This window comes from Dendronephthya gigantea, unplaced genomic scaffold, assembly GCF_004324835.1.
Source record: "Dendronephthya gigantea isolate DGI-Jeju-01 unplaced genomic scaffold, DenGig_1.0 000289F, whole genome shotgun sequence".
NCBI lineage: Eukaryota > Metazoa > Cnidaria > Anthozoa > Malacalcyonacea > Nephtheidae > Dendronephthya > Dendronephthya gigantea.
This window is the reverse complement of record NW_021163299.1, coordinates 622-61569: the sequence shown is the minus strand read 5'-3', so window position 1 is coordinate 61569 and position 60948 is coordinate 622. Positions and strand designations below refer to the sequence as shown.

At 37.2% G+C, this 60948-nt stretch overlaps 7 protein-coding genes across 7 annotated transcripts; 6 read left to right on the top strand and 1 right to left on the bottom strand.

Annotated features, from left to right (window-relative positions):
- The first annotated feature begins 1995 nt into the window (after window positions 1–1995).
- On the top strand, window positions 1996–4045 carry LOC114541414. The gene is made up of 2 exons (XM_028561339.1): window positions 1996–2071; window positions 2962–4045. The coding sequence occupies exons 1-2, from the start codon at window positions 2031–2033 to the stop codon at window positions 3359–3361; spliced, it is 441 nt and encodes a 146-aa protein (XP_028417140.1). The 5' UTR covers window positions 1996–2030; the 3' UTR covers window positions 3362–4045.
- A 5844-nt stretch (window positions 4046–9889) lies between these two features.
- On the top strand, window positions 9890–20119 carry LOC114541416. Its single transcript, XM_028561341.1, has 6 exons — window positions 9890–10151; window positions 11154–11222; window positions 11337–11428; window positions 11531–11618; window positions 17580–19635; window positions 19737–20119. The coding sequence occupies exons 3-5, from the start codon at window positions 11363–11365 to the stop codon at window positions 18383–18385; spliced, it is 960 nt and encodes a 319-aa protein (XP_028417142.1). The 5' UTR covers window positions 9890–10151; window positions 11154–11222; window positions 11337–11362; the 3' UTR covers window positions 18386–19635; window positions 19737–20119.
- On the top strand, window positions 11748–15140 carry LOC114541415. The gene has a single exon (XM_028561340.1). It carries the CDS (start codon window positions 12413–12415, stop codon window positions 15116–15118), a length of 2706 nt encoding a protein of 901 aa, XP_028417141.1. The 5' UTR covers window positions 11748–12412; the 3' UTR covers window positions 15119–15140.
- On the bottom strand, window positions 15101–17393 carry LOC114541417. The gene is made up of 3 exons (XM_028561342.1): window positions 17131–17393; window positions 16748–16833; window positions 15101–16138 (listed from the first exon to the last, which is right to left on the bottom strand). Exons 1-3 carry the CDS (start codon window positions 17308–17310, stop codon window positions 15721–15723), a joined length of 684 nt encoding a protein of 227 aa, XP_028417143.1. The 5' UTR covers window positions 17311–17393; the 3' UTR covers window positions 15101–15720.
- A 2792-nt stretch (window positions 20120–22911) lies between the features above and the next one.
- On the top strand, window positions 22912–25243 carry LOC114541409 (6-methylsalicylic acid synthase-like). The gene is made up of 3 exons (XM_028561334.1): window positions 22912–23347; window positions 24326–24604; window positions 24846–25243. The coding sequence occupies exons 1-3, from the start codon at window positions 23209–23211 to the stop codon at window positions 24917–24919; spliced, it is 492 nt and encodes a 163-aa protein (XP_028417135.1). The 5' UTR covers window positions 22912–23208; the 3' UTR covers window positions 24920–25243.
- Window positions 25150–27949, top strand: LOC114541408. Its single transcript, XM_028561333.1, has 2 exons — window positions 25150–25204; window positions 27115–27949. Exon 2 carries the CDS (start codon window positions 27123–27125, stop codon window positions 27921–27923), a length of 801 nt encoding a protein of 266 aa, XP_028417134.1. The 5' UTR covers window positions 25150–25204; window positions 27115–27122; the 3' UTR covers window positions 27924–27949.
- Window positions 27950–35633: 7684 nt separating this feature from the next.
- LOC114541413 (uncharacterized abhydrolase domain-containing protein DDB_G0269086-like) lies at window positions 35634–36872 on the top strand. Its single transcript, XM_028561338.1, has 2 exons — window positions 35634–35793; window positions 36006–36872. The coding sequence occupies exons 1-2, from the start codon at window positions 35744–35746 to the stop codon at window positions 36766–36768; spliced, it is 813 nt and encodes a 270-aa protein (XP_028417139.1). The 5' UTR covers window positions 35634–35743; the 3' UTR covers window positions 36769–36872.
- The last annotated feature ends 24076 nt before the right edge of the window (window positions 36873–60948 follow it).

Below are 60948 nucleotides of genomic sequence, written 5' to 3'. Positions count from 1 at the left end.
ATATAGGCAGCCCTTGCCCAGACATGTTCTCCTTCTCGCGGCGCTCGCGCCTCGCGCGTGTACGCGAGTCTACTTGGTGACTTGGTCTAATCTGACAAGTATAGATCGCCAGTCGCCACATTTTGATGAAAACATCCATCTGGACAATCTAGACAGGAATCGGCCGACTAAAATCGTCGTGTGTGCGCCTAGCTTTATGAAATAAACAAGATTGGATTTTTATATCTACACAAAAAAGGATTATGCATCAAACAACGAAAAGGTATGTACATAAATCTTATAGGTGCTTTAATAATATATTTGCATGTGTATCTACATAAATAATATGCAAATTATGTCACATGCGTTGCCATTTGCCTTTGCATTCCGAGCCTATCGGCTTTCTACTTATAAATACTTATGTGCTAAAGCTTGTAATTGCGAATTATCTGACAATATTCTTTAAACTTTAACCACAACACAATCTCATAATTTATAATTGTACATGTACAATACAAACAAATGGTAGCATACGGGTGAAAATATTTGAAAGTTTCTCATTTGGCTTAGGGTTGTACAAATAGTTTCGTTAAATATGATTCAGCTACAACTTTGAACTAAAAAAAACAGGGCTACACAATAGCCATGAAAATCGTAATGAGCGTGATAACTCTGGATAACTCTAACATTGACCTTATCATGATGCTAATAAGCTTAACATTTGCCTTATCGTTTGATAATTTTGAGCAAAGCTCTCTTTATTATTGTATAAATGTGTACCAAATGGCACTGAATAGTCACAATGCATATCGATGACTTATATTTATGATGATTCCTCTGATGTAAAGCCATAATATTTAAAAAATATAACATCTTAACATTGACCTTATCATTATGCTAATTAGCTTAACATTCACCTTATCATTTGATAATTTTGAACAAAATTCCCATTATTTTTGTGTAAATGTGTACTAAATGTCACCATATAGTCACAAGACATATCGATGAGCTATATTTATGATGAATCTTCTGATGCAAAGCCATAATATTTAAAAAATATAACATCTTAACATTGACCTTATCATTATGCTAATTAGCTTAACATTCACCTTATCATTTGATAATTTTGAGCAAAACTCTCTTTATTATTGTATAAATGTGTACCAAATGGCAATAAATAGTCACAATGCATATTGATGACTTATATTGATAATGATTCCTCTGATGTAAAGCCAAAGTATAGAAAAAATATAGCATTTTAACATTGACCTTATCATTATATTTTGTTGTATAATGTTCACTCCCCCCTGGTAAATGGTTCTTTTGCAACAAATAGACTCCTTAAGTAGATAAGTTGAAAATAATGGGAAAATAAAAGTGGCATCTTAACATTCTACTTATCATGTAGTGTGGACGCGGACGGGACGAGGACGGGACGGGGACGGGGACGGGGACGGGACGGGGACGGGGACGGGGACGGGGACGGGGACGGGGACGGGGACGGGGACGGGGACGGGGACGGGGACGGGGACGGGACGGGGACGGGGACGGGGACGGGGACGCGGACGCCAAGACTATAGCAATAGCTCTCTTGCACTAAAGTGCAGGCGAGCTAAAAATAGGTACATTAAGCGTATAATTATGTATCTGCTCACAATAATCTCGTTTGGTTCCCGTCTACTTGTGAATGGGGCCTGATGATGACCTACATTATTTTTTACCGCTGTTCAAGCAATAGGAAATTTACTTAGTAATATGTAGCTAGTAATGTCAGTCATTACAGGCCGATCCAAGGGCCTTTCCTCTACTTTCCGCTAGCCCCTAGGGAAAAGGCCCTGGGAACGAGGTTGCCCAATGATCATTCTAGTTACTCCGCTGCTCCCATACACATCAAATCCAAGATCCGTATAAAATTCTCTGATGGTCTCGAAATTTAAATTCTATTCTAGAATACGCCCGAATAACATTTACGTTTGCAAAAATATAACGTGGCTACTCATATATTTCTTCAGGGACAAGGTTTGGCAATCTCGTGCCAATTAAAGGCGAGGATGACTACCAGAACGACTGTTGCTGAAACTACAAGTAGAAGGTAAAAAATTGATTGTTCTATTCCTAAAAAAATCTTTCTAGTGACAAATTTGCACCCAATAAAGGCCAATATTAACGATGCTTATGCGCGTTCAAATTCTAAAAAAATGTGACACTTTCTCTTCTTGCGTCATAACAGAGGAACCGAAATGCAGAAACAACCCAAAAGCTGGTAATCCCCGAGTCGGTGCGAAACGCCGGGCGCGGGTGGTAATACCGCCCCGAGGTTTTTATTTACGCCCGGGAATGGAAATGCGCAATTGAAGTTGTCCGCCATTATATGATGGACGTTTGGCTTTTGTGAGATATGCGCATGCGTGAGTTTAAGACGAGTTGAAACTGGTTAGAGCAAAAATTTCAGGCGGCGCAGAAATAAGGAGGCCGGTTGTTCGAAAGGTCAATAAATGTACCATAAACTGTGTGAATCTGCTAAACAAGTGAATATAGTTATAGATAAAAACGCGTTGCACGAAACATGAATAGTCGAATGGTAGCTATTCAACATATCCAAAATTCACTCGAATAGACCGGATGTTTCTAAAACTTCGTAACACATTGTCAGGTGTTGCTAACCATTTATAATACTCAATTCATAATCAAATACTGGGTTAGACATGTTGCACGCATTACTAAAATAATTTACTCATTTCATGACCTCGGTACGGTTATTCCTCATCTCAGCGTCGCAACCACTAAATAAAGGCCCGTTTACGCTACCGCTCAATTTACAGGCACGGCACTGTTAAATAGGTATACCTGCCCATTTATCTGTGCTCGGCTTTGTATTGGTAGCATGAGCACGTATGAAATTGGGTTCGCAATCGGGTACCCATTTTAGCCGTTCCGTGTTAATATATTGAGTGTAGCTAATTGTTTATACCTTCTTGACAGTATCAATTCAAAGACAAAGAGCAATGCTGATAATATTGACATTACGAACGAGGAATATCGTGTCTCGAAGTCACGTTATTGCTACAGAGAGAAATGGGCATGGGTTCAGATGATTTTGATCATATTTCTTGAAAAACTGTTTGAAATATCTGCTATCTTCATTTCGCGTCGACCTTTACGAGTAATATTTTGTTGTCTCCTTGTCACAATTGGCCTAACGTGTGGTTTTGTAATGTTAAAAGTTGACAAAAATGTGAAATATTTGTACCTACCCGAGAACAGTGAAGCATCACAGGATATAAAAGAGGCGAAAAGTCTAGGGTTTGAACTCGAAGTACGACAAGAAGAAGTGGTTATTTTGCCTAAACATGACAAATCCGTTCTGTCGCAAGAATGTTAGGCAGAAATGATCGATTTACACAACATTATTACAGATATAGATCACTACGACGAACACTGTTATAGGAAAAACTTGAATAGAAGTTGTGCCTCAACAAACCTGTTAGAAGTTTTCGATTATCAAAAGGAAAACTTGATTGCCAATATTACACAACGTATCCAGACCGTTCTACAAAACGATGCTTTTCTTATGGCCAATGGCAGAAGACTCGTCGATAATTTTAATAAAATGTTTGGAAATAATGCCTCCGACGATTCACTTCATTCCACAAATGCGCTGAGAATGGTTTACTATATGAAAGAATATGATAGAGATGGAGAGGAGAAGAAGAGCATTTTGGATTGGGAAAGTATTTTCCTGAAAAAAGTATCATCATTTTCAGAAAACACTACCTGTGCGAATATTTTTTATGCTGCAGAAAGAAGCTTGGACGACTCTGTATCAGAAAGTACTGGTTCTGATATTAAGTTTTTCGCAGAAACATTTGTGACCCTCCATGGGAAAACAAACATTGACGCTTTTCCGTTTAAATGGGCAAAAAAACGGATTACAAACGGCTAGTAAACGGATGCCGTAAAGCGTTTTCACGCTTCGTTAAAACGTTAAAACGGTTCGATGAAAAAATTTAACGCTTTCAAGAAAGCGTTTTTACGCTTTGGAGAAAGCGTTTGGACGGATACGAATAACCGTTTAAACGCACAGAAAAATGAACCGTTTTTTTGGATGGGCCTATTCATCCGTATAAACGGTTTGATGAATTTATATACCCAATTTCACGGACGAAACCAGACGATTTGGGGAATCCTTTGATCGTAGACCATGATACTGGTGTTTAAATCAAACAACGGTAAAATATGTCAACTGTCTGTTGCATGGGCATGTTTGATATACCTGGAGGGGGAAAATGATTAACAGGTAAACGCAAGTAGCGGGTGTAACATTATACGTTGTTTATGTTCAGCTATGAGGGAGCCAGAGCTTCGATCGCTATCCGCACGTACACTACTCTTTATTGCTTCGTAATCCCAGTACAGCACGGATAATATTAAAATCATAAAATGGAGTAAAATTGTAAAAACAATAGCAAAATATACCTGAAGAACATGGCCACAGTCATGCCACTGCACTGACTGCAGACATATGTTATTATACATGCCGTCCAACAGCTTTAGGGCTAATTACGCTCCGTTGACAGCTACACATAAATACTGGATCAATGTCATATGTACCTAGTCAACAAAGTTAATTATAGGTAGTAGAAGCAAGCAGACCAGTAACAGTCAAACAGTTGTGATTTGCCACTCGTGCGAAGCAATTTACTTTGTTGTTTATGTGTGGCCTTCCACGGGAAAACATACGTTAACGCTATTTGGTTCCTTGAAAAATATCGTTCATTATTCATTCGTTTCCGGTTCAAACACTTCAAGCGTTCTTGCGTTCGTTGAAACGATTTTCGAGATCGTTCATTGTTCGAAATTCCCCGTTCGAACGCCTCGAGAAAAAAAGTTCGAAAATAGTTCCAAAAGCGTTCAACCGTTTTGATTTACCGTTCGTTGGAACGTTTGCCGGAATTTTGTTCAATCGCATTGGATTTGGTAGAACATTAGATTAAACATTTGCAATGTTACAACTTTATAGAAGAAGCGACGAATGTGTAACACATAATATTCCTAGAAACGTATTCAGTTCCTTAACAGAAGGCTTGTAGAGGGGTTATATCATTTTAGCCGAATCGAATGCTATTTCGTGCGCTTCAAGATTTCTCTTAGCGTTCAGTGCATGCAATTATGTCATTAAGGTCAAATTTCAAGTCATAAACTGAAAAAGCTTTCTATTTTCAAAAATTTATTGTTTTTTGAACGCCGCGGCAATGCAATGGTTAGAATCTATGCTTTAATACTTTTGTTGTTTCCATAAAGCCAAAGTTCAACGCGCGCACAAACATGCAACGTCTCTAGCCATATATACCTTAAAAGCAGCATTACGTAGAATTGCATAGTTGTTGTGTGGTTGTTGGAAGTCGTTTAAATAGTCATTGGGATAGATACGAAGCAGCCGGCGTTATAGGCTAGGAGCAAAACCGGATAACTGCATATCTATAGTATGCAATGATTAAAACCCTTATATAGTTGTGTAAACAATGAAATAAATGTAAATAACTATTAAACTACATCGCAATAATTGTATCAACAATAGACATAGATCTTTTGAAGCGCTTGATCGTGGACGCCGACGTTCACCGGCCGAGGGCGATCCGAATAAAACACATCGCAACTCGGGAACGCGGAAAAGCTCAAATTGTACAAATGATATAGATTGTATGAAGGTAATGAAAAAAATAGAACCACAAGGAAGTCGCCCAATGAACATCATAATATTGCTCACTGAAATTTAGCGTATAGCTAAACTTTGATAGGCACAAAACACAAGCCATACTAATTGTTCAAAATATTCAGGATCATGTGACAAATATAACAAACCAGAAATTATAATCGATATTATACCATTTAACTATATATATAAGCTTTCTGGATATTAAACTATAGCATAAGCAATGAAAGACACGCGGTCTACAAATTGCGTATTTTACGAGGTAAAGTTTTAGCGCTATGTTTTTACCAAGTTTGTGCAGTCCTTTTGCACACTGGCACAAGCCCAATTGGTAAAATTGGCAGCTGACATGTTGCAGCGTAAGCCTAATACAATATTGGCGATAATTTATATCTAAAAGAAACCTAATTCGTTATATTATCATAGGTCTTACAAACATTTAAGTTTGACCTCACAGAAAATGAACATTAGAATTCATATTTAACAGCTGCTTGGACAATAGGAAAATATTCACTAATTTTGATTTGGGTTCTCTTTATAAGGAAATTGCATTCCGGATATTAAATTGTAATCCGGCATGCATTTGGCATGTATGGTCATTGCACATTTGCACTTTGAAGGCTGTTGCCAGCTATAGAGCGGTGAAGTGAACAAATATGAAATCGCGCCAATCAAGTTCATAAGCACGCGGGTAAAGATCTTTACCAATAATTTTGCGAAGCCTTATTCCAAATATTCGCTGGATATTCATATCTATGGATACGTCGAGGTGTTTTAACACGTGCATATAAAGGTATGAAAACTTATTGATTAATTTCTAGAGTGTAGTGTTTGATATAAGGCATGTTTGATTAAAAATACCGTATGCATGAGTCGCGCTTGGAAATAATTCCCATCAAGCATTGAAATCAGGCCCTATCGATGAAATCATGAATCATCAGATCTCGTATTACTGTTGGCTCGATCAAACCTTCATTTTTTTGCCACGTGTGATATATATTTATTTGTTAAGTCTGTGCATATATATTTATTTGTTACGTGCGCACTAAGGCTTATATAAAATTTTTGTAGACTATATGACAAAAGAAAGTTGCTTTTGGTCAAGATCGCTTTGGTTCAGTCGAACATCGTAAAATCGAACATCGTTTGCCAGAGGTTCAAAGAGGTTTGAGTACTTTACTTGGGTGGTCACAAAACTGAGATAACATAAATATATAGGTGCATCTGCACTCAAACACCAAAAATTTTTCTTAACCAAAAATTATATGCAAATTCCTAAGTAATTTGTGTGCAGATGCAACCTTATTAATTCCTAAGCTGAGACAGGCAGGACAGGCGAATAAGATTTTTCCAGACACGAGAGTCAGATGATACATTTTATGCATCAACACATAATGTTTCTGGAGAAGTCTTGCTTGGGTTATCGTAGGCAGGGGGCACAATTTGTGTCACAATTAGATGTCTCGAAGATGACGTGGATTGATTTTTTGTTATAATGGTGAGTATAAACTCCCCTGTGCGTGCGTTTGGGATTTTCGTGTCTGTATGGGCGACGGCATTGCTATATGCTCTGCAGAAAAAATTGTGCGCATTTTTGACAGTTTCGATCCGCTGTTTCTATAAGGGCAGTATATGTAATTGCTATATGTTTTGGCTAAAAATGTGCACCTTTGCGCCGGGATGGAGTATTAAGTTGCTTTTCTGGGCGGAAATCTTGACGTTTGGATTCCGGAACGCCGGCCTTCGATCCCATATTCAACTAACAAAAACTTTTTTTCATGCAGTGTAGCGCAGATAACGTATAATATTATTCAGATAACATGCTAGCTATATTCTACTGTTAACGTTTTGGCAGATGCTCTAAAATATGGAAGGAGATAAAGTATTTCATTATGAAATATATATATATAGAGATATTTTGTGACCACCAAGAATTTTTAGTTAAGTAAGATTTGACATAGAGCGCATATTTTTCCTACAGAGGTCAAATCTTTTCAATAACACACATAAATATTACGTCAATTTTAAGTACGGATTAGAATAATCTGATTATACAGCATAAGGCTATTAATTATATGACTGTGTAGCCGTGTGTTCTCAAAATAAAAGCATATATAATTATAGTCTAAAAAGCGATCGATATGGCAGAAAAACGGCGAGTTTATATATATATATATATATATATATATATATATATATATATATATATATATATATTTATATATATATATATATATCATACCGATCGTGATTTTTTACCAACCCATTTTCAAACTTCGACACGCACTGGCGAAAATTGCTTAAATGCACTTTGTTGAAAATATTGTGAAAATGTGTAATATAGCGTATATAAAGTTGATATGATATAACAGGAAGCTCGCACACGATCCTATAACGCATTAATTAGTTGTTTTTGCCAAAATAGATCGTGAAATGCATGGGTATAAACGCGAAAGTAGTTTGGTCATGCCAAATTACTTAATGTATATACGAGAATGTGCGTATTTATTATATCTATATAAGTATTTGCATAACAAATACCAGATATCTCTCGTTATAATTAGTTGAATTATATTTGCATCTCAGATATGTTGCTTAGTATGTGTATCGAATTTAATTGCTGTAAGAAATTTTAAACTATGTGTCTTCTCACACGCACTATAGAAATAGGTACATTTATAATTGCGAAAAAGCATTTTGGGGCCTGTTGACCCAGGTGATGGGTTTCTGGCAGTGCAAGTTGGCAAATCATCAAGGGCGGCTGTTTCTTCGCTTCTGTGATAATACTTTATTAAAAGATATACATATAATCAATCATACTTCTTTAATAAGCATTATAAACCTGAACTAGATTTGTTTTAATCAGTGATATATAGGGATATCTCACTTTGGTGTTCGACTTATTTTGCTTGCATCTGATATATAAACATTTTATTACATTTTATATAGTTTTATACGATTAACTTTACAAGGTCGTCCCGACTGTTGGATGGAAATATTTAATTGCACGCTAGCGGAAACGTTATACTGGTTATATAGGTGAAAGGTGAGACCTGCATGTTTACGTCTGTAATAAAACATTTTCACGGTTTTATTTAAACGTTTTCACGGCTCTACCAAAACGTTTTCACGGTTTTACCAAAACGTTTTTACGGCCAAAGCAAGGCATACTTCGAAATCCGGACTGGACTCGGACTCGGACTCGGACTCCGACTGAAAGAAAACCCGGACTCGAAGGAAAATCCGGACTCGTACTCGGACTCGAGATCCGAAAACCCGGACTCAAAATTGAAAAAACACGGATTCTAAACTGGACTCAAAATTATTCAATTATTCGATTCGGAATTATCATTATTGAAGCCGTTACCAATGTCATCCTTCATAAAACTTCTTCTCGCTACGCTGACGATAACTAGATCTAAAGGTTCGGGTGGGATCTCTTATTTCTCTGGTTTTAGGACCTGTCTGCAACCATAGCACATAGACACTTTTTGTTTTCTATTATCTATCAGAATTATAGCGCAATTCAGAAATTAAGCAATAGACACTTTCACTGCAATATATAATCACCACAGGCATGAAATTATTCTCTCATGCGCGCAGAATCAGTACTAGTTGTCTTAGACGTTGATAGAGCTAGTTTCTCACAATTACACGAACCATTAAAACCATTATAATACCAACAGAAAAGATCTTGTAAACCCAAGATCTGAGGTTTAAAACCAGACACAAGTTTACGGTCGTATTTCGAATCTGTCTCAAAGTCATGGTCAAACCATTCCGGTTTGCCCATGGGTATATTTGACACAAAGTAACAGCAGGAAATTATTCTTCTCTCCCGCCAAACACAGACATTTTCTACTGACAATAATTTAAGGTGTGGCATGTGTTGCACCATATGTATCAAGCACCATATTACAAAAAACAACTTTAGCCGTTCTGGGTTATATTTCTTAGTTGCAAAACAGAAATTATTTATTGCCTTTAAGCAATGTTCTTTTCGGCAGTTTGAATAGACTGTGCGCCGCCACTGTTACCTGCACATGCGAATGCGGAGCGCGGTTATTATTTAGTGAAACTTGTTAGTCGAGTTGGTTTTTGGTCAGGCACACGTGGTTCCGCATCAATTCTTCATAGAGAAGTGCTGTGTTTGCGAGGTCGAGTTTGCTGAAACGTTATTCTACCCTTATGGTCATCAAGCTACCTGCTATACCTGTAGCAATCGTCTTACACGTTGCCCATTTTGCACGGTTAGTACCTTATATGACTATAACTAAATCTTCTCGGCTTTTAGTCAAAGAACTTGCATAGATAGCAAATCAAATATTTTCTTATCCAACTTTCCAGGAGAATGTTGTTGGGTGGATAAAATACACAGCTGTCAAAGTGTGCGTTCTTTGCAACAAAAAGCCTGTGGACACAATATTCTTACCCTGCTTTCATCTAAAAGCTTGTCAAGGTACTATGTATGATACGTGCTGTACTGCTTTATATTTAATCATTTCAAGTGCATTGCATGGTTTTAGTATGCGGAGCGTTTAAGCTTCGTGTCATGTTAGCGCGGTTTAGATGGTGTAACATATTGAGTTATTTGGCCCACGTATATATCCTCTAAAACCTCTAGTTATTTGATGCTTACTTTCTAAAATAATGAAAAAATCTCGCGGCGTTGCAGTATTATATCAATTAAAATTTGCGCTTGCCGCAGCTTGGTTAATGAATAAATTAAATTTGACCAGAGTAGGGCCTTTACTATATAAGAGAAATGTTTCAATTGCTGTCCCGCGCTGTCTACTTGGCCATACAAATATGCCATCTTGATATAACTGTGATATAGGCCAACGTAAAGTCGAGGGTGACGAAAAATATCGAATGTAGAAGTCGGGTGTGAGAAAAATGTCCAGGGTTATCGAGAGTTAGAGAAATTGTTGAGGGTAAAAAATTTCCATCTGCCCATGCGTCTACACACAAGAGAAAATAATGATGAAAGGAAAATGTTAAGTAAAAGAAATTTGATGCGCGTGGCAAGGTGTTTTCAAAGGGTCAGTTTAAAAGAACTTTACATTTTTGAATTTTTATTCTTAAAGTTTTCCCTCTACATTTTGCTACATATTCGAAGATCAATAAACAAAAGAAAATTTCGAGGAAATTTGATGCGCGTGGCAGGGTGTATTTCAAAGGATCTGCTTGTATATAGAGTCAGTGTAACGCTGTGTCAAAAATATACTTAAATCGTTTGATTTTCACCCTCGACATATTCTCTTATACTCTTGGCATTTTTTATTACCCCCGACATTTTTCGCCACCCTCGACTTCTCACCCTCGACACTAGAGACTCGGCAAATACCCAAACTCTTGTTTATCACATCTTTTGTAGGACTAATCCACATGCTTGTTGTACTTATCAAAGCCATGTTTTCATGCATGACCACAGCTAACATGGCAAAAAACTTCTTTTTAGGCTGTGCGAAAAATCTTGAACGGTGCTGTTGTTGTGAGATCCAGCTGACAAGGCAGAAAATCTTCACTGGTATGTTGATGATTTTCACTGGCTTAATTGTAGACCGAATTGATAAGATATCTTTCAAAGCAAAAGTCCAGTTTGTGTAAATTAGTAAATATCATTTTTATATTATATCTAAAGCTGAAGTAAGTCACAAACGACCGCGTATGGAAAACGTTGAAAAAGAAGAAACTCGGAATGATAGCAATTCAACTATTTCTGTAACTGAAACGGTATGAATATTCTCTTCGTGCATTTTTCTATAAAAAAGTATCATAAACAACTCTTAAGACTCGTTCATTAAATTACTTTCCTGCCTTGTTTACAATCTACAGCGGAGTACTGAAGTGGAAGTAATAAACCTAACAGACGAGACTTCGAATTGCAAGGAAAATGAAAGCGATTCAAGCAGTAGCTTAGAAGGTATGCATGTGAGGAGTATATATATATATATATATATATAAATATATATATATATATATATATATATATATATATATATATATATTTATATATAAATATATATGTCATGCCTAGAAATCTGATACAGTATGGCCGCCCAGGGCGGACGCGCACGCGCAATGTGTCAATTTCGAGACGATTCATAATAGAAATTACATTGGAAATGCAAAAAATGACTTATTTTTGTTCCCTTAGGAAGTTTTTCTCAGTCTCCACAAGTTTTAGCTTGAAGTTCATGACATATACGACCAAAAAATACCGGATTATGGCTCGCATTGTTTGAAGAAAGTAGTTCCGTTTGCTCATGTAAATTGTGGCCAAAGCCTCATAGAAACGCCATATTCTATCTCTTGTACGTCGCAAATTCGATGCACAAACGCTTCTATAGACAATACTCTAAATGCAATGGCCGGTCTCCACAAGTTCAAAAGCACTGTTTACATGCCGATGTACAAGTTCCCGTCCATTTTTAATGCATGTTTTATTGCCTACCTGGTTCCAAAAGCCTTCAAAGAACAGCAATATATCCATCTTTCTTGTATCATGCCATTTTGCTTTAATGGCGAAGGAAATCTCCAAAACTTTGCTTCTTTCGCAAGGCAATTTCGCCAACAAACTATAAAAATTGTCGCCATCTTTTTTTCCGGGTTTTCCCCTTCCTTTGGAACCCTTAGTAATCCTTATTATCCTTTAGTATCCATAGTAATCCTTAAAAGCACAACATAAACATTTCGCAATTCTCATTTGAAAGTATAATGTCGGACGAATTCACCCGCGAAATTCGCTCGTCGTTTGAAAGAGCTGTTGTGGTCAGCCAACCTGATCTAAGCTATGCTGCAAAGGAAAAAGTGAGAGATATTATTTGTACATTGGTATTGCCATATCCCCTCATAAAGAAATGGTATGATATTGTACAGAATGTTGGTGGAATCGAAGAAAGCTCAAATCCGAAAAACCCAGATGAGAACAACGATGTTTCGAATTGCCAATGCAAACATAACAGAGTTACCTACGTTTGGCTTGTGGAAAAATGTATTGCTGGTGGCCTTTTCGCTTTCACAGATGATGAAGTTGTGAGGAATGAAATTGACATCAATTTATCCAAGATTGCTAGCAGTGTTTACCAATTGTACAAGAAGACGAAGGGGAGGGCAAGGAAAGATTTAGACGAGAGAGTTCGCAAATTCCATGTTTTTGAGGGCCAGACTATGTCTGTCATAAAACTACGAGAGGAGCTTAATAACGTGCATAATGAGCTTAATAATGTGAATGATGAACTAACAGAATTTCGAAAAAAGTATGAAAATTTGGAAAAAGAGAAAGAGAAACTCTACAATGAGATGGCCACCACTATTAAACAAAAGGACACAATGATTACCGAGTTGCAAAAGAACAACAGAGAACTGGAACAATATGCTCAAATTCTGGAAAATAGTATAGGAATATCAGCATACAAAGGAAAGTCAGTATCTGATGTGAAAAACAAAACAAGAACCCTAAAGTCGTTTTTGTCACGGGCACAAGTTGCATTGTGGTTCTCCAGTTCATTTGGCATTGAACTGGAGAGCCTTGCTGTTAAAGAAACTGTTTCTGGGGAGATTCATAATTTAAAATGTGAGCAAAGCATTCCTAGTGAGCCCTCTGACCCAAGCAATGAAGAGAGAAATAATGCATCCTTGCCAAAGTTTAATAATTTATCACCTGAGGACAAAACTAAAGTAGAGCAAATACTGTTTTTAGTGGACAAATTCTGTGTTGGTGATGTATTCTACCACGAGTTATCCATGCTTGTTGAAGGATTACCAAGATCTTACCTAGTCAAACAATGTCGCAAAGAATTAAATAAAATGTGCCATATCGATCCACTCAAAGGAGAGTACAAAGGAGCCAAAGTTAGTTCAGTTGAAAATATGTTTAGCACACACATTCAAGATTTTGTTGAACAGAATCCAGAATTTAATGTGTCAGCAGACACAATCAAGATCAAAATCAGTGGTGATGGTGCAGTAATGACTAGAACTTCCAATTTCATTTTATTGTCCTTTTCTCTTCTTCAAACAGGCGAAAATGTCATGTCTGCAAAAGGTAATAGAACAATTGCCGTAGTGGATGGAAAAGAAAGTTATGAAACTATGGAGGAATCTTTTGGAGTTGTGTTTCAGGAAATAAATAAAATAATCTCTAATGGAAAAATCAAGGTTGATGGGCAAGATATAAAAACTGAATTTTTCCTTGGAGGAGACTATAAATTTATTCTTTTGATGCTTGGCCTCAAAGGAGCAAATTCTGATTATGCGTGTGCGTGGTGCAAACTTCCAAAAATAGACCGCTGGAGGATGGATCAACATTACAGTTACTTTAACACGAACCCACTTTCCAGATCCTTAGAAGAAATTCAGGAATTGTGTGAGAAATCAACAAATAACTTTTGCTGTGCTAAAAAGCCTCTGCTGAACATTGATTTGAACCACACAATAATCGATGAACTTCACCTTTTATTACGAGTTACTGATGTCCTTCTAGAAAACCTTGTAAACGAATGTGTAAATTGGGACAAGGAAGATGAAATGGACATCATGAAAGGAGATGAGCGTGGTGTTCATCTCTCAAATCTTGTTGAGGTAATTCGGTCTTGTGGTGTTTCCTTTAACGTATGGGAGAAGAGGGATGTAAACGGCAGAACTAGTGGACAATATGAGTGGACTAGCTTAATGGGGCATGACAAAAAAATTCTCCTTGCTGAACTCCCTGAAAAAATGGGTTTATTTTTACATCCAGAGACAAGCAATTTAGTGGCACAAATTTGGCGAGATTTTCAGGTCGTTTATCAGCAAATCAACAAATGGGAGCCAGAAGGTAGTGTAACTGAATATTGGATTAAGGCCAAGAATTGGATCAAACTTTTTTTACAATTAAATGGCAAATTGGAAGGGTATGAAAGGAAACGGATAACTCCTTACATGCACATTATGGTTCAGCATGTCCCCAGATTTTTCGAGTTACATCACTCCATAAAACAATTTACAGGTCAAGGCGTGGAAAAAAACAATGATGTAGCTCGAAGTGTCGTTCTTCGCAAGTCAAATAAAAGAGACTCAACTGGGGATGTGTTGCGAATGGAGCAGCGGCAGTGGGAATTGCGCGGTCATGAAAGAAAGGCTCGGATATATAACAAAACAAACATGGGGTACTGGAATAATGAAATAAAAGAAAACCGGCAGAGATTGAAAAGGCAAACTTTGCGCACGGAGGCAAGTGATGACTGTAATGAACAACATTCTGTAGTACTGGAGCAAGAACTTCCACATTTTAGCACTGTCAATGCAATGGACTTTGAAAAAATGACAACTACTGCTTTAAGGGAACAATTAAAATTAAGAAGTGCACATGGATATAGCAAAAAAAGAAAGACAGAACTGATAGATCAGTTAAGACAAATTTGCCAACATGAAATGAGGTAATATGTACAGTACCCATTATCAATCACCATGCATCATATTTTTTTATCTGACCTTCTTACAGCCAGATGATCTGAAATGATTATATCATGTGACGTCATGACACAACTGAGTTATCATTTACTAGGAAGCATTTGTTAGCACATTTGCCCCTAAGTGTTTATAAGGGAAATTCAGTTTTCAATAAACAATTGATTGATAAATTAAAATCTTTTTGTATAAAAATAATAGAATTATTCAAAAGTTTCCAGGACAGAAGTTATAAGAGATGAAGGAAATGATAACTCAGTTTTTCTCGTAGCCCTAGTTTCTGATTGGCTAATTTAGATCACCTGAATGCTATTCATTACTAGCAAGACACAGTGATACATTACATAAAGATACCACAATTTCATAATGAAATAAGTTTGTACATTTAATTAAGCCTTTTCTAAGTGTCGCAGTTTACATGCGGAAAATGCATTTGAAACAATCAGGTCTTTTAGCTGATTATCCATTGTTTTGAATGCATTTGCCACATGTATAATGCAACGTTTAGAACAGGCCTTAGTTGTTGTTGGTTGTATAACAATGTAAATATTAAAATATTATCTTAGTCCTAATATTTAATGTAGAAGTACCACAGGCTCACGAATAAAGTCAAATGACAGTTTTTCCAGCAACATTGGACGACTTTCCTGAAGCTTCCCACTAACCACCGTAAAATTTCTTGGTGATTTTGTTAGAACAGTTCTGACCTTGATAGGATACTTAACTCTCACACCATCACCAATTTTATCACCAACTGTATCCCAATTACCATCAAATTTACATCTATCAAAATCAGCCTTGTCTAACAAAAGATATTTCCCATCTTTTGACTGCTTGCCCTTGCCATTAAATATGTAACGAAAGCAATCATGATCAAAGTCAATAGTAATGTTTTTCTTGCTTCTGCTTTTTAACTTCAAGAGAATACCAACATGTAATGTGTCGAGATTCTTTTGCAACCTTTCTGGCTGTATGTTTGGCTGGTCATAAGATCTGTAAATAAAGTAAACTTTATATATCCATAGACTCAAGAAAATTTATAGTACCGGTATGTATGGCATTTAAGCAAATTAAAGGGTAAAAGCACTGCTGCTTCATGTTTGGAAATATGAAGAATATTTTGCAGGAACAATTCTCTTCAGAGATCCTGTTTGGATCAATAGGAGTTTACTTCTCAGAAGTTTTCAAATAGACACGCAGAAATACAGAAACTAAAACTGGGGCCTATTGTTTAAAGCTGGGTTAGTTTAACCCCAGGTTAATCTAAAATTCAAAGCAGACTTTCTGACAACCTGTCTATAAATTTAGAAATAATTCTTCAAGGATCTTTTCAGGATAGATAGGAGTTCACCTCTCTGAAGTTTTGAAATAAACATACATGTAGAAATACACAAACTAGAACAGAGGGTTACATTTTCACCTGGGGTTAGTGCTAACCCACCTTTGAACAACTGGCCCCCACTGTTAAAATTTTAACCCAGGGTTAGTGGTAACCCACTTTTGAACAATCAGCCCCTGAACAATTACAAGAGGCAACAATAATTACAAAATCTCAGCAATAAACCATGGCTATTTGGCTAAATTTAATAAACATACTAGTACCTGATAAGGTCTTCTGTCAAATTTTCCTCATGTTCCCAGCTGTTTTCAAAGGCACTATAATTTTTCCACTTTACCAAATATTCGGTCTGTGAGAAGTATTGAGTAACAAAATTTTAGACTCAAACAGTCAAAGCCATTTTGGATTTATAAACTATAAACTTATTTAATTAACATTATTTACATTTTATACAGGCTGACAAATCCCCACAGTAGAAAATATGCGCCGAATGGAAACTCGACAACATAATTATAGCAAATACATTATCTGTTGGGTTTTAATGAACTTTGCTCGCCCAAAAAACACTAGTAGTGTAGATAGCAAAATATATTTAAAATGGGAACAGCTTTAGACCAACATACAGTATAAAACATTTGGTTCTTACCGAGTTCTTTTTCATTCGCTTTGAAACAAGTCTCTCTACGGGGTAAAATGACGTCGATACTTGATTTTTTCTTGTCCGCTTTCTTTCACTTGTTCCCCACAGTAAATCGACGGATGAAGCGTTGTGCAATTGAGTGTATACTCCTCTAATATCTCCATGGTCTCTTAACCCTTCCGCCATGTTTAAACATTAAGCTGCTAAGACGCATGCGTGTTACACATCTTACTCATTTGTGCGCCCGCAAGGCAAACTGCTGAACTGTATCAGATTTCTAGCCATGTATAGCCGGTTTTAGTTCTGGTAATTCGTCTTGATGGATGATCCGTCTCCAGTATAATTCAGGCTAATCTCTAGATTATTGAGTAGCTTCGTAAAAAAACAGAATATAAAAAATACCTTATGCCTGATTTTTCAATTATTGTTAATTAATCAAATGTTATTTCATTCAGTTGTTAGCATCGTACACATTAAGAGTGAACCTAATAGCGACTCGAGTGACAGTGAAATTTCGTCGAGCGGAGACATGGACGATAGCAGCGGCAATGATCTTCCGTCTAGCGGAATTAACGATATCCACTACTACAACGATGATAAGCGTTTACCAGTCTACAGATATGGGTTGACGGAAGGAATGCCAACTAAAGTTGTTGTCAGACAACTTCTGAATATTGATAATGAGACTCGAGTTGCCACAACCGTTCCTTGCAGCGTTCAACATAATTCGGCATTTATAGTGGATTCCTGGTGCCTGGACGATCCTTGGGATGTAAAAAGCGACGACATGGGCTCGTGGACAAACCAAGGGAGGAAAAGATTCAAGAATGGGACTATTGCAGAAAACTACGACACCTACCGACAATCTTACACGCATGCCGACTTAACATCGCTCAAAAAGTACCTGATCTACCTTGAAAATGCCAATAGTCTATACAGATATATGTATGTGCAATATGTCTTTACCCAAGGAGAGACACAAGTAACTTTACGACCGCATGGAAGTGCTAGAAATGATAAGCGACCATACAAAAGAACGATGGCAAGCACGATTCGATCGATTCGAGAGAAAGACGCAAAACCACGCAAGATCATGCATGAAATTATCACCGAAAGAGGTGGAATTGAACAAATTTCTTCATCTGGTGAGTATCCCCGCAACCGAAGCCAAATTTATCGAGCCCGTAATAGTTCCACGCCGACTGACAACTCGTATCAATCAAATGACCCGCTGGTGCAGTTGTTACAAATTTCAAAGTAACAACAACGGGGGAGCAAGGACGATTGGTTCGTCCGTGACGTGAACATTTCGAACGAACAGACTATCTTTTTAGCCAACGAACAACAACTCGTAGACGTGGAACGATTTTGTACAAATCCTGAACGGTTTTCAGTATTCTCGGTGGACGCGACATTTAATGTTGCTAAGTATTATTTCACGTTTGGGACATACCGAAATCTTTTGCTGGAGACAAGCCTCGGTGTGAACCCCATTTGCATTGGTCCAGGTGTTTTGCACAAGAAAAAGTTAGAGTCTTCGTACTATACTCTCCCTTCCATTGTGAAATACCGCCCGGAAACGTCAGGTGTCCTTGTGGTTGGCACAGACGGTGAAGAAAACTTATGGAAAGCCATGTCGAACGTCTTCACTAACGCCGTTCACTTACGATGCGACATGCACCTTAAGGACAACATAAAGCACAAGTTGTCGGAATTGAAAATTGACCCTATCCCTGCTCGTGAAATAACACGCGATACGTTTGGCTGTACTCTGGATAGTGTCAGAGAAGGTTTGTACTTATATGTATACAAGTGTAAAATCTACGAATTATTGGGTATTATTCCATTTACTAACAAGGATTAGATGAAATTATTTATCGATATGAAATATTATGTCCGATTAAACAGTTAATTCTTAATATTTAGAAGAAGCATTAATTACTATGTTCTTAATTATACCTTATTTATGGTGGTCTTGCCGATTGTACATCGGAAGAGGAATTCAATCTTGCATTGGAAGATATCAAAAAAAGGTGGCCCAAGCTTCATGCAAATGCAGATTCGTTCCTTCAGTATTTCCTGGCTGGTCCAGCTAACACTATCAAAGACAGCATGCGAGCAGACATCCGGTCAATGTGCGGTTTGGGATTCCCTCCAACGACGTATACACAGAACGCTAGCGAATGCCTGAACAGGTACGTCAAAGAAAATGCCAAAGGATCGAAAGATGTGTCTCGTTCGTTAGTCGATGCTGTGAAAAATATCGAGTCGGTCGTAAAACGTCAGTTTGAGGAACAGTTTTTGGCAGTTATCGGGAAAGGAACCTACGATTAGCAGACGATTTCGAATTTTTAAAAGTAGAAGAAAGCCAGTATTATCAGATGTCGAGCAACCAGAAGAAGAAACTGAAGAAACGATTCTTCGAATGTTCAGTATCTAGTGTTGGAAACTGGCCAGCTGTCCCAACCTCGAATGAGGACAACGGATTGTCTATTAGTGCAAAACAATCAGGTTTGTTCATAAATGTTTTGCCATTGCACGATTTTCTCATACCCCAAATTTTCTGTATTCATGAACGTGCTTTCATTCTAAATTTATAAATATTTTCAAAGGTATAATAGGTGTTCCTTACGAAGTTTTGAAGTCTTCATTTACAAAAGCAAACAAAATTAAGAAGCACGTGTGGAAAGTACATGGCACCGATGATAACTGGATGACACCGAGCACCACCAATCCTAAAGCTCCCCACACAGTTAAGGTTTCTTCAAGTGGTAGGGTGGATTGCGATAAGGACTGTCCAGGATTTCGAGCTTATCACATCTGTGCGCATGTTATCGCAGTTGCCGAGCAAAATGGATCGCTTGAAAAGTTCATCAAATGGTATCGTAAAGATAAAAAAAATACGAACCTAACAGCCCTGGCTAATGTTGGAATGCCTACCACCAGTGGTAAAAAGGCCACTACGGCGACAAAGCGAAGAAAGGGTTCTGCTAACAACAAGCGAAACTCAGCAGACAGCCAAACTGTTGCAAGTAGATTCCCCAGCACTTCAGCCACTCACCCGAAACCAGCTAAGCCTGTACTAGGAACTTTCGAATGTATACTATCATCTCAACCCAAACTGCGTGGCTCAGAAAAATGCTTTCTTTCTTCCGTCATTGGTCCAGATACCGGACGATTTGAAGCCTTTCCTCCATCAATCCCACATCACGGCGTTAAAAGAAATATTAAACGTAGACGTCAACTGAATAAGTGTTGAACTGAGAAAACACTTTCAACTGCGATTTTCTCGCGTAATTATTTTATTTAATTATTAGCGTCTTTTTCAGCGTTTATGCATGCGTTTTAAAATATTCCATTTATTAATAGGGTTAGGTTTTGAGCTTTTCAGCTGATTCAAAGTTTTCGCCAGGCACGTACCGAGCGGGGAGCGTTGCGTGTGTAGCAATCTCATTTTTTAAAAGGTTGTCGGTAAATTTGGTAATGGTCAAGTCGACTACTTGCTCTCGGTACGACTGCAGTTTTCAGATTTTTATAGATTTTTATTGATTATATATTCTAGTGTTATTAAGTATACGATAAGAAAATCAGATCAATGATAATTCCGAATCGAATAATTGGATAATTTTGAGTCCAGTTTAGAATCCGTGTTTTTTCAATTTTGAGTCCGGGTTTTCGGATCTCGAGTCCGAGTACGAGTCCGGATTTTCCTTCGAGTCCGGGTTTTCTTTCAGTCGGAGTCCGAGTCCGAGTCCGGTCCGGATTTCGAAGTATGCCCCAAAGCAAAACGTTTTCACAGCTCTACCAAAATGTTTTCACGGATCGCTCAAAACGTTTTCACGTTTTGAACAAACCGTTTAAACGCCAAGCAATAAAATTTAAACGGGCGTTTAAAATGTTTAAACGGCAACCGTTTTTGATTTTCACGGATAGAAAACGGATAGCAAACGGTATTTCAGCCCGTTTTTTCAAACCATTAATGTACGTTTGTTTTCCCGTGGAGGGTCACATATAGGAATGGTGAACGGTATGTCAATCGTATTCAAAAGTTTGATCCAGACGAGTCTAAATGTACAAAAACGGAAGATGGAGGACTAAAACCTGTCAAAATGGCGAGTTGGTCAGGTCAGTGGTTTCTACAGAAAGGGCCGAAAGAACAGATTGGAGAAATTGAAGTGTACTATGCCTGCCCTATCCTTCATAAGCACTGGAAAGATCTTAAAGCGAACGATCTTATTTCAATTGCTGGGAAAATGTGTAATGGACTGGAGGCAAACAATGGTCCCTTTGTGCTTGGCATCTGTAAAATTGATAATCTTGGAAGTTACGTTGCTGCAGAGGAAACCTGCTTCACGGAGATAAAAGCCATTTTCACCCCTCAACAAGCTGTGTCCATTGGATTTCCCATGCCAATGTCTTACGGCATTCTCACAAATTTTCTTTGTGACATAGAAGGTGATAAGAAAGTTCTTGTCTATCATCAAAGTGAAGAAGTATGTTTTATTTTTGCTTGCGTTGCCGCGTCTGTAGGTATAAATGCTGTATGTCTTGTTCACAATCAGTCAAGTAAAGATCGATTTGGAGAGTTATTGGTTGTAAGTGAAAACTAAGTAGCGAAAGCTGAGCCTAAGGATAATAGCTGTAAGGATTTTGATGCTGTTTGCCTTCTGAGTAGAAGCAGTACTTACGTTACAGGTGAAATACTGAAACATCTAAAACCAGAAGCTACTGTTATCACATGTTCCCTCGACGGGGCTGAAATTATGATGCTTAACCCATGGGTTTACGTAAAAGATGTTCGCTTTATTTTGACTAGTTTACAAGACATCACTAAGAGTTCTGCAGATTTTTCGAAGCTATTGGATTCGTGTTACTCAGTCTTGAAAGCGAAAGGATTTTGGAACAAGTGTTACGCAAGGCTTTATTATGTTTAGTTATATGCATATTAAAATCGTATAAAAATAGAAAATATCACCTGCCATGCATGGATGAGTAATTGATTATTGCCACAAAATGCATGGGTAAACATAATTTTGGCCTTTCGCAAATATCAATTATTTTTCCTTCTGCAAGCTTGACAGTTTGAGTGAATAATTAATGTAGTATTAATCTTAGTGTCGATCTGTCTTTTTTAGGTAAACAGTGGGTTTGGGTAAACATGTAAAGTTTACATACCTTAAAAGCCAAAGCGAAGCGAAATTTTATCTTAAAAACAGGATGCCTTAGGCAGCTGCAAAGTTCTCATGTCAATCAATTGTGTTTTTATAATGCGCCGTCGAGCATTTTAGGGATTACGTCAGAGAAAGTTTAATTCGATTAAAATAGTGGAATAAATAGTTAAGCTATAAAATAAGGTTCACAGAAACAATGTTTGATAATTTTAATGCTTGTTAATGATAGATATTTTAAGTTGTGAACACTTGAAAGTATTGATCGATAGACCTAAAGACCAACTCGACTAGTGCGTCAGCGCCTTATACAAACAAGTTACGAGAGCTGGAACGAGCTTCTAATGCCAACCCCCATTTCTAACTAACAACGCTGATTGGTTGGATAAGGATCAGCCCACTCTAGTTGATGAAGTGTGCAGATGTCCCTCAACCGTTACTATAAAAAGGCGTGCACAACACACGAACCTTCAGTGGACTGAACACGAGAGTGGACACAAGAACGTCGGACGGAACCCCGAAACGAGAGTGGACTAGCTTAGTAAAAAGCATATGAAACGTTAGGAAGCTCAACCTGACAGAACGGACAACCTGACAGAACAGAAAACGACGAAGTTCCGAAAGGACGAAAATTTGAAGAGAAGAGAAGAGAAGAACGGAGAAAGAAGAGAACATTATTGAACTTTAGTAAACCCTTGTAAAAGATCTCCTACCTCGTGCATAGAAGAAATAAAAAGTCTTATAACACAAGCTTCTAGATATAATTCAAAAAGTATCGAGCATATACGATGTTGTGCAACGTGGCGATGAATTCAATAACCGATGCCTACCTGAAGTTGAACGAAAAGAGAATGAGAAAAGAGAAACTTTCTAGTTCGCTTTTAATAGCATTCATTTCCTCACATCTTGGGAGGAAATGAATGATATTAAAAGCGAACTAGAAAGTCTACCTGATGTAGCTGGAATCGTTTTTACCGCTATGGTATTGGCCGACCAGTTTCTAAAGAAAACCGATTTGGAGACATGCAGAAATGTTGTAGGGACAAAGGTGAAAGGTAATTCTTTTCATAGTGGCAATTCACGCTATTTAATTGTACACTAGATCGACAATTTTACTTTAATACCACGATCTTTGCTATCCGTGCTTAAAGAAAGCGTTTACCTATCAATAATGAACTATGGCTTTGTTAATTATCACTAACGTATTTGCAATATATTTGTTATACCCTTGCTTGGCATGTCTCTTTAAATATACAGGGTGTATAAAAAAAATTCGAATCGAAATTTTGCGTGTAATAATGCAAAATATATTTGACAAATTTGTTTGATTTTTACACCTTTGTGAAGTCCATTTATTTCTCTTTCAAATCACACGTTGTACGTGTAATTTAGTTGAAAAATGAAGGGGTACTGGTTTGACAAAAAAGCTCATAAAAATCACAAATTTCCGCCGATGTCGTTTGTTTTTTTTTAAATTAGTCCCAAAGGGCTTTAAAATGTAATCATTACTGAAAACTAAACGCAAATTTATCGCAAAAATTTTTCTTACTCAATGCTCAACGATAGAAGTTTGAAGAACACAATGCCTAATTGAATTTGCATTTTCTTTTGTCTGGAGGTCTCATTTCGAATTCCCATCGGCGGAAAAAATTGATTTCCAGCAACAATTTTTAAAAGACGATAACTCGGCTAGTTTTGGCCGTGTCGATATAAGAACGGTATAATCGCAAACCAAATAAGTTAATCGTTGTTGCCATATAAAAATTATATCGTTTACCTTAGTGTTTTATACACAGCAGCCTGTCAAAGTTGGATTCGAATTTTTTTTATACACATTGTATATTATGTCTATGTTCCTCACTATTTCGCATCCTCATTTTGGCGAATGGTATTTTTTCTTTTTCATTTTTTGGGAACACTCTCTCAAGTAATCTTATGATAATTGGACTGGTATAATAATTGTGAAAAATATATACTATTACCATTTTTAATTCAAATGATATGTTAATAGCTATCTTTCATTTTTCTAATAGGAAGTGTTATCCTTCACCAACTCAGTCTTTCGATGGATCTAGATTTCTTCATTATGTTTTCCTCAATATCTGGAGTTCTTAGTAATGTTGGGCAAGCATCTTACGCTGCAGCTAACACATTTTTAGACCAACTATGTGAATATCGTCGAAACAAGCTTGGCCTGCCTGCTTTGTCTATTAACTGGGGTCCGATCAGTGGTGCTGGAGTACTGGAAAGAAATGCGGATATTACATCAGTCCTGGAAACATACGGATTTTTTGCTCTTCACTATACGCAAGGTATATTCAAAATAACAAATTGAATACATTCCTGCTGAACTCCTCGCCACTTCAAGCCAAGAAAATAATCTTTTAGGCTAAGCACATTATGAAATTACTCAATAAAAAAAAATTGAGTCGGTAGGCAATCCTTTGATATAAAAATATAGTCATAAGATTGAAGTAACATTGTATTGTTAACAAGTATACATAATTATTCACTTATTTCAAGTCTAGACTTTGCAAAACTATATTTTTTCAGCAACCGAGTTTATGGAACGCATCATTCTTAAAAATTTTGACGAAGCTCAAGTTTGCATATCTCCTATGAATTAGCAAGTTTATCTTAGAAGTCATACTTCTCTGAGGTTCCAATGGAAACGAGAAGAAACGCTGGTAGTCGTGGACAACTTAATGACATTGGAGAGCCTAGCAGTACTACCCTTGGATGTGAGAATTCAAAATGTTCAAGATTTCATTAGGCGTTTGCTGAGTTCGTGGTCAGGTAGTGAGGCCTCTGAAGTGGACTTAAACATCGGTCTGTACAAGTTTGGAATCGATTCAATTGCTGCAACAAATATGAAACATCGAATTGAAAACAACATTGGGGCTAAATTTGATGTAAGCCTTCTCTGTGATTTTTGATCAAAAAGAGATAAATCATCGGAGCCAGTAAAAAAGCTAATAACACCCATCCTTCTTTTTCTGCTAATTTCTCAAATAAACTAACAGAGTTTCTCTCAAAAATTTGTTCTCTACTTTGCCTAAACGATTTTATCTCGATCCAATTTGCATTGTTGTTATAGAAATTTGCACTGTTACTGAAAATTTCAATGACATAAAAATCTTGGACAAAGTCGAAATGTCGAAATGAACAGCTTTCAAAAAAAATATACAGGAAAGATTGTTTTTTTAAGAAAGAATCATGGAGATATTAAATTTAAAAGTCGGAAAATTATTTCGGAATGTCTCTAAAATAAGTATAGAAATATTTTTAATGAAGCTTCTCTCAAACTGAAGCAAGGACTATTAAGAGTAGACACTTAACAATTATAAAACGATAGCGTTTTACGTTTGGTTTTTCTCACCAAACGAATTAAACACAAGTTTCTCGGGTTCCGTTTCATTAGCTTCAATTAATGTAAATTGTTCAAATCGTAGATTTCTGTGCTCTTTTCCACTTCGTAATGCAAAGCTCCTCCCAATAAAAAAAATCATCGTATCAAGAAGCACTTGGGGAGACTGGCCACCGAGTAATTTCATATCCCATAATTTGTTTTCTTGCTCTTCTGTAAACGCCTGTGCTTCTCTAACGTTAACACCGTAGCCTTGGCCAGTCAACCTTTTCATCTCGGCGTCTAACGAGTAACGAATCTTGAAACGTTTTGAAGCACGGGTTGTCAAATAAATTTAACTCTGGTCGGCCATTCTCTCTAAAGTGACGTTGTATGCCACAGCACAATTGGTACAACGTGTTTGGAGGGTATGGTTCACCGCAAGGTTTTTTCTTTCGTATTTCCACTACAAATTTTGCGAGCCAGTAATTAAGTTCATTGTTGTTGTTCAAATTTACAATGTCTGGTTCAACAAACCCGTACAAATCTTGGCTGCTTCTTGTGCCTTCGCTATTTCGTATTTGTGCCCACTCTTGCCAAGCACGAACAGCCCAGTTAGTGTTGTGCCTTGTGGCTGCTGGTATACGCTCAGCATTTCTTTTTTGCAGCTCCGCATCGGAAACTGTTGCTATGACTCTCTTCGTTATCTTTGCATCAGCTATGGGCACTCGCGAAAGTTTGTTTTGTTCATCTAAGCTCTCGTCCCCAAAAAGAATTCCGTTTAATAAATCTATATCTTCATCTGATTTTGCCTCCCTAAAAGCACTTTGCGTGATATAGAAATCTAGATCTTCGTCGCTGTTTCTGTCGCTCATAGTTCATCCAACCATCAACATATGCCGCTCACTCTACCATGCATGCTATCAGAAAATTATCCTTATCTACATGTCTAACCTAATTTTTGTATAAATTTAGAGTACTATTAAAACAAAAGCCAAATTAACAATTGTCCTGTCTAATTGACAAAATATTCCCAGAAGTGTTTAACATATGCAGATACACAGATAGATAATCTGCGGTCGAACAAAAAGATATTCACAAAGCGTGACTCGTAATTTTCTTTAAATTTCTTTTCCGTAGCCTTAACCGATGCTTGAAGTTTTTTCTCACACCACTTACTGCATTTCTTTGTTTTGCCTTGTCGATTTACTTTACGCTTACATTTATCATTGAGTCGCTAATTAGTAAGGCTCAATCAACTACACGTAGCAAAGGAGCAATCATTCTTAGTAAAATCCTTACAAATTTGTACTAAATTAGTTAATTACCTCGAACATCGGTTTTTTAGCGAGATACATCCCTCGGGAGCGTAGCCCTCATAAATCATCCCTTTATTCGGGTCACGCCCCTCGGGTTGTATCTCGCTAAGAAACCTCGTTCTCGGTAATTAACTCTTACTTATCCATTGTGGATTAGATATCCTGATGCCGGAACGTTCGATAAAAGTTCATGTGTCTGATCGTCCATGGATGACTAACCAACTTAAACGGCTCATTATTCAAAGGCAAAAGGCGTTCTCACGAGGAAAGGATGGTTTATTCAGGCATTTAAGGAATAAAGTAAACCGTGAAAGGAAGCGATGCCGAAAAAGTTATTATCTATCTAAAGTCCGTGGACTAAAGGAAATTAAACCGCACAGATGGTGGTACGAAATCAAACTGTTATGTGGCTCTTCGGAAAAGCATAACCCAGATTTTCGATCAAGCTTGACTACGAACTTAAATTGCAACGATTACGAACTAGCAAATAAGATCAATGAAGCCTTTATCAGTGTTATGGCAGACTACGATCCGCTAACTAATGACGTATGTGTCTTGAAGGAAGACGACGACGAACCAATACAAGTTACCGAAATGTTGGTCGCAAAAACTTTACGTGAATTAAGCGCCACAAAAGCGAATGGTCCGGACAAGTTACCAAACTGGGTACTGAAGACATACGCCGATATATTAGCACCTGCGGTTGCTGATATTATCAACTGCTCATTCCAAACGTGCAAAGTCCCACAAGCATGGAAGATGGCCGACGTTCCCCCCATCCCTAAACAATCAAAGATCACGGACTTTAATAAAGATCTAAGGCCAATTTCTCTGACGTCAACCTTATCAAAAGTGGCAGAAAAATTCATCATTGACAGAGGACTGAGGCCGACTTTGCTTAGATCTTTGGATCCATCACAATTTGGTTTTGTACCAGGCTCGTGTACAACGTTTGCTCTTATCTGAATGTTACACAAATGGCTAACTGAAACCGATGGCACAGGCTCAGCGATAAGAGTAGCTTTACTCTATTACAGGAAAGCCTTCGACTTAGTTGATCATAATATTGCTAATTGCAAAATTACTCAGTTATGGTTTAAAACCCACAATCGTAAATTGGATTACGGACTTTCTACGAAATAGATTACAGCGAGTAAAGATATCAACCGAAGGTGTATCTGACTTCCTACAAGTTCCAGCGGGCGTCCCACAAGGAACCAGGATTGGTCCATGGCTGTTCTTAGCCATGATTAACGATCTACGTATCAATGGTTCCCCCACAAATAGTATATGGAAATTTGCAGACGACACGACCATTTCTGAAGTCATCTTAAGGAACATGGAAAGTAGATTACAAGATACAATAAACCAAGTTGCTAAATGGTCCAATGAAAATAAATTTCAGCTAAATCCGATAAAGTGTAAAGAGCTCCGAATTGACTTTACTAGAAGACCCTCTACTAATGATGGTTTGATTCTAAATGGCGAACGCTTTGAACTTGTTAAATCAGCTAAAATACTGGGTATGACCATCACGGAAGACCTAAAATGGAATAGTCATATCGAAAATATTGTATTAAAAGCATCAAAACGACTATACTTATTAAGGCAGTTAAAACGTGCAGGTGTAGATCATTATTCCTTGATTCAATTCTACTGTGCATGCATTAGATCCATCTTAGAATACGGCTGCCAAGTTTTCCACTCAGGCCTTCCTGATTATTTGTCGGTGGATATGGAACGTGTACAAAATCGAGCCTTGCGGATAATCTACCCGGAATCAAGTCCAAAAGTCGCATTAAAAGAAGCAAAATTATTAACACTGAAGGACAGAAGAGAAAAGTTATCACAAAAGCTATTCTCGTCCATCGAAACAAAAGATGATCATAAATTACACCATTTACTACCTAAAGAAAAACTTACCAACACATAATTTTAGAGAACTGAGAAGATTTAATCTTCCCATTATTAATACGAATAGGTTATTGAACTCTTTTATTCCAAATTATGCGAAAAAATCAAAACTTTAAGCATATTAGTATAGTCTTAGTATTAATACTTTATCGTAGCGGAACATTTTACAGTAATCTTAAATTTAATAGAATTTTATAGCAAAATGTTGTAAGTATAGTAAACATATTCCATATTTTACCTAAATTTCTTTGCCTGTAAATTCAATTGTAATTCAGTCGTAAGACTGCAAAAATTGATCAATTAGACATTAACATAACATCAACATTAACATTAACATTAAAAATCCAGGGTTGTCTTTTCACAAATTTCCCAAAGATTCAAGCTTGAGAGAAACATGGCTAAACTTATTACATATAAGTAAACAACCTTTGAAAAAAAATCCTTTGGTTCATTACCAACAATTGTTAAATCGTCGAGTAGACAAACAGTGAACAGTAGGGAAGGTAGAGAACATATTTCAAGCTGCTATTCGGTTCAAAACTGTGAAAATATTAACTAGAAATACATGCATGCAGCAACCCCTCGCCATTTCAAACGAAGCAAAATATTTCTTCAGCTAGCCAGACCTAACCTTCAATGTTATGAAATGTCCTATTAAAATGTAAAGCTGATAGCTGATGTTTCAAACATTTCGGAAACAAACACAGTCGTAAAGGTGAAGTGAAATCACCCGTTTTCCTGCTGCTTTCCGTTGCATTAAGTTATAGACTTTCACAGTTTAATTAAGTGAGAGTTAATACTTCATTATAGCTAAACCTTCAAAACATCAAAACAGCCCAAATAATATAAATAACCAAGCAGTGAACGTCGAATGTTGTTTTTCGATTGTTAAAATCATGCAGTGATTGCAGTCGACTATATATAAACCTTTATAGTGATATTTGTTATATTAAAACACCGAATTACACTTTTAAGGACTCTTTTGGAAGTTAAAACGATGATGTAAAGCCTTAAATAGTCGGTCACGTCTTCGCAAAACCGAGCAAAACGACATACTGTACCAAGGTCATAAAATGTATTCGTACAGCAAACACGAAATAAACCTCGAAATAAACAAAATAGACTCCTACCATTTCAAGGATTATAATCGAGTTGTTCCTTTTCACCGCTAATTCCTCCAGTTCTGATAATATTTTAAACTCTTTCCAGTGTTTTATCTGTTATTTGATTCCACATTTCATATTTTGTTTTCGAAATATTTTTTTAAAAAATAGTTTGCAAAATGACAGTTAAATTGCTGACGTTTTTCACTGAAAAACAAACGTTTCGTCTTAGCCAATCAGTAAGTTGCTGATTACTAGTCTACACTCGTTCGCATTTCGCGCATGCGCACAAGTACCATGACCATTGAACGTCCATGACATTTGGGCAACTTTGGATTCCGCTATGTTCTCCCGGGTCCCGGGTGTAATTCCTAATCTCCGGGCGGAATTAGTACCCTCGCACGGTGCTCCGCACCGGCTCGGGGATTAAACTACCATACCTGAAAAACTTACAACTGACGAAGAAAAATAAGAGTCAGACTATGAAAAATTGAAAGTTGAACATGCTGAATTACAAAGAAAATATAATGACTTCTTGCCAGTAATGCAAACTTCAAATTTTATACTGGTTTTCAAAATTATCAGACATTTAAAGTTTTCTTTGAATACCTGCAACCGGCATGAGATTTTCTAAGCTATACTGGTTCAAGTAACTAGAAACACACGCATGCAGCAACCCCTCGCCTCGGTTAAACGAAATTAGTTATTGATTGTTAGAAATTTTATGTGGTTTGGGGGTTTTGGAGGGTACATGGTATCTGATGGTATGTGAGAAATAGAAAGTGAGAAAAGTATGGAAATATTTTTCTGCACGTGGAAACACTGTAGTCATAGCAACTCGCAACGGCCGTATATTTTTAAAGAATCAATGTTTGCCCTCATATTTTTTTGAAAAAAATGGCAAAAATACGACAAGATTCTCACCTTTTTCTGGAAGTTAAGTTACTCATCTATAGTCAGTGTTATGGTAAATTATTTTAATTACTAAATGCCATGAAATATAACATCAGACGTCTCATACAACGCTTCGACCGGTTTTTGTACGGGAATGTTTTGATTTTGTTTTCTTTTTGTCATTATGAAAACGGAGTTTATAAATAAAATTATAATGTCGTTTATCACATAACACATTCAGATTTATAGTGAAAAACATTTGAGAATATTAAAGTTGTGTTTGCCACAAAAGAATTACTTTTTAGAGCTGTGCCGGTCTGCCGGATGAAATATTATCAAGTGTAAAATATTCCGAGTTTATTACAGTGAACTCTAATAAGACTGGAACGATAACTCAACAATAAAGACTAGTCATTGGATGAAGCCGATTTGAATATAATTTGCTAATTAAGGCGGGAGCCGCGCGAGCAAATCAAGCCTTCAAAAGAACTGGGGAGAGTGAGAATTCCGTAAAAATCGTATTTTTTGGCAAAAAATTGCCAGAAAAGTGCAATTTTTATTTGACCACTTCAACTTTAAACAACGAATTTACCCTTTTTGGATAGATCTAAGTAATCCGCATCATCTTACTGTAAAAACCGGCGAGGTACCAGCTTTGTACTTGAAATATTTAAAGAATTTGAACGGGCTGAAAAAAAACTTCGCCTTCAACTCGCAAAAAAAATAGGTTTGCACCTTTTCACGTTCATAAAACTTGTTTTTTAGTAAAATCTAAGTTTCAATGCTTGTTTTAAGCTTTTATTCATGATCAGATGAAATGGATTTGTGTATAAAAACCGGCGTTGTTTTGGTGGTGTAATTTCAACTCTTGGCCTTCATGGCGGCCATCAGTGCTGGCTTCAAAGATGGCGGCCAAGTTATCGTTCCAGTCTTTTTAGAGTTCACTGGTTTATTATACACGGTGAATTCGGTCGAAAATTTTGATCTTGTTATTGTTAAATCGTGAAAATTCCTGACATCATTTGTGTTTCCCTCTAATTTAGTAAAAATACAAATATTCCATATCTATAAAAATATAAATTTGTAAATTTCATCAAAATTTTGCGAAATGACAGTTATTCATTGACGTTTGAAAATACAAATTTTTGTCTCGACCAATCAAGAGCTTAGTAGTTCACACTGGCGCATGCGTAAAACGTAGAAGACCGTCCATGGCGTGAGGTCCATTGCATAATGGCGGACGACTTTGATTTCGCATTTGCATATCGTGGGTATAAATATCCGAGCGGAATTAGTACCCTCGCACGGTGCTCCGCACCGGCTCGGGGAAAATGTAGAATATACATCAGAATCTCAAACAAAATTGGGACGAACTAGGTCAATGTCACCAGAACAAGAGTTGTCCATGGTTATTGTACGTTTACGATGGGGGCTTATGGGAACAGACATAGCAAATCGATTTGGGATTTCAGAAGCCCACGTCTCTCGTATCTGGACAACCTAGATAGAATTTCTGTATCACAGGTTGCGAGCCATTCCCATTTGGGCATCACGTGACTATGTACAACAAACTATGCCACAGGCTTTTAAAGACACCTGCCCAAATACTCGTGTAATCATTGATTGCACTGAACTGTTTATTGAAATGCCAACTTCCTTCAGAAGTCAGTCAGCCACATTTTCGTTTTATAAAAATCAGAACACTGCTAAGAGATTGCTTGGTATTTCCCCTGCTGGATATCCAACATTTGTGTCTGAGTTGTATGCTGGGCAGTCTAGTGATAAGCAAGTAACCAAAGATTGTGGTATCCTCAAATTACTTGAGCAAGGGGATGACATTATGGCAGATAGGGGGTTTGATATTGAAAGTGAGATGCCAGTTGGTGTGGGGCTGAATATACCACCATTTTTGAATGGTGCCCCTCAACTTTCACTAAGCGATGAGACGGAAACACGGAAAATTGCAGCTGTCCGAGTGCATTTGGAAAGAGCAATAAGACGCATTAAAAGTTTTAGAATGATCAAAAACACTTTTCCTTTAACAATGTCATCAGACTTGAACAAAGTATGGGTCATTTGTTCTTATTTAACATTATTTTGTCCACCTTTGATAAATGATTGTCACTGTGAATTAGAACATGAAATTGAATAGTTTTATTGTTTTGCCAATTTAGGGTAAATATATGTGAAATAAAATATCGTAGGTTTTGCTAATATTGTTTTGTACCATAATTCATGACCGAAGTAAATCCTCTCACTAAATATTTCTTTTCTTGTGTACACAATAAAATCCCCCCATTTAACCTTGCAGGTAGCCATAAGCCCTTGCACTTCGCCACACCTTTGTGGCATGTGACATGAAGTAGATAATTAGCATTGCATGTTAGACTCACTTCCGGCGCTTTCGCGCGCTTTCCTGGGTTCGTTGTTGTTCATGTTTTGGTGAATGTAAATACGAATTGCATTCGAAGCAGACTTATATTATATAAGAGATTATACTTGTGTCTTGAGTTATTCTTGCGTATTGGCGCTTGGTAATAGTAATTGTGGTTTCTTTTTATTTTTTAAAGTTGGTTTTGATTGTTTATCATTAGGCACACTTAAAAAAATGATGAGTTCTCACAGGCATAATTAATTGTCTTTTTCTTCTTGGAGAATGGACATTTAACCTCACCTACCCCAAATGGTGTGGTCTCTGCAGAATCATATAATAGGCAGTCTGGACTGGCACCAAGCCATGGTGCTTCTGCATTAACAATTAATCCACAGTGAACACAAGCTGACATAGATTTGTCACTGCTTATTTCTTCCATGTATTTTGTTATGGCTGTTTGTTCATTAGTTTTACCCAACAAACATGGTTCAGGTGTTTTTGATGTGTTTGATGAAGGTGAAAGGATTTTTGTTAGTAGCGACTTAGGAAAGATTGATTCTTTACGTTTCATAACTGAACCAAAATTTGAGGCAGTCAAGCGAGACTGCCTTTCTTGAAACCACTGCATGCAATCTGACTGGCCCCTTGTGTTGCACTCTATGTCAACCATTTGTTGTTTGGTTTTTAAATAAAGTGTCTTTGGTAAATTGTATATATTTCTGAGAAGGCAAATGCTTGCATACTTCAGCAAAATCAGGAATAAGTACTTCTTTTAAAATGGACTCTCTAATGTTGTCATTATAAAGTTGACTTGCATGCAAGTTAGAATCGGTAAATGCTCTTTTTGAAGGCAACCCTTCCAAAAATTGTTCATGTTCGCATGGGTGATACTTGTTTGACTCTAGAAGGCCTTGAAAGTACTGGCAAGTGTCTACAGATTTCAACCCATCACCTAATTTTTTTTAAGTCAATTTCACTGACATCTTTAGCAAAAGCTGGTGTTGGGTTGTTGTACACAGTTTGGTGCACTTTGTCTTTTTTGCAGGTTGCCTTGTTAAATTTAACTTGGTCAAACAATAATGCAGATTCAAGTTTTTCACTGGAAGGAGCATGTCACTGCTGTAGTAATTGTGTACATGTCAAATCGTCTGGTATTTCTGTTAACTCAAGTTTAATAAAGTCTAAAATTTTAAAAAGCAAAGCAGCCACATGCTCGCAGCAACCACCTTTTCCAGCTTTACATGAGCAACTTGCATCAGTTACTTTACAAGTGTCCTGGCGTAGGTGCACATAAACTGAATAGTTCGCCTTTTTCATCGAAGCATGCACATTACTTTTCACCAGGAAAAACTTTTCAGCGCCCTTAACGACGTTAGCTTTTACTAAAATTTGGGTAACCATCTTATCTTTAAAGAGTTGGTATATATACCCACACTTTTTTGCTTGTGAGCATTTGGTGGCTTTCCGTGTTTGGCTGAACTATCAGTTATCAAATGTTTTGTGAGTAATTCATGGGTGAAAGCGGAAATACCACTCAAGTTTCTGGTCCACAAAATAGACTTTGAGCAAAGGACCTCTTCGCCGTTTTCCATTTTTCAAGAAAAATATATTCAGAAACGGTCCAAATATGTTGGCGGCCAAGCGAGTAATTTATATTTTGAATCGCGTGAATTTTACGTCGTTGAAAAACTCCACCAAAACGCATAAGCAGCAATGAAAAGCACTTAGAAGCACTTCAACACAACAGAAAATTTTTTAAACAAGAAAGCTCTATACTTCAAACGGTAACTTTTCGCGCCCAAAAAGTTCAATGTTTTGGTTTTGGGAAAGAACACTTGATCAAACATGTGTTTTTTTAGACCGACCATATGTGAAAACATTTTCGTGTCTTAGGCCGTGAGAAAGCAGTCGATTGCCGTATAACTCGGCGAAACGATCATCCTCTTTGTTCCACTTATTTTAAAAGTAATTTAACTGAACACATACCTTTCGATTGGAAAAGATAGCAAAATTTGTGTCTGGCCATTTTGAATCGAAGCCACAGCACGCTTCGGCAACTCTGTACGCCAAGCTGAATATTTCAAGACATTTTCATCGTAGAAACCCGAGACAAGGAAAAAATATGAGGCAAGACGTACAGAATTGAAAAAAACTTTAACCGAAGTCAAAATGATAAAAGTTTTCCGTAAATTTTCACATCAAAAGTTTTTTTGTCTGTTCCAACACAGCAAGCGGCCATGATGGATAATTCTGCCGTGTAACTAAACTACCATAATCCTTTGCAATTCCGCAAGAGGTTCATTTACCTTGAAGTAAGGCGACATCACTGAGCTATAATAGGGACCTTAAGATTCTACGACGCGGTGATTCGCGACGCCACCGGAAGTAAATTTGCACAAACTGAGCATGCGTGTGCGTTTTTGCTCAGGGAAGTTTATCTACGACGACGCCGTTTTGGAGTTTTCTCGTCGTCGTAGATTGTCTAAAAAAGTAAGAAAAAAATGACAAAAAGTACTGTGCCGTTAGAAGGAAAGGAAGGTTTCAAGTCCGGGTAAGTGCTGTCAGTTTTTTAGTTTATTAATATTACAAAATTTATAATTATGTAACGCGTGTGGTTGTTTTTTAATTGTCTGTAATTTATTACTGTAAAGTACACTCCTTTGCTTTTCAAACTCGATTTTAAATTTTTACTCAATGCATATTTCAATTTTTTCTCTAAATACCATTCATCTCATTTTTTCTTTTATTCATTTAACATTGCAGAGTTTGTTTTATAATGAAATGGACTACTCAGCATGATGTGGAATTTTGCAAAGAGGTTGTTGCTTCCAAGCTCTTTGAAACAAAAAAAAGGTCAGCAGAAAGAGCGCTGGTTTGGGAGTCTATTGCTAAAAATTTGGAAAAAATAGAATATCCTAAATTCAAGGTAGAGCAACGCTCTGTTAGAGACAGATTGAAAAAACTAATGAAACAGTTTCGAAAAAAGGAAAATGAGGAAAGACGAGCTAGTGGTATTTCACCTGAATTAACAGAATTGGACACATTGCTGGAAGAGATTTGTGAAAGAGAGCATGCATCTGAAACCCTGGCTGCAGAAATGGGAGAAAAGGAAAAAAGACGATTAGAAGAAGATCAAATGGCTGCACAAGAAATACGAAAAAGAGCCATGGAAACGTTATCTGAGACCCAGGTGAGGAATGCTGCTGGAAAAGATCAACATGCTCCCAAATGCAAAATCAGAAAGGGTGCTGATACAGCCTTGGCATTTTTGGCAGAAAAGGCAGAAAAAGAAAGGGAACTGAAAGAAGAGAGCAACAAATTAGAAAGGGAGCGTCTGGAAATGGAAAAAGAAAAAACAGAAAAATTCATGCAGCAACAGAATGACATGTTGAATTCTATTTTGGAAATGCAACGACAGCAAAATAATCAGGTACAAGCAAGCCAAATGGTTTTAATGCAGCAACAGCAACAACAGGGGCAGGCATTAATAGCTCTTTTGTCAAAGATTATTGATAAAGAGAATTAGACCTGCTAACAAAGACATGTTGTTGTGATAAATTAGTCAGTTTTGTGAAAAAACTAATGTTGAGTTTGGTAAAAAATATTCTACAAGCACAATTTATCTTACAATTTGATCTTAATGAAAATTACATTAACTACTGTACATTGAAATGTTATTTTACCAATATATGATAATTATATTTAAACAATTTACAAATTTATGTTATATTACATTTAAATGATATTTTACATGCATTACTCAAAAATGTTATATTCAAATGTTAAATATTTACAGTATCATAATATTTTATGTCAAAATCTCAAACCAATATCATGTTCTTTGATTGAGTTTTGAATAGTATGTTAATAAAATAATTCTGTAGTTTTACCACTATGTATTTCAATGATTTCCATTGTTTTGTTGAAATAATTCTCTGAATATATATACAGTGTCATGCATCATTAAGAAAAGTACTCCTCAACAGTAGGTGGTTCAAGTTCAAAAAACTTTGAAGTGGTGTTAGACTGCATGCATGTAAGAGCATTTCTCAAAATTGCAGCAACAATATACATCTTGCCTACACTGCTTAAACCAATCTTTTGGTTTTTCTTGAAGTCCAAAAACTTAAAATAGTTAACAACATCCCCAAACAACCATTCAAAAGAAACACGCACATTGCTCATGGACCTGTTGAAAGCTTCCATTTCTGGTGTGAGTGGACGGTCCCTGTATGGTACCTGTAGGTGCACACGGTGAGGATAAGCAGGATCACCATAAAGACACATAGGGTAACCATTTACCTGTGCATACTGCTCTAAGTCTTGCAGAAGTCCAGAATCCATAAGCATAGCAGCATCATGCCTTCTTCCCTCTGCAGATTTGATGATAGATGTTTAAAAAAAGCATTTAAGTCTATAATCTCTAACTGTGTTGTAAACTATATTGCAGACTTTTGGCTGTTACAAAAGGTATTGAGAAAAAAATGTGGAGATATGCCATCATATCACCAGCTAACAAAACGTTTGAAATTTGTCAGTCAAAATGTTTACATACCTACAGGTCCAAACAAGTTTGCAATGAGACCATTTGGTAGGGCAAGCGACTGGTATTTTAAAGCATGGACCCTCTTATGCCCATTGTAAACTAATGCCTGCATCTCCCCAGGACGACAGATTGCTTTTACCGTGCCATCAACAAAGCCGAAGCAGTTGTCTAATGCCGCTCCCTTTTGGTGCACTGCATCAGCATATTGTTGAAGACAATGAGGGTTCAGCAATTGATGATTCCACCTCGTTATCTTCTCCCCGTGCCTTCTATAAACGAAGTCGACCACTTCATTGGATATCATGCTAAGCTCCGGGACTGGTCGCCCAAAGAGTGGTATTAAGTCGCTATATCTGCAAGGGTAGCAAAACCGTCGAAGAAGAATACACAGTCCTTCAATTCCTCCACAAATTATTCCTTGAGCGCAAGTGAATTTCTTGGGCATATCCATAGCACGAGCCAAAACTGGAATTTCGTTTTTTTCAAACCTGAAATTCACCTTGCATTCAACCGCATCTGTCTCTTCCAGAGAGAAACTATCATAGTCTTTAAAAGGCAGTTCCGGATTTTTCCCACGGCAAACGATATCGTGTAAAACGACAAACTCGAAGTTATCAATGTAAGAAGATTTATAGGCTAAAATAACATCATTTCTAGCTTTCTTGAACGAGCACATTTCAAGTTCGCGTTATCGGAAAGTACAGTAAATCTTAAGGCCGATTTCCACTTACAGCGAAATCGTTCGCTAGCGAAACATTAGCATATTTTCTCTTGAATTGAGAACAGTCAAGTCGAACTAATTTATTTATACTGTTAAAATTCAAAAGAAAATATGCAAATATTTACCTAGCGAACGATTTCGCTGTAAGTGGAAATCCGCCTTTAAGGATATTTAAACGCGACGCCACCGCGTACAGAATGTTGCTCTCCCCAGTGCCTTCGTGTTCCGGCAGCGCGTCGCGAATCACCGCGTCGTAGAATCTTAAGGTCCCTAATATAATTCCGGGAGGACCGGCTCGTCATTTTTCGGTAACTTCGCCGCCATCTTTTTGAAGCCGAAAACATGGCGGACTTCGCCCTTCTGCGCATGCGTAGAAGCTCTGTTGACGCTACATGGTCCTAAATGTCCATGGTAGTTACCACTAACCAGGCTCAAATCTGAGCCCGCTTCGAAAACATTCCCCTTCTGGATTTTTTTAAAAAAAATTATTTTGTGCAAAACCTCGTTGTTTTCGATATACTTTATTAACTATAATACGAAAAAAAATTATTTCAAGATGTATACAAGTCGTACACGTTGTTTTTACCAATACCAGGCCAAATAAGTATTATAACTTCAAAAAATATGTAAGAAAACGTCACCTATAACGTCAAACTACCTCACCGGTAATTTTCATTTTTCCGAGTTTCATTGATTTATTCATGTTTAATATTTTACAATCTACATGAAATCCAATAGTCAATTAAAATAACAATTCCAATTCTTTGAGCTCCTTATTCTTTTTCTCTAGTTGTTCGGAAAGTGAATTCACTATCTCTTCATATATTTTCACATGTCTTTCTAACGGCAAGACAACATGACTGTTGTCATGTTCACGAGGGTAAATAATTGCACTATTATCAACGCTGTTGTTGCCAGTCGTCACATTAACATGTACAGACACAGGGTGCCCGCCTCAGCGTTTGTTATTAAAATATCGCTGTAAAAACTAATGCTGCAAAAATGACAAGAAACGACTTGCAGTTGAATTTAAAAATATATTCGACGAGAAAAACAACTTTCAGTTGAATTTAAAAAGTAAATTCCGAGGTAAATTTGACAACAGTCTACAAGAATTGCATAAGAAAAAATAATGGCAACTTTGTTATAAACGTACATGAAGTACTCCAGCGTGGAGGCTTAAGCACTGATGTGTTGGACCACGGGCGCAACAATTAATTTATAGGGAGAGAGAGGAAAATAATAAAGGGATGAAACATCAGAATTTGCTTTGTTTCAATGCCTTTTAAAATACACTAATGAACTACAATTATTAAAACAATTGAGCGAAATTTTTACAGTAGTAATCCTTCAACGGTCTTATAGGTCAAAACAACGAAAATGTTTCTTTGCACATGTAATATTGCTGTAAAAATATTCCTCTTATTTTCACGATATGTGTTCTGCAAGTAGCCAGGACACTACGTCATCATCGGATCATCGCCAACTGTTCGGAATACTACGAGAGCTTGCGAGCATTTAACGAAAATCATAACAAAAAATTTGGCGGAAAAGTTCTTCGATATTACCACAGATTAACACCCAGATGTCGCACTTCTGACTCAAAAGCGTAAGCGATTCGTCACTGCGCATCGCTTTCTGCGCACGCTTAGCAAGTGACTAGAGGCATCCCCCCCCGAAATAAAATTTCAAAATGGAGACGAACTGAATTGAAGTGAAAAACTGCACGATGTGTCAAATGAGTGGGAATATATGTACATTTATTGATTTGTACAGGAAGTTCCATTCAATGTAAAGATATTCAAACACTTTTTAAAAGAAATATGTTTGAAATTATGGAGATTTCTACTGCTTATAACTTTCCGCTTCTACGACAATCGAAAAAAGATAAAACACTCGTACAATATTGAAAACGAGGTACTCTAAATTCATTTTTCCAAAGCGCGTATAGATGATGATGGATTCAGACACAAACTTAACTACACAGTCGCCTTCTCTAGCAAATGAGAGGAGGTTTTTTTCCATGTATAAAATAGTTCGACTCCATTTTGAAATTTCGGGGGGGGAATGCCTCTAGTCACTTGCTAAGCAAGCGCTTACGCTTTTTTAATCAGAAGTGTGGGTAAGCATCTGGGTAATCTGTGTTATTACTGAGTAAACCACTAAGCTATAAAATAATTCCTGGAGGACCGGCTCCTAATCGGAAAGTTAAGCCACAAACATGGCGGATTTTGAGCTTTGTGACGTCACCTGGTCCCCTTTGCCCATGGTAATTACAACTGACATACCGCGATACAAAGTGAAAAACTATGTGTCTCCCTCCTGGTTTTTACAAAAATATTTTTGATTTTCGGTATATATTTTTTTCGTATTTCCTCTAAAAAAGATAAAATTATTTATCTTTTTCCTGTTCGACAAAGTAAATGGAGAAGCTGTTTCTTGCTCTACATATGACGTTGTGAATGGCTTAATTCACTTATCGGGAAAGCTATTCTTGCCTCAGGTGAGCCGGTTTTCAAATTATTTTCTTTTTTGAACTTTTTTGCCTTCGGACTATAGTATAAACAACTGCAAAAGCGTCTGGATAAATAGTTATATGCTTTTATTAGCCTTTTTGTCCTTTGGTACGTGACTTAATTACGATAGGATTCATAGGAAAACTTTTTTGTGTCCGGCGAAAGTTATCAATAGTTAATCTAGTGAATTTTGAGGTGCTGACTGCTGATCTGATTGATTTATAATCAATCTACATTTAATTTGCTCTTAATGTTGATTAGTATTATTGTTATTCTCTCTGGGTGCAGAGTACTGTATATATTGAATACAGTTAATCTTAATAAGATCTCCATTTTTCAGGATGAAGATGCTATAAAATTTAACAAGAGATGGCTTGTTATGCAAATTACTGGAACATTGTACTGATAATTTTACTATATAGACTTGTTGGCTGCTGTTGGGAGACATTTTTTACACTGGTTTTCCAGATTATAAATAATAAATAAATGCATAAAAACATGCCTTAATTGAGCAGTGTGTCTTCAATCTGCAACAACTTTTATAATTTCCTGGAAAATGCATTTCCCCTCCGACACCATTAAAGGGCTAGAATTATTGGGCTAATCAGGGTTTTTGGATAATAGACTGACTAATTGAGGGGTGAACAAGCACAGTTGCATTTTTGTGAATTCATTAGGCTATTATATTTGTACTACTCCTGCTATTAGGTATAATTTCATATCAAATACAAAGCATCAATGACTTTTCTTAGGTCACTGTTTTGTAGCTTTATTTTATACATATAATGGTTTACAAATAGCTCAAACTTCTATCTTAAACAGTAATAGTTTACTTTCATTTTATGTTCACGAGTCCCAATTCCTGGTAAAAACGTGTTTTCCTAGTAATACGATATAGTCACGTGACTATAATTTACTGTCAACAAAACTCAACATATATTAACTATTAACGTGTAACATCCTCCCTTCTTTATGGAGAACTGGTCAGTTTCTAGTGTTTGTTTGTACAGTTCCAAAAGTTCTATTTTTCAAATCCAAATCTTGTAGGCCTGGTCACGATTCGTCCGCTGCGTGTTCTTGTGATGCCGTCGTTCGTTTGGGGTCCTCTTGCATTTGTTTCACCCACTGCGGCCGTCGGTAATTGTGCTTCGGCTTGTTCGTTAACTCCAGCTTCCGGAGTGGTATCTGCCGTGGGGTCTTTCTCACAGATAGCCGCAGGCTCATCATCATCCGAGATATCATCGTACTTTTCTTCCGATTTGCGCAGGAATTTTCTGTTTCTGATGTAAGTTCGTCCCTTGCATTCTACAGCGTACGAGCGTATTCCGACTCGCCGAATAACGCGACCCTTTTCCCATTTTTTCTCACCAACTTTGATCGGTTGTATTCTTACAGTGTCTCTGTCTTTTAATGGGCTTAGTTTACGGGCTCCACGATTGTAGTATTGTCTTTGCCGTTCTTGTGTCTTCTGGATACGACGTCCGGAATCTTTGTTTAATTGGGGTTTAGCTAGTTTGGTGGAAATTGGCAGACGAGTTTTAGTTCGTCGATTCATTAAGCGTTGCGCCGGGCTCGTTTCGTGTGTTGTCTGCGTTGTGTTCCGGATGACCAGCAATGCGAGGTATGGGTCGTCTCCAGAATCTTTGCATGTTCTTAACAGTTTCTTTGCTTGTTTGACGGCTGATTCTGCTTTGCCGTTTGATTGGTGGTGGTAGGGGCTGGTGCGCTTGTGGGTAAAACCGTAATTTGATGCGAATTCAGTGAACTTGTCGCTTGTGAATTGGGTCCCGTTATCAGTCACTACGGTTTCCGGGATGCCGTATCGGGCAAAGTGGGCTTTAAGCTTCTTTATTACGGCTTTAGACGTCGGTTGTTCGAGTGGGTCGATCTCGAAAAAATATGAAAAGTAATCGACGGTCACCAGGTACTCTTTGTTATCAAACTCGAATAGATCACAGCCTACTTTCGCCCAGGCTCTGTCTGGTGTTTCGTGCGTAATGAGTGGTTCTTTTTGCTGCTTTGTGTTGAAGCTTGAGCAGGCTTCGCAGCGAGAAATATGGTCTTTAAGTTCCTGGTTTATGTGTGGCCAATAGATTGTCTCTCTAGCTCTTCGTGTGCTGGATTCAATTCCTTGATGGGCTAGGTGTAGCTCGTGTAGCATCTGCTTTCTCAGCGTCTTTGGTATGACTAACCGGTCTCCTCGGAACACGAGGCCGTCTTGGACTCCCAGCTCATCTCTGATGTGAAAGTACGGTGCTATTGTTGGGTCCAGGGTCTTCGGGTTTGCAGGCCATCCAGATAAGATGAAGGTTTTGACTTTCTGTAGTGCGGGATCTGCGTTGGTTTCTTCCTTAAATTTCGTGAGTGTTGCTTCGCTTGCAAGGAGTTGGTTGATTTCTTCTGGCTTATCGTCTTTTAAAACGTCTTCGGAGATGTGTTCGGCATCAGACAGTTGATGGGCTTGATTTTCGTCATGATCAGTGTAGGTAGTATGCTCCAAGTGGTGGCGGCTTAGAGTGTCTGCTAAGTACAGTTCTGCACCCTTTTTATACTGGATATTGACGTCGTAGTGCTGTAATCGCATCATCATTTTCTGAAGGCGGCGGGGTGCTGCTGATAAAGGCTTCTGGTGGATGGCTTCTAGGGGTTTGTGATCCGATTCGATTATGACTGGTCGTCCATAGGTAAATTGGTGGAAGCGTTCCGTTCCGTATACTATTGCTAGAAGTTCTTTTTCAATTTGCGCATAGTTCTTTTCAGCATCAGTTAAAGCGCGACTGGCAAATGCCACTGGTTTGTCGTCCTGTATAAGGGCCGCGCCCAAACCGTGATCGCTTGCGTCACATTGTAGTATCAATTGCTTTGAGGGCTCGTAATATTTAAGAACTGGAGGCTCTGTTATGAGTTGCTTGATGGCGTTGAAGGCGTTCGCGTGTATGCTGGACCATATAAATGGCTGGTCTTTCTTCGTCAGCTGTCGAAGGGGGTCAGACACTTCGGAGAGTCGTGGCAGGAACTTTGCGAGGTAGTTTACTGTTCCCAAAATCCGGCGAACACCAGCGACGTCGGTTGGTGGTTGCATTTCGAGGATGGCGTTGATCTTGGATGGGTCTGCTTTTATTCCGTCAGACGTCAAGATGTGACCGATGTACTGCATGGATGTTGCCTTCAACTCAATTTTGTCGCTGTTGAGTTTGATTTGTTTAGACCGGCACCGATCGAGTAACATACTGAGCTTTCGGTCATGGTCAACGACAGCCTCTGTCATGGTTGCTCCATTTCCGGTGATGAGGATGTCATCAGCCACTGTTCTTACTCCTTCTAATCCATCGATGGCTTCGTCCAAACGTTGTTGAAAAATTTCCCCAGCTGGGGAGATTCCAAAGGGCATCCGTTTCCATCTATATCTGCCGAACGGGGTATTGAAGGTGGTCAACAGGGAGGACTCTTCGTCCAACTTGATTTGCCAATACCCGTTACGACAGTCCACCTTGGTGAAGACTTTGGCATGTGCAAGCTCAGGAAGGACATCTTCGATGTTAGGCATAGGGTGGTGACATCGTTTCAAAGCTTTGTTTAGTGGTCGAGGGTCGAGGCACAACCTAAGTTTCCCGTTGGGTTTTCTATTCACCACAATGCTGCTGACCCACTCGGTCGGGAACTCGGTTCGTTCAATCACACCTTGATGGACAAGTTCGTCTAGGAGGTTCCTCAATGGTTGCTTGAGTGCTTCAGGGATCTTTCTGGGCGGAACTTGTACTGGCCGAATGTTTAGGTCTGTCTCGAGGTGTAGGTCTGGACCTAACGCACCCAGTCCTTCGAAGACGTCGCTGTACTTGTCGAGAATTTCTTGTCGAGTGAAACCCATCACACTTGGGTCAACTGTTTCGCTATTTGGTAGGTGGTCTGCTGTTACGTGGGAGACTTGCTTTCCATTGTTGTCTGGTTGGGTAACATGTATAAGTCCAATGCCCTGTGCTGTGCTGCACCCTAGGAGGTTGCTTGTCGCATCTTTGTCATCGACAATGGTGAAAGGGACTTTAAATTTTTTCTTTGAATTAGGCTGTTGCAGCTGGACTTTGCACTTGCCAATCGGAGTGAGTGCTGAGTTATTGTACATCTTGAGTATTTGTGAGGTAGGCTGAATTGTCCGTTCATATTTTGTCCCTTTAAGCGCGCTTTTTTTCAACACATTGCATGTTGCGCCCGTATCAATTTGGAACGTGGCTTCGTTTCCACCTTTGATCTTCATTTCTGTTAGTAGTCGTGATTGGTATGGAGGCGTATCTTGGACGGTCAAAACACATTCTGATGGCGATAACTCGACTGTCATCACAGAATCGCCCGAGTCACTTGAAACATTTTCAGTAACATTGTGTAGTGGCTTTGCTCGAATGGTTTTTGCTTTCTGAAGGCACACTCGGGAAAAATGATTACTTCGACCACAATTCTTGCATGTCTTTCCGAATGCGGGGCAGCGTTCCTTCTGTCGAACGTGTGTTGTGCCACAGTATTTACAGTGAATCGGTGCGCCTTCGCCTCTTTCCGTTTTCTTTGGGGTGGCAGGTTTCACGGAATTGATGGTTGGGTCGTCGTTCTGTGGTGTAAGTTTTTTCATCTGTTTCTTCATTGTCTCGGTGCTGCGGCAAATATCGATAGCCCGCTCGAGTGTTAATTTGCGTTCTTGTAATAGCTTCTTTTGTGTTGCACTATCGTTTATGCCCAGGACCAGACGATCACGTAGGAGGGAGTCTTGTAAACAGGCGCAGAAATTGCATGTCTGTGCCAGGGTTCTCAGGGCAGTAATATATTGGTCGATCGTTTCGTGTTCGGTTTTCTGGCGGCTGTTAAAAATAAATCTTTCATATGTTTCATTCGTGGCGCCTACACACAGTTCGCTGAATTTCTTTATGACAATATCTAGTTTTTTCCGGTCGTCTGGTGTGGCAAAAACCATCGCGTCGAAAATCTCGAGGGCTGAGTCTCCAATACAGGAGAGAAAAGTGGCGGTTTTAAATTCATCTTCGAATCGGTTTATGCGAGCTACAATCGCGTAATTGTCCCAAGACCGCTTAAATCTTTTCCAATTATTTGCGAGATTTCCATCCGTCTGTAAGGGTTTAGGCATCGATAAACCCACTGGCAAAAACTGTTGATTTGCATTAACATTTGTTGTGGCGCTCGTCTCGGCCGATATTGTCGCACTTTCGAGTTCGCTAGGCCCTTCCATGTAGTCGGTTTCCGTATAAATTTATATGTGAGGCTTGTGACGGTTCTACGCTCCTGACACCATGTTTTGTAGCTTTATTTTATACATATAATGGTTTACAAATAGCTCAAACTTCTATCTTAAACAGTAATAGTTTACTTTCATTTTATGTTCACGAGTCCCAATTCCTGGTAAAAACGTGTTTTCCTAGTAATACGATATAGTCACGTGACTATAATTTACTGTCAACAAAACTCAACATAATATATTAACTATTAACGTGTAACAGTCACACAAGGACACCTTTACAGGTTTACTAGGGTGCATTAAAAAAAGCGTATACATCGTCTGTAGCTCATTGAGGCACAAGGTATGACCTATGCCATGTAAATATTACTTCTCGTTATAACTATTGTATCCCCCACTCAGTACAATTGCTAATCTGCTGCCCAATATCTTGCATGAGCTTAGGCCTTGTTTCTTTGGATTTAATATGCACAGGCATGGACACAGGACAACATAACTGGATACTTTCTGGTTCAGGGTTTAAGAAAAGTCAGATTGGTATCCATAAAAGACACTAAAAAATTACGATGATACGAAAAAAAATTTTATACGGTAATGTATATTGAAATTGAAAACAAAGAAAGAGAAAAACCTGTCAGCTTCATATCATTGTAAAATTTTCGACTTTTGTCCACGTATTAAATATTTTTTATATTCGCCCAATATTTGTTTGTTTCAGCATTTGCAAAAACAGTACCTATGATTTGTACATAACCGAAATAAACGCTTTATTACGCGTTAGGCAAAAAATATATCGAAAAAAAGAACAACAAGGTTTCAAAGCAGTTGGAAGAAACAAAAATACAAAATTTTCATAAAAACCAGGGGGGAATTACTGCAGCGGGCTCAGAATTGAGCCTGGTCAGTGGTATTACCATGGGCAAAGGGGACCAGGTGACGTCAAAATGACGTCACAGAGGCCAAAATCCGCCATGTTTTTTGCTTCACTTTTTGATCAAAAAACATTAGTAGCCGGTCCTCCAGGAATTATTATATAGCTCAGTGGAGTCACAGTTTAGAGATATACAGTTGTGTAACTCGCGGCGGAACCCTTTGATGTTGCTGTCCCTCAATTCCAAGCGCTCACGCCATTTTCTACGCGCCACGCAAATTGCAAAAGAGCGTGTCAGACCGTGTCACTGGCTGAATTTATATACAAATTGTCAGCAAAACAGCGTTCGAACGCTTAAAAATGCTTATTTGACAAAGGTTGTTTAAACTATGGAGATTTGAGGAGTAAAATTTTGCAAAAAATGGTCAGTACTTTATATATCTTTTTCTTTCGTTCAGTAGAAAACGTCTTTTATGAAAAATTGCGAAAAAAAATTGATCTAATTTTATGCTTCAGCCTTTGTGTATTAAAATTACAAATGTCGCACAAATACAAACGATAAATATGTGTTTTTGTCATGGTTATACCCAGTTATCTTTTATTTATTTTCATATAATTTCTTCTGTCTATGAAAATTCCTGTCAAAACCATGAAAGTATTTTTTTTTCATTTTACCAAATTACAGGAAGTGATAAATAATAAACTGTCAGTGATGAGGTTTGACAAATAAGTATAGCTCCATATTCTGTGCTTATATGAGGATTTATAGGATGGACCTTTCATTCTTCTGTTAAAGGGAATCCAATAATAAATGGATATTATATCGTTTCATGTATCATTACACAAATGTTTATACAGTTTCATGTATCATTACACAATTGAATATAAATTATTTTCAGTGATTTATAGTCAAGTTCAGCCACTGTTGGTCCTTATGTGTCTTTTTTATTAGTATCTATCAAGCTGGTTTGGATGCTATTTCATGTTCACAAGAAATGTGCCACTGGGAAAAGCACTCATCAATGAAAAGTTTGCAGAAAGCACTAGTGAATTGTAGATGCATGTGTTGGATTGTTGGAATGCATCTGCTAATATTGCCAAAACATTCTTTAAGCTTTGTGATCAAAGATTGGTTTAGCTATACCTATATATACAGTTGTATACATCACAAAACAGAGCAAATATCATAGAAGTGATTGGAAAAATAAATCCGCAAAAAACTATTTCAAGTGTATTTTATTAAATCTAAATACTGAATAGAAGTTTACCATTTAAAATTTAACTACAATCTATAGCTGTCATTAATGTGAGGTAGTACAGTTTTATTTATCTTTATATTTATCAAGTTTATCAATTACAGAAATACTAATTCCATTGATTTTGTGTTTTTTAGAATGCATGCCATTTGCTTGTCAGCTTGTGTTTGTGCTTGTGAAACTAATGCGTTTTGGCAAACACACTAGGGCATCGGTAACTGGCCCATAACAAAGAGAAAAACCTGCAGTATTTTCCTTCTAAGTTAATCCTTGTAATTAATATGAAATGTCTACGGTGTAGCCTAACAACATATCAAAAGGACATGGTAAAACTCCATTTAAGTTTGTGAAAACTTGTTCTTCAGCAACATCGATTTGACCAGTCACTCCTCGAATCCTATTTATTAGTTTTTCCCGTTTCAAAAAGGTTTATTTACACCAATTCCTGATAAAAACGTGCAGCTCCAACTCCTTTTATAAAATACGCGACAATGAAGCAAATCCATTAGATAAATTCGCCAGAATCGTTGTTTTACTGCAAAAATTGACTATTTTCCTAGCTTTTTCTATACTAAAAGAAGCCATGACACGGTCTTTTGCTTCGCACGTGCGGATAACTATGCGGGGGACAAGAATTCCTGCGAGTTCCACAACTGTATATCCTTAAACTGTGGTGGAGTAAACAGAGACAAATGTCTTTCCGCAATAGAAACATTATTTGGATTTGATATATTTTATATCTGTAGCAGTCCAAGTTATGTAAGTATGATATATGCCAAACGAACGCTGAGAATGTTATTTTAGTAATGTTTTTCGGGCGATTTATATACTATCTTTATAACGAATAGAGATTCTTGAACGTTGTATCCCTAGGGGTGAACTGCTCTGAAATCAAGAACAAATGAATGTTCTTGACCTTGCTTTGGCAGGCCACAATGTTTTCTTTTGTGGTTCCGGCGGTACGGAGAAAACATTTACGGTTAAACGACTGGTAAATATCTTGGGCTCGACGAGAAAAGTTGTTATAACATGTACGACAGGAATGGCATGCAAGCTGGACTAATAAATCCCCGTATGAATGTAGAAACGTTGATAAAATCTGTCCATAGTAGAGAAAGCTGTTCGTCAAGATGGAAGACCACTGATGTATTAATTATAGATGAAGTGTCCCAGCTGAGCAGGAAGACATTTGAAACAATAAATTATATTGCCCAGGGAGTGAGAGGTGATGACAAACCATTTGGAGGAATACAAGTGATAGCACTTGGTGATTTTAAACAACTACCACCAGTTTCAAATGACTTAGACCAAGGTAAATATTGTTTTGAAAGTCCACTCTGGAAAATAATGTTCTGCCACAATATCCAGCTGAAAGTTGTCTATAGACAGGAACAAAAGGATTTCATTGATGTCCTTGATTAGATTGCTGTTGGTGAGATGTCTGAAAGTGCACTTCATTTTATAAATGATTTGAGTTTAATGAAAATGACTGTGGTTTGAATTTTATACCTCATATATCTTGCACAATCTTCGATGCCAATTTTCAGGGTAGATTACTTTATTTTGTGCCTGCGACCGCAAAGTTTTGTTGAAAATGTGCCTGAAAAATGTGTGCATACAAAATGCAAAACATGACTTGATGAGCAATCAGCCATAACTATAATCGCCGTTTACTTCACCAGACTTAACTAAGGTTATTATTCCCTTTAAGAGCATTTTTTTCATTATACAAGTTACAGAGTCATCAAAAAATTTTTTGAAGGGGTATGGTGATAAAAATCAAAATCTGAAAAAAATTTTTGGTTACTCATTAATGACACTAATTATTGAAATACCCCAACAAAAATGAATTACATTGAGTAACTAGAAAACTGAACTAAACACTAAAAGTTATTTGTCCATAACTGGAAGCTTTGATTGTTCTTTTAACTTTCTATTAATTACTTTAGAAACTTCAAATGGTTGAATCTGAATACATTCAGACTTCCTGATAAAATGCCAAAAATTATCTTTCTTTGATTCTTTTCGCCAATACTCGGTCATCGCGGCTTTTACAACTCCTCCACAGCGAGAAATTATGGAACCATTCAAAGAAATATGCATCTCCCGTCGTCCCCTATCCTCTGATACATTTCTCTGCTTATTGATTCGTGATTCGTACACCGAAACGTGAGATTCAACCACCGATTCAACTGACATTGAAACAGAAGCGACTGAAAAGACATGAATCGCCATTTCAATTCCGAGATAAAGTCCTTTTGACGAGTCAAGGAACATCTTCAAAACTTCCATATTCTCAGGAAGATCTTTCTCTTTTATACCTTTTGTCACTTTTTCTAAACGACGCAAAAATTCTTTATATTGCGCGGCTAATTCTACATCGGGTAATTGGATCACGTTTGATGCGATTTTCTTTTCGTTGCTGACAAATGTTTTTGCCTCTACAGATCCAATCATGCTAGATCCTCGTAATTGACTTTTTTTGCTAGTCTTTGCAAATCGAGTAGAGGTCTTAATTGTTCAACCAATGATGTGGCTTGGTCGTCGAAAACGTGGACCCTTAACTCCTGGCTGAACCGCTCTGCCAACTTCTTCAGACGTGATGATGCTGTTGTCACTACGTCCATTGTTTGGTTTTGCACAACTGTAAAATAGCCACGTCTTGTTCTGTTCTGCTCGGAATTATCGTCCAAAATTGGAATACCCCGGTATTTGCCAGTTGCGATAGTACTCTGCAAGTCAGAGTGGTATTTAGGCCAGAGACAAATCTTCTTTCCTTCTTTGGACATAGGACATTTTTCATGGCATTCAATAACCTTGACATCTGCAGCAACTTCTCTGTGCAAACTTCATGAAATTTATCGAAACGTTCATGTGGTAGAATATTTACTATTTGTAGGATGTTGATGCCATGGCCGAACGTCGCGTAAATATCGCAAACACCAGAGAGTGTTAAAACTAACTTCTTGTTTGCAAGTTTGTTCTTAAGCTGTGCTGCATCTAAGGCAGTTTGTCTGCTTTTCGCATCCCCGTGGCACAAAAGTTATTCATTTGGGTTTCCTCCAACGTACTGAAAAGGGCTGGATAGTCCTTAATACCTAGTTGTTCATGGACTTTCGCACAATGGTTGGCAAATTTAGTCTCGCTATAAAACATAGGGAGGCCGCAAAATACGTCTGCATCGAAACTTTCATCCGATTTCAACCTTTCCGCGACAGAAAAAAAATGTTCAAATTCTTGTCCCCAGTTAATAGCTTTGAACAAAGAACTGATATCTTCCGTAATTTGAACGAGCCACCTGAACTGGGCTTCTTTTCTAATTGCTGCATCTCTAGTACCAGCAATGTGCATTGGATCCCAGTCTGAGAATTTCCTGTTTGCGCCAGTGAATCCAAAGTGACCATCTAACAATTCAGGAACCGAAAGGTGATGATATTGTCCATCATAAGAACCTCCTTGATATTGTTCCGCGGTAATACCCTTTTTGCTCAAAAGATCGATTAAACTCTGTGCAATGGCTGGACCTGTATGGCCACCATTAACCACATGGATATCGAAGAATATTGCTTGGATAAGGTCGGTGGAGTTAGGCACAACAGTAGTAAAAGAAACAAACTGCCGCGTTCTGTGTTTATATGTTGCTTTATCAGCAACTACTTTTCCAACTGGTTGAAACCAGTTTGGTCAAGTCGATTGTTCAGGAAATTATTCACTCGGTGTCCAACCTCTTCTGCAACATAAGGAAGAAACTTAGCAGGAAATTTTTCACAATGATTGAGCTCGCCGATATCTAACTCATTCACTCACTGGAAAAGTAATAAATCCGGGAAGTCTGTTTCTGGTCTTCCTTTCTTAAACAGATAATAGCAAGTCTTTCCAATTTTCACTCCAACTGAGCGTTCCCTCTCTCTTCCTTGTTTTTCAACTTTTCTGCAGACACAGCATCATCCAAATTACTGTTGTGCAACACCCCCGTTAAATGCCGTGTAAGTTTTTTTAAATTTCGAAAAGCTTCGGACTGCACATCACGATTAAACTCCGGATTAGAAAGAGGGTCTTCGTCTATCGCTGGATATAGGAGAAGATTCCACGCACCATTTTGTCATGTCGAACTTGCTTTGCTTGTTCAGTTGTCGCACATACAGTGCATATCATGACCGATCTTTCTTCATCAAAAGAAAATTCACTTAGTTTATCAGTTATTTCAGTAACAGAAGTACATTGCAACAAGAGGTCTCTTGTAAGGTTGTCATTTGACTCATTTCTATGAATATCATTTCTATTAACAGTTCCTGAACTTCTTGGAACTGAAATTGTTGCAGCTTCTTTTTGCTACTTCTTACTTCTACTGTCAGTTCGTCTACCTTTTTTATTAGCTGTGCTAGGATTTCTCTCGTGCTTTTCCTATTTTCAAGGCTTTTCTCATTACTTTCTTTGAGAATTTGTGCTTTATTGTACGATCTCATTACTTTCTTTGAGAATTTGTGCTTCCTGACGATCAAACGTTTCCTCTTGGAGCTGAAACTGACTAGTCTGATCATCCTCGTCGCCTTTAGCTTCGCATTCCTCCGTATGATCACGTTCGTTTTCGTTTAATTTGCCTGATTCTTGATTATTGCAAACTTCATCATCAGTTAGTGTGCTTTTTTCTAGGGCATTGTCTCTTAATTTTTTGGATGGTTTTCCAAAAAACGAGGTAAGCGTTCTTTGATCCCTAGGGCGAAGGTCGTTACAATCTTCATCGGGATGTTTTCTTTTCAAATGAGCTTAGTAGTTCTGTTGTATCAATGTCTTGCTACAAACACGGCATTCAACGTCAGTTGTCTTTGCATGGCTGCGACGGTAATGTTCATCCATTTGGGAATAAAGCTGATTAACCACAAATAACTGAGAGAAAATTACATTAAATTATACATGCATTTTGACATCGATGTTGTAAACCTGTAATCTGTATTAACTATGCCACGATGCTAGGGCAATGCAGAGACTAGGAAGGACACTTTAATGACGTTTCCGGTTTCTAAAAAATTTAACGATGAACAAGTTTTTATTTTTTAATTACATTATTAGTGTATTAGACTATTACAGTCACACAAGTTATGAATTTTTTTTCTGTCGTTTTATGCAAATTGTAGATAAAATTGGCATACAATTGTGTAGAAACTACGATGCTCACGATTAATGATTAATCCAACTAAAATTAATGACGTGAATAGTATTAATTAGTTGGATCATAGGCAGCCCAGACTTTGACTACGCGTGTGATACTCGCGCGCGTGTCGCGCTTACGTTGTTTACTTCGTCTATATATTATGACAAGGTAGGAAAGAGTTTATCAAAATATGACAGATATACCTTCGTAAATGTATAATTATCTAAAAAATTACTTGAAGAAACGCCACAAAAACTACAACCTAATATTCGCCGATGATTAATTCTGAAGTTTCCATGTTTTTTAACAACATCTAAAGGCTTCAAATTAGCGAAATAAAACAGGAATTCATACGGAATTTTGAGAAAACTATCCGAGGGTCACTCCGCCTAAGGAAACGTCATCTTTTTTGAGATATTAACTAAACGCTCATTGGCTTACCTGCAGGACCACCAATGAGAACCAATGAGCGTTTAGTTAATATCTCAAAACAGATGACGTTTCCTTAGGCGGAGTGACCCTCGGATAGTTTTCTCAAAATTCCGTATGAATTCCTGTTTTATTTCGCTAATTTGAAGGTTTTAGATGTTGTTTAAACATGGAAACTGCAGGGTAATGTAGTTTAATCATGGGTAATTATTAGTTTGTAGTTTTTGTGGCGTTTCTTCAAGTAATTTTTTAGATAATTATACATTTACGAAGGTATATCTGTCATATTTTGATAAACTCTTTCCTACCTTGTCATAATATATAGACGAAGTAAACAACGTAAGCGCGACACGCGCGCGAGTATCACACGCGCAAGTCAAAGTCTGGGCTGCCTATGGTTGGATAAGTGAATAGTTTTAATTAGTTGTCAGTAATCAACACACGAACACAAATTTAACTATACCCCACTTTAAAAAAAAACACTAAAATATTCACAAGTTCTAACCCTTTATAAAAACTAAAAAAGGGCCTTAAAGAAGACAATTGTAGACAAAATAAGAACTCACCTAGATTTTGGAGATGGGAATTATGTAAATGCAAAATTATTAAAAAATTTTTTGCACGTATAACTCATTTTTTTAAAAGCGTTGCAAAATGTGCCTTCAAGAAAGTTGTCTGTTCTGCATTGTGCCTGCATTGTGCATTGTCCCAGCGGTCCCGACTTTTTCGACCCCTGCCAATTTTTACAACATTGAACAACTACTGAAACTACCTGGTGAAATGAAGCAGTATGTTTCCATTGATACATCTGATCCTGCCACATTAGACAAGTTAACTCTTGCTGAAAATCATTTGAATTTGAAAGTTGGTGTGCATGTAATGTTATCGTACAACTTGTCATCTAAACTTACAAATGGGACAAGAGGGAAGATTCAAGCACTGGAAGATGATGGTCCAACTGTAAATTTTGAAGAGGTTGGGCTAACTGTAAAATTGCAAAGATGCACTTGGTTTGCATACAAAACTGGTACTACAGATGTTATACTAGGTCAGAGATCCCAATTCCCTCTCAGACTTGCATGGGGAATTACTGCACATAAGATTCAAGGACAGACAATTAATCGAAGCTGCTGTTGTTCATAGTGGAAATGAATTTGTTCCAGGGCAATTGTATGTTGCTTGTTCTCGAGTATCAAAGAAGGAAGACCTTAAGATTGTTGGATTTAATAAAAATAAACTAATCAAGGAGGACCCTCGTGTGACAGATTTTTATGCAAATCTTGGTAATTCCACACCCTTGGTTGCAGGTCTTTCATGTTGCAGGGAAATCAACACCACAACTGAGCCATTGGTTACTGTACAAAGTGAGGAGGACATTCATTTTGATACAATGTCTGAGTCAGAACTACTTGATATTGAGAACTTATTGCAATAACTCTTTACCGAATATGGTGGGGATTGATTTGCATTCTGAAGAATTTTCTGTAGATAATATACTGAACTTTAAAACAATTACCTGGTGATTTTGATGTGAATAATTCCTCGAGGAACTTAAAGACAAATCAGATGTGCATGACAGACAGGACATATACTGATTGTCTTCAAGAAAAGATTAATTTTCTTGTTACTGAATTACAAACACACTTTTTTGTGTATTATTTGTGTAATATTATTGATCTAATGGCCATGCAGTTAGTCTGGCTAAGATCAAATAGCTATTATTCAATCCAGGTATATCAAGCATAAATTCTAATTATCATTGGCATGAGCAATTGATACCATGGTCACTTGGGACTTAGGCTCATGTAGATTTCAGCCTGAATTTAACACATCTATTCATGATAAATATGCTCTTTTTATGTGTGTGTGTTGAGGGGGGGGGGAAACAGTTGCTATCTACTACCTACTACATATTGACCAAATACAACCATTACATGCTGATTTTGCTCATTGCTCTCTAAAATTACAACAATGTTAATTGAAGACATGTTGTCAAATACCTGTGTTCAAAGAATTCATATATTTATGTGTTTCACCAAGCTGAACAAATCTAACTAGTCTTGTTTAATTATCCCATTTTTTGTCTTCATTTGAAGATCTTCCTGTGAAAATGAAATTTACAAAACTCATATTAATATGACACACTGTACATTTACAATTTATTGACAGTAATCACATAAATTGGAACACAAATGTATTAATATATTGTGACCAGTTTAATTCAAAATACAATTACGTGAGATACAATCTGACTGACTGGCAGGAAACACTTGACGTGTCTTACTCAATACTAAAGGTTGAACAATGAGTGCAAGAGAACTGATTATTTAGGGCATATATAAGCGATAACCTATCATCTTTTGCACAATCATAGTTTAATTAAGGTTTTAAAACATTTTGGACAAACCTAACTGAATTAAGCTGTATATAAAAAGAAGAAAAGGACAAAATTAATAAAAACAATCCTTTCTCTCCCTGCACAAAGTAAAACTGGTTTTACTATTCACGAGATCAACTTATCAAAAAATCTGGTTTACCTGTATTGACATTTCGTCTAAATAAGACCACCTTCTCTGCCAAAAGCGGTCAGTTTAATCTTGTCGCCTCTCCTATCATCCAATTTAAGACATCGTCATTAAGACCTGGGTTTTGGGCTTTTGGCTCACTGAATTCTTGTATAAAGAAAGTAACATCCAAGAAGGAAAAACAAGAACACCACTTTGTCTTAGCTCTTCATAGATTTTTTGGCTTTTTATCCACAATGACAGACAAAGGCGAATTATCCTAAATAATAAAAAAATATATACACATTTATTATTCGAAGGCCATGCTTATTACTCTATATAAATTCCATGGAATGATTTAATAAGGTATCAACAGTTCTGTACTCTCCAGTTTGTTTATATTTCAGGGAAAATCCCCAACTGGAAAGTGCTATAAATAATACGAATATCAAATAACTAGGTTTAATATAGTATAAGCTCGGTGTAGTTATTCTATAATACGTATAATACATCAGCCAAATCATAAAATTATCCAAAGAAGCTAACAATATAAAAATATATACATGTACACTTACTTTGGATGCCATCTGTTTCCTCTTCCGTCTTTAATTTCCATGGCCTTCTTTTGTGCTTCCCAAAACACTTTCAAGTCTGGGTTCAGTTCATTCTCGTCAATATTACTAAACATCGTATTAAAGTCGTTGCTATCTTCTTCTGCAAATGTGTGCATGTTATCTATAATATCCTGCTTGAATCGTTCACGACGTTCACAATTTATGCGCCTTCTCTTTTCTTGTTGTAGTTTTCTTTGAGCTCCTCTTCGCCCATGTACGTTTCCCTCTTTTGTGGTGCGAAAAGAGCTTTCTCTTTGCACGCATGACTTTCTTTCAAACTTTTATAGTATGAATTGTGCTTTATTGTAGAACAGCCGCAGCACATCTTTTCATGAACAGACAAAATATATGCACAATTAATTGCTCGGTGTCGCAGTGATGTTGACTCGCTATCTGATAAATTTGACCACCGTTCTGTCAATCCTACAACATTTCCAGATTTATCAGTAGTTTTTTTGTCCACTTCAACGGAAAAGCCATTACATATTGGAACGCTGAACAAGTAGGAAAATAGACCATCTAAATAATATTGACACGGATGACTGTACAATGATCCTCTAATTCAACTTCGTGTGACCCAATGAAAAATTTGAACGAAAAATTGTTGAAAATCATCAGAGACTTCACGACTCTTTCGCCATTGCAAGAATCGCAGGATACATTTATCCACTCCACGTATTCATCAGTTTCCTTTGCCTTTGATAGTGTCCACTTGTTCGCGAACATTGCTTCGGGAGATACAGTGGCGTAACTAGAACGATAATTGGGGGGGGGGGGGTGAATATTCATATATCCAGTTCTGCCTTACGGATTTCTTTTGTAATTGCAATAGCTTACAATAGAAATCCGTCGGGCAGAACTGAATATATGAATATTCACCCCCCCAATTATCGTTCTAATTACGCCCCTGCGGGAGAATAATTCTTAATATCATCCCATGCAGCTCAGAAATTTTTGTGTTGATTCAACAACAAATATTCGTTCGTACACTGGTTCACGTTTCGTCATCCCATCTTTAGTAACAGTTATTTTGGCTTTCTTTACTGTGGGAAATACACGCTTTATAATCCGCCCGAGCTCATGTTCTTTCAAAGGGCGATTATTCTCTTTCGATGTTGTAGATAAAAGCACTTGATTAACATCGCCGGTTAATTTAGAAACTGAAATGTTATGTGTGCCATGACACATCATATACGTCTTTAACATCCTATCAGATATTAAATATCACCCCCCATAAATTTGTTACGCTTTGTGTGTATATTAGACCGTCACGCTAAAGTGGACAATTTACGCATCGCTGAGCAATGATATAAAGAAAAACACTTACCAATTAATTATACGTCTTTCTTTTAACGCATTTGCTTTATTACGCACAGTTGTAACAACGATTTCTTCAAATTCCTGCAAAACCCTGTCACCACCGAGCATCATTGTTTGAAGTTTAAATTTCGCGCGTTTTTGGTTTCTGCATAAACCTGATGACTCCCGACAATATACGAGCTGTCCAGGCTATATGCGCGCGGAGGCTGCGGAGCGGAGCACATGATTTCATCCCTTTATTCTTTTTCCCCTCCCAGCGTGTGCCCTGACGTCACTTGTTGCGCTCGCGGTCCAACACATCAGTGCTTAAGGCTCCACGCTGAAGTACTTCATGTACGTTTATAAAAAAGTTGCCTTTATTTTTTCTCATTCAATTCTTGTAGACTGTTGTCAAATTTACCTCGGAGTTTACTTTTTAAATTCAACTGAAAGTTGTTTTTCTCGTCGAAAATATTCTTAAATTCAACTGCAAGTCGTTTCTTGTCATTTTTGCAGCATTAGTTTTTACGGCGATATTTTAATAACAAACGCTGAGGCAGGCACCCTGTGATAATTCTTGATGTCTTGCCACCTGCACGACATTGAAAATTATCCGTAGTTCACGTAATTTTTTGCCGCTATAGTTTGTTGTCAATAATATTGCGCAAGCTTCCTCTTTAAAAAGGAAACAATTTCTGAATTCGGTTTTCGCGTGATATCGAGAATTATCTAGCCTCAATTTGCGTTATCCGCCTCAAATTGGCGTGCCTATATATAGTTATCTTTTTTAAAAAATATAACCCAACCAAAAAGCTCCCGAAAATCATTATTTTTATATTTCTACTTTATATTCACTTCTAAATTAGCATTTGGAAGTTGGAATGACATATATATATATATATATAATGACATATATATAATTATAATGATATATATATATATATATATATATATATATATATATATATATATATATATATATATATATATATATTTATATATATTTATATATATATATATAAACACATAAATATCAACAAAATATAATCATAAAATTGTATTTCATCGCTACACTGTGAACTCAGAATACAGCAACCACTTAAAGTCTTTTAACCACCAACGCTACTCTGGAGAAACGGAGCTTTCGAAGTATGTTTGGGGGCTCAAATCGCAAGATAAACCATTCGGGATAAAATGGTCAGTGATGAAGCAAGTTCCCGCCGCATGTCCAGATATGAAAGTTATATATATATATATATATATATTATATATATATATATTATATATATTATATATAATATATATTATATATTATATATATATAAATACAATATATATACAAATATATACAAATATATATATATATATTATATATATATAATATATATATATATATATATATATATATATATATATATGTATTAATATACCTTTGACTTTGTATCTTTTTAATATAAAAAAATAACATTCGATTTGACTTTATATTAATCAGTAATCATTTTAGTTAGTAAACTTGGTATGCTCCCAGCCCTTATTTGTAAATAAAAATTATATCATTTTTATATCATGTAAATATTGCGCGCACTTATTAAAAAAAAATTAACCAAATCGATTTTATTACACAATCTATATGTTATAATATTTGATTGCATTAAATACATTTTACGACTAATGAAAACATATATAAAAGCATATTTACAAGAGATAGGAAATGCATTTTTTAAGCAAAATAGTTGGAGAGAACAAAAAAAGAGTAAGGTTCCAGGATGGTGGCACTCATCTTCTGATAACATAAAGCTTAGTTTAGAAGAAGAGAAAGAACATTTTAGACGTTTCCAAATTATTTTGTGTTAATGTTCCTTGGTTATTAGCATATATTTGTTACATAAAACATTGGTTATTTTGTTGATCAATAAATGATATATAATTAATCAATGTTAGAATGGTTATTGTTCCAGTAAGATTATACGGCTTGTTTGCCAAAATGTATTGAAAATATGTTATCAACCATTATAACAGAAGATGCTAGTGTGATTTCATAGATCCAGTCGGGAGGTATAAGTGGTTTGCAATGTCGATTACAGATAACTTATCAGCATGGAGATAATAGCACCAGTTCGTAGGTCCAATAAGACTGCGTGGCTTCTTTGCAAGTTTTATTCACATTATCTTATCACTGTGGTAATAAGTCCGACAATCATTCAACATTGAATGCCATCATCTATCATTGCTATAAACGTGTATTGCTGAGTAGTAGTTACCAGGAAAGCATGTCCTAGGACCTGGATTTAACTCCGCATCATTTGAAAGTCTCAGTAATATTGGCACATAAACATTGTGATTGTATATAATTTGAACATACCATACGCACAAGTCACTGTTCTTTTGACTCTTAATCAATTGTTTCTTGAGATATGGCAAGCAAAATACATTAATCTAAAACATTTACAGTATTTGATTCCAAAGCTTGCCTTTCAGACAGCAGAGACTGCATGTTTCGACGGTCCAGAAAATTGTGGTGTGAACCAATCCTGGAGTGATGAACTGCAATAATGACGCCCA

Coding starts and splice junctions, on each gene's coding strand:
- LOC114541416 (XM_028561341.1), top strand. CDS start 11,363: ATGGAAAACGTTGAAAAAGAAGAAACTCGGAATGATAGCAATTCAACT. Junction 11,429..11,530: donor CTATTTCTGTAACTGAAACG/GTATGAATATTC, acceptor TACAATCTACAG/CGGAGTACTGAAGTGGAAGT. Junction 11,619..17,579: donor TTCAAGCAGTAGCTTAGAAG/GTATGCATGTGA, acceptor TATTTCATTCAG/TTGTTAGCATCGTACACATT.
- LOC114541414 (XM_028561339.1), top strand. CDS start 2,031: ATGACTACCAGAACGACTGTTGCTGAAACTACAAGTAGAAG. Junction 2,072..2,961: donor GCTGAAACTACAAGTAGAAG/GTAAAAAATTGA, acceptor CCTTCTTGACAG/TATCAATTCAAAGACAAAGA.
- LOC114541413 (XM_028561338.1), top strand. CDS start 35,744: ATGACAAAAAGTACTGTGCCGTTAGAAGGAAAGGAAGGTTTCAAGTCC. Junction 35,794..36,005: donor AAGGAAGGTTTCAAGTCCGG/GTAAGTGCTGTC, acceptor TTAACATTGCAG/AGTTTGTTTTATAATGAAAT.
- LOC114541415 (XM_028561340.1), top strand. CDS start 12,413: ATGTCGGACGAATTCACCCGCGAAATTCGCTCGTCGTTTGAAAGAGCT.
- LOC114541409 (XM_028561334.1), top strand. CDS start 23,209: ATGAATGATATTAAAAGCGAACTAGAAAGTCTACCTGATGTAGCTGGA. Junction 23,348..24,325: donor TGTAGGGACAAAGGTGAAAG/GTAATTCTTTTC, acceptor TTTTTCTAATAG/GAAGTGTTATCCTTCACCAA. Junction 24,605..24,845: donor TGCTCTTCACTATACGCAAG/GTATATTCAAAA, acceptor ATATTTTTTCAG/CAACCGAGTTTATGGAACGC.
- LOC114541417 (XM_028561342.1), bottom strand. CDS start 17,310: ATGGCGGAAGGGTTAAGAGACCATGGAGATATTAGAGGAGTATACACT. Junction 16,834..17,130: donor AGCGAATGAAAAAGAACTCG/GTAAGAACCAAA, acceptor TACTTCTCACAG/ACCGAATATTTGGTAAAGTG. Junction 16,139..16,747: donor TTGACAGAAGACCTTATCAG/GTACTAGTATGT, acceptor CTTTATTTACAG/ATCTTATGACCAGCCAAACA.
- LOC114541408 (XM_028561333.1), top strand. CDS start 27,123: ATGCCGGAACGTTCGATAAAAGTTCATGTGTCTGATCGTCCATGGATG.